Source organism: Seriola lalandi, unplaced genomic scaffold (genome assembly GCF_002814215.2).
Source record: "Seriola lalandi dorsalis isolate HSWRI2012SDOR001 ecotype SW California unplaced genomic scaffold, Sedor1 jcf7180002054417, whole genome shotgun sequence".
Lineage (NCBI taxonomy): Eukaryota > Metazoa > Chordata > Actinopteri > Carangiformes > Carangidae > Seriola > Seriola lalandi.
Window position 1 is genome coordinate 178,101 of NW_019524970.1, and position 72,089 is coordinate 250,189.

Consider the following 72,089-nt stretch of genomic DNA (forward strand, 5'->3'; position numbering starts at 1 on the left):
CGGCTCAATGGGTTCTGTTTGAAATGAGATTTGAGAGAGTGAGCATGAGAGAGAAAGACACAGAACCTCCAGCCGCCTAGCGTCTTGATGAATAAAAGATGGAGGCACTAGCGTCTTATAAACAACAACAGAGCATAATTAGTTCAGTTCTTTTTATTTTAGGAACACTTTATGTGACATTTCCTTTGTGCAACTGCTTTCATCACACGCGTCCTGCCTGCGTTACATGTCGTGTGGGCCTCTCTGTCTTCCTTGTAAGTCAACAATACAGCTTGGATAATATTTGCGTTGTATGCAAATGTACAGACTGACATACATTTCGGTATACTCTGACGTTCCTAGCTCGCTCATATAATATGGTCTCTGCCTATACAGAAAATAGCCAACTCGTTACAATAAACCAACACTAGAGATGATGATAATTATTCATGTTATTTACGTATGCAGCTTATATGTGCAGTATTCATGATCCAGCCCTGCTTCAAACAGGGTTTGTAAATAATTCAATTAAAGAATGGAGCTTACTTTTTACCAAATACAAACGTACAAAAGGAAAATACTTTAAGAAAAGAAGTATATCATCATTAAAGCAGTATCGTATGTATGATCCTATTTGCATGTGTTTGTTTTAACTTTTGATCACTGTTCCTTTATGGCAGTGCAGTTTATTTGTTTCTAAAGATTCTTCCCAATATGAAAGATTTTTACTCTTGGCATACAGTACAGCTTTTAATAACCACACTTTTTTTTTTTTTTTTTTCCTGCAAATCTGCCTGTAATTTGGGCACAGATGAAGATGATTTGTCGTCTTTGAGTTTCAAACGTTCCCTAGAAATTAAGGGGCTACTTGTCCGACCTCTTTTGTAGTGGACTACTAATTGGCTTTTAAAGTCATATAACTTACCTCCAGCTGTGTTTGTGTTTGCAGTGAGGCTACATCAAAAGTTCTTTTCCATTTCAACATTTACATAATTGTGCTAATGGTGCTAAGTGCCCTCCCCCCCCGCTGTAAAAAAGCTGTATATGTATGTTTCAGTGATGGACAACTTACCTGACATTACAAAGCCTTACGTGAGACAGTGTAGTCCCACATATTTTTGAACATTAGGGAATGTGAAACAAATGCTACAACTGCCAAATCTGTTTGACTCGGGTCTGTGCAGCTGTCTGTTGATGCTCTGCAGTCTCTCCACATATCGTCTGCTCTGCTGAACGTGGCCCAGTCTAATGGCTTCTCTGATATCCCCCGAGCACCCTAAGAGAGGCTGATGACAGCATGTGTTTGTCTTCTCTACTTTTGCTTTCTTTCCTATATGCACACACACACACACACACACACACACAGACACATACACACAGACACACACACACAAACACACACACACACACACAGATAGACGAACACAGACACACACACACAAGCTGCACCTTCTTAATCGTCAATTCCTCTCCCCCACCCACTGATGATGCTTCAGAGTCAGAACCCTGTAAAGTCTTTAGCCCCAGGTACTGCCTCAGGGTCTGAGCAGTGGTGAGGGCAGGCACAGGGTAGCAGAATCAAAGGATGATAATGGCAAACATATGCATATTAATGTGTGTTTGTTAGGGGCATTTGTCAAATACCTTCCTGCCCCTCTCACCTTCTGACCCCCTGCTACTAGCCCTCTAAATAGCCAACCTTTCAGCCTCCTGTTCTTGCTCATCAGACCCCAAGAGTGCGCTGAGTGGATTCAATTAGCGCAGTATTTGTAGTGAACGTGCTGGTCTGCACCACACAGAGCTCCTGACATGACAACCAACACACATGCATAACCCAGCATACTGATGTAGACCAAATTATCTTCACACACCTGCTCACAACAAAAGTCACCCCGGATGTCAAAATCTTTCATTCAGCTCGAGTCTGCAGTCAGATAAAAATGTTGATTTTCAGCCATGTAAAACAGGAGCACGTTAATGCCTTAATCACAGAGTATTCCTGCTGAAACATTTGAAAGATTAAAACGCTAATGACGCTAACAGCTATGAGCTTAATGGTGACAATCCACTTTTTTTTTCCACATCATTTTCTCATCATGGAAGTCAAGCAGGGACAAGAAAATGGAAGGAGGTTTTAACACAGCTCTCAATTCCAGTTTTGACGTTTAAAATACATTAAATGGAAAACACAGTATCTATGGTGAAACAAAATATGGAAGATCTAATGCAGCTTTAAGAGAATCATTGTCATTGTCACTGTCAAAACAGAAACTACAGGTATTATCTATATGTCTGTAAAAGCTTTCCCCAACCTGATTCATTCTTAATCAGTAACTCTGTTGGAGTCAAAGTTAATAACCCATGACACCAAATCTATTCAATTATCATTTCAGACTACAGGCCAATAATCTTCGGTTCAATAAATGAGACTGACACAATCCCACCTTCCAAATTTTAGCACACAAAGAGTCCGATAATTCCTTTCCCAGAGACAGGAAATACTTTATTGAATAAGATGACTCCTCAAAAATATCACCATCTGTGCCACTGGAACCAGCAAAGGTAGCCCTCAGAGGATGTTATCATTTCATACTACATATACTGGAAAAAAGGACAGCGCAGAGCCAACACAAAACTGAGTTACAGAAAAACTGAAGCTGAACTTAAAATAAAAGAGACAATGAAATGGACATATTGGTAGAGCAGGGAAATTCTGTGTAAACCGGCAAAAACAAAAAGCTTCCGGTTCTGCACAATTATGGTTAAGGCCCACAACCAACAATGTGAGCCAACATTTGACAAAGGAGAGGCTTGCAGGACAACATTGAGGTGCTCTTGATCAGGATGGATACCTTCTGCAGTGAAGCATGAACAGGAAAGCTTGGAGGGCTCCGTGAAGTGACATCTATCATTACTTTGCGCTGTTCCAGGTGGGTTAAATTTTTTTGGGGGACAGTGTTGAGGTTCATGTTGTGCTAAGCAGCAGAAGCACATTGGGGTCATCCTTTCTGCTTTCTATCATTGTGAAGGGGCATCTGCACATTAATCTGCTCTATTGTGGAGAGCACCTTTGCTCCTTGCCAATTTGCAAGCAATTCATCTCCACACGAGGCAATGGGAGACAGTCTTTGTTTGGTTCACAGAAATCAGTACACATCTGTTTTGCGCCGTTTCTCTTTCCCATGACCATTATGGGCAAGGTGCATCGGTCTTCTCAGTGACAGTATAGTACAGCCAAGACAGCAGCCCCAAAAGCGGAAAGCAGATGGTCGAGTTTTTGATATGCAGGTTTGACAAGAGGTTCAGTTATCACTTTATGCATAAAGTTGCACACACACAGTGCAGTGCAGTGTCCTTAATCGTGACAGGAGCAGCTGAGACGGTGGACAGTGGAAGGACAGCATTGTCGTCAGTGGAAATTGTAAGGCACCCATCAAAACCCAATGTGCACTAACATAAAGAAAAAAAAAATCCGGGCATCATAATGCAGCTCACCTTCTGGAAAGGATTTGAGAGAGTGTGCCAAAGGAGGTAGTATGGACTCTACGCACTATTGCTGTATGTCAAACCAGATACTTCAGTCAATACACTCACATGTAGTACACTGTGTGCACAGATACTGGCGCTGTGTGTGAACTTCAACAGGTGTGCATTTCTTAGAAAATAAGTTGGTGGACCCTCCCCTTCCACTACATAGCCAAGATGGCATCTGTTGACGGCGTCCATAAGTTTACACTTAATTTTTGACCTTTTTGCGTGCAACATCTGGGTACTTGCACTGCATGTTGCCATACTGTAAACACACATATAAGCTTTCAAAGTTAGTATGTGAGTATTGCAAATTGAGACACAGCAAATGACTTTTAGGCATGCCAGCATGGAACTACTTCCTTCCTTTTGTATGTCACAAGGAGAAATGGTGGTGTGTCTTGGCACCGCCAATTGCAAAAAAACAGAGCACTGAAAGGATAGAACACAGCATTTCTAAAAATAATAATAAAATCTCAAAAATAAGATTTCAACCAACACAAACCCGACAACTACGACTGATGATCAATTACCGCAAATTTATAGCCAAAAAGGGAACAAAAAAGCCTTATCAAAAAAAAATCTACAGCCTCTTATTAAGGGCGGCATCAATCTCTGTCTCTCATTGGAAGAGAAAATAAGACCATGTTGTTACCATGAGTTGTGAAAGGAAATTTTCAAAAACACTTTCTCTAGGTTTCATAACACCAGAGTACAATTCATCCATTCTAAAAATATATATAAAAATCCACAGAGTACAAGCCACTCAAAACAGACTACAAAAAATGGGATTCCTAGACAATGACACTTGCTCACACTGCACACTGCAAATGACTACTTGCATGCCACTTAACTCCGCCAGCCTATTTAAACATTGTGGACAAACATCTCCATCTGTATGCCTGCTGAGAGATTTTTCCTCAGTTGAACCAATAATGAAACATGAGCATCAATTGCAAAGAAAAATAAACGAATAAAAAAGTGACGTTGATGTGGATGACATGCATTCATTTGCTTCTCGGCACATATGTAAAAGCACCGTAATGTAACTATGATGCACTTTTCATGAATAATAGTATTTAACTACTTTAAAAAAAATGAGGGAGACAAAAATACAGGCATTATGATGCAGCTCATCTCCTGAGAAGGATTTGGGCTTTGATAGGAGATGGTAAAAATCGTCCATTTCTAACACCTGAATGGAAAATGTGAACACATCAGATGCACAATTATACAGGATCCTTGCTGCTGTTGTCTCTGACCTTCTTCCCGGCCTGAGGCGTGCTCACATTTCCACCACCTACTCAGGGACAAATAAACACAAAAGAGACTGAAGAAGAGCTCAAATGAGGAAGAATCAGAGGGAGAAAGAAAATCAAAAAAACAGTAAAAGGAGGAGGGAACGCTATAATACAAATGAGACAATCATTATAGATTGCTAATGATGAGATTGTTCCAAAAATGAAATACAGCATCCTCTGTCAGCAGTTATATTAACCCCAGCCTTGAGTCCTTGTCTCTGCATACTGCTTTGATTGACAGTTGGGGTCCATGATAACCATTCATAATGTGGACAGGCTTGTGCAAAGACAGCCGTGTGCGGACAGGCCCATGGGCAGCATGACACATGACAGCCTTGAAATAGCCAAGGCTGTGTTTGCCTACTAGAGACCCACCCACTGCTATCTATCTCCCTCCCTCTCTCTGGCTCACCTCATCATGAGCATCAACAAGTGATCTTTCTGGAACCATGGGCAGTCCGAAATGAATAGCCAGAGTGGTGCCACAAGCTTTTGAAAGCCTTATTATTACAGAGAGCGAGAAGCATACCTCACTGACAGAGGGACGAGAGAGACAAAAGAGAGACTACCCTTGGATGAGGCAGGGGGAAGGAGGGGAGGCAGTTAGTTGAAGATAGGCATGGGAGGATATAGAGACAGAGGGTAGAGGGGAGGTTGATATACAGGATTTATGAGGGACAGCATATGTGCTTGCCTTCGTGTGTGTGTGTGTGTGTGTGTGTGTGTGTGTGTGTGTGAGAGAGAGAGAGAGAGAGAGAGAGAGAGAGAGAGAGAGAGATCCTGGCAGCCACTCCTGAGAGACTGAGCAGATTCCGTTAGTTAAGAATGAGGTTGGATGGACAGAAGGAGGGAATGAGGGAGGAGGTGAAGAAAAGAGGGAAGATGATGGGTGTGTTTGTTGGATAATTCAAAATAGCTCATAAATATAAAGAGCAATATCTCATCTTGTGGTCCCTGGCCAACTTTCACTATATCAGGTGCATTTGTTTAACAAATGGGGAAATGGCTACGTTTGAAATTTTAAATACTATGACCCGTGACCCTGATCCATATCAAGTATGAATCTGAACTGGCAAAAGGAAGAAAGAGTTTGTCTGAAACAGGCTACCACCACTGTCAAAACATATCCTTTAATCTCTTTCCCCCCTGCCCAGCCCCGTTCTTTCTCTGAAAATCTAGGACATTCTTTTTCATCATCAGTGTGTTCCCTGGTCTCTGTGGTATGCTGAGCCCCAATGCCAAAATGAGACTCCATAGTTAAGGAGTCTGTTTCTTTTCGCCAGTATCTTTGGTCACAGGCACTGTCCAGAGATAGGCAGGGTGGTGGTGGTGGTGGTGGTTTGCTTCCTTTTGCCATTTGCATATTCGCACAAAAGAACATTTAAATATGTGAGAAAAATGAAATAGATTAGAAGCTGCTTCCTACAGTGGCATCGTTGTCATTACAATTCCAGCAAAGGAAACCACAACACATGTACAAGAAAACATAAAAGCAAAGAGAGAAAGAGCTGTCTGTGTTTGCAAAGCCTATATGAGAAATGACACTTCATTAGAGCCGATCTGATTAAGATGGACTTGAACTGCTGAAAGTCTGAACCGTTAGTAATGGCGCTAGATAAGTTTTTGTTTGCTATCGAAGAGAAAATCACCATTAAGAATGTATAAAATATAATTGAAAGAAAAATAAGACGTCATTGCGGTTCAGTATTTCTGGTTTGATGATATACCCTGGGGAAATGCAATACACATCAAGCAGCTATGATATGATATTGTTATCATTTCCATTGCCCATTGGCTTTTCTTGCTATCATTTCTATAATGACGACTTCATACCACACCATTTGGCTTATGAGCCATTGTGCTGTTTCCTTAATGCCTCTGAAAGATACAAACGGTAATGGCAAAGTAGATGTTCTTCTCTCTTCAACACTGTCGGATTCCCACTAATGATTCTGACGGTGATCTTTACAGTAAATCCGGTATTATCTCCATGTGTGTACTCTAAATAAATGCTTGGAACTGGCTCCCTTATATTGCATTAATATGTGTAAAAAATCTTTATGGGATGCAGTTTGAACCTATTCCATATACAATGCCTTTGTTTCAGAGGCTGCCACTAGATGGTGCTGAAATCCTGTGCTGCTGCCTGCTCTATGGACCCCCATGGGCTTCCTTAAGTGGAGCTGACTGTGTTGTTGTTGAAGGAGTTTGGCAGGCAGAAGGCAAGAGTTACAGTCCCAGGTTTAATTGTGTTTTGGAGGGGAAAAAACAGCTATAATGACATAGGAAATACAATAAAGCTATAATGGGCTCCAGAAATCCCAGCTTAAACACTGAACAGCAGAGCACTTAGCAGCCCACTGTTTCCAGCGGTAATATGAAGATAAGAACTGATGGGGAGCTTTCTCTTCTGTTCGCCCATGTTCAGACTTCAGTCCTGTGATCTATTATTCATTCTGCTGATTCTTCTTGTTGCAACTGGTTTGCATAAACCCACAGCATCATTAAATAAAATAAGCTAATTGATTAGCACTACTGTAGCACGATTTGCTGTTTAGTGTGTGCGCAAAATATTACGTACTTCAGCTTTTTCCCTGACCCCTAGTTGTTACCCCCACCCCATTAAAACAGTTTCAGGGCTGGAACAAGAGGAAAAATAATAATAATAAGCATTTTAAACCTTAAGAGTATTGAGATATTGACCTAGCAAAAACAGATTCAGATCAATATTTGGAGGGCGTACCTGTTATTTTATACACTGATCCTACACAACATGATAAAACTAGAAAATGCAGAACTAAAACACCTCTCACCGCTATGTGGGAGAGAGGAAGAAAGACGGTTTGCATCTGGCAAGAGCCTATGATCTATAAAAAAGGAGCTGAGGAAGGCATAGACAAATCTGACTCTGCAAAAGCAAACAGATATATTGGTCTGCACTACTAAACCTCACCTATGGCTGGAGTATCAGCAATATTTGATTGTCTGCTCCATCCTGTCAGTACCACCCATGCCATGCCAGAGCTGGTGAGGAGGGATTATCTGGGATGCTTCTTCATGGTCCAGCACATAGTGGCATATGACTGCCAGTGGAAAATTAATTAGTGAAAGGGACAAGGTTACAGACACATAATGAAAGTTATTGGCCATGTCACTTCATCATTTCCCCGGCCCCCCTATTACTTTCCATCAGGTTAGTCAGCCGTGAAATGGGGGTTTCATATGATGCAAGGAGGAATGTGCCACCACACCTTCACCACCAACACCTCCTACCCTTTTTTTCCCCAGCGGGTTTGCACATGGATGATCAAGGCACTTAGACTAATGTGGATGGTGCAGGGTGATGAGGAGGGATTGGGAGTGTTAACCCACCATTTTACATCATTACAGCACATTTAGGGATCATTCTATCAAATGGCAGCTTTCACAACCAGCTCCAGCCTGTATTCACCTACTTAACCTATATTCAGCTGGGGCTCAAATAGCTCTGCCCTTGATTGCAATGCTCTTAACACAGGAGGACACACAGTCAGGTCAGTAGTATGTTTGGATTGCTGACTATGTTGATTCCATTGGGGGGGGGGGGACCAAAGATGAATGGTTGAGAGTGTAATTGCTTTTCCTTGTGGGTCTTAAATGACTTGAATGATAAGAGCTGCATCTCCTTCAGAAATAAATCAACAAATGAAGTGGTTACAGATTACTGTCTCTTACTCATAGATAGAAGCTAATGGTACCAATACTGAGTTATGATAATAGCAAAACAATACCAGACAATAAACATCACTACAGGCTATATGAGGCCATGATGTGGTGTAATGATACCTTTGCTAATGTGGCAGTATGTTCTAATCTAGCAAAGCCTATAACCTCTGCAATCCCAGCAACAGTTGCGTTCATAGAAAGATGCAGTGAATGAGGAACTATTCCGCTTTGTCTCGCTACTCAGACTCACTGTTATGCGCTGTTTGTATGCATTGCCAGTCCATTTTCTGAGTGTGTCGTATGTGTATTTGAGTATTTACATACATCTGTATTAGTGCTTCATCAGCCTATCAGCTAAATTCCACGAGACGGGCCCAGCACACAAACACAATTGATACAGTTAGCCCGTCCTCACAAAGCAGATAATTTGTTCATTTTTCAACTAACACTGCCGGATTTAAATTTTTCTGACAGAATACACAGTGGTAGAATGGAATAATGAGGGCTCGCTCGCACCCTATATTCAACTAACGAGTCGTGTTTTTGTGCTGGGTGTGCATCGGCGGGCTTAATTTTGCCTTGTGTTCCGCCTTTTCTCTACTGTCGACGTTTTCTGCAACACTGACCAAAATACACCCTTGAGCAAACACAAACTGAGAAGATCAGCACACACAGCTGCCCGCACATGTGTGTAGTTTGTGTTTGATATGAGCGGACGTGCACAGAACAATAGATACTGTGCATATAATTGGTATCCTGTCTTTGATGATACCATAGTCTTATTGGGAATATATTTATTCATTTTAGTTGTTCACACGTCGGTGTAGGACGATCATAAAGTAGTTAAAAAAGTCAATTTGGAGAAGGCTTGTCAAGTGACAGCTTTCCAACACCAGACAATAATGAAAGGGACATAACAATGGATGGAATAGGTGGCGTTTGTGCAGCACACCCACAAACAAACATTCTGTCACTTTCTATGTGTTCTGTGCTCAAATAGCCATCTTTGATGTGACATATGTTTGAAATCAGCTAAAATGCATACAGACCTTTTGAAAAGGGACAACAATCTGCAATCATCTCAGTGTATTAAATAGTGAAGGATAAAACAAAACACAAAACAAAGGACCATCAAAGGAAAACATGGCCATGGAAGCATTTACTACGAAATGGCTGCATGGACAAATTATAAAGTTTCAAAAGTAATATGTCTCATACTTTTACTTGCTTTGTTATTACTGTTTTCCTTCTTTACCCTTTGTTTAAGATGGGGCCCATCCATCACATATGCATCTGAGACATCAGCACGTTCTCCAAATCAATGGCTCATTGACTGCCCCAACAGCAGACATGGACACACGTCTGTCTCCCTGACAGTTACAAAAAAGAAACAGGAATACAAAGCGGGCTTCACTGTCTGACTAAGAGGGCAAGAGAATAGATCATTGACAATCATGACACAAATCCATCTCTTATTCTTGAAAACCCCTTTTCCATTGTTACCCATGGTCCCCCCAAGTCCCCTTGCTTAGTATCCGTCGATATAAACATGCTTGGAATAGTCATTTTATTTGGCTGTCTCTACAGGAGTTTGGGCTTAGGTGCTTTAGAGGACATTTTGACAATGGGAGAAGGATTGAGGCAAAAGCCTGTCAGTGGCTTTGCTGTTTATTGATTGCAAATGTAGTGAGAGCTTAATTGATTCACACTTTGAGATCAACACGATAATCTCTTAGCCCTGAGACTACAGTGGACCGTGCAGGTAGGAAACAGACAGCTGGGAAGGACATGGGAAGTATAAATCAGCTGAGTGGAAAGTTCAGCTTTCCACTCAGTTGATTTACGTTTCCGAACTGCATTTTCCTGTGGAACTGCATTTTTTCAACCGTTGAACTACCGTATTCCTGCACGATATATAATACGGTAGTTCAACGGTTCACAAAAACTTATTTTAGGGGGGCATATTTTAAAGTGGCTTTTGTTTTGTCATCAGTTTAGATTTTACCTAACCAATCCATTTAAAAAACAGAACACACACACACACACACACACACACACACACACACATACACACACACACTGGTCTCATCCAATCAGTGCTCACTGATTGTGCACACAAAGAGGTTCTATAGAGGAAAAAAACTCCAAGTCCAATAATTGGTTGAATTCACGGTCTTTCAGTTACATGAAGTCACAAATGAAAATAAAAGTGCCTGATTCATTGGGCTTGAGCTGGGTTTAAAAAGCTGTCCAACTACAAAGACTAAGCAGGTTTTACATCCACAGTTCCTCCATCAATCCTTCTACCTCTGCCTTTACAGGTACCTCTCTCACATTTCATCCCATTCACATCTCATCTTACTCCAGCAACCCATGAAAACACCAGTTTCAGTCCCTTGTCCTCTTATTAGAAAACTTCCAACAGCTTCTCTTTCCACCATCAAAACCAAAAGGCCAGTTGTTCCCCCATCAATACGACTTCCCAGGGTGAAACCTTGAATCCGACAAGAGACAGAAGTTGCTGATGGGATTGCTGCTAGGCCCGCAGGCGGCTGGCCAGGCAGGCTAACAAGTAAAGTAGATGGACACCTAAAAGAGTTTGTCAAAATGAAGCTGCTTTTTCACTGGTGTTCTGGGGCTTAAAATGGAAAAGGCAGGATGAAAACAAGGCTACATGGGACTACTGCCATTTCTCTGTGTTCTGCAGATGAAGAAAGGACGCCTGATCAAGCGCAGCAGGGGAAGAAGGCAGGCTGGGAGGCCAGAGGGATTTGTGCCTGTGTTTGTTATGTGTGTGTGTCTGTTTGTGTGTGTGCGTACGTGTGTGTGTGTGTGTGTGTGTGTGTGTGTGTGTGTGTGTGTGTGTGTTTGTGTGTGTGTGTGTGCGTGCATATGACAAAATGTGTACGTCTTGGCATAGGAGTCCTAAGATTTAGCTGTTTTCTCGGAAAAAAAAAAAAAGAAAAAAAAAGAAAACTTTTCAAGAGGATGCAGTCTGCCATTTGGTCAAATCTGCAGAGTTCAGGAAAAGTTTTAACCAAAAGGAATAAAGTATAATGGTGTTGCTGCTTCTGAGATGAAAGACAAAGTTGTGATTGATATTAACAACTGAGTGTTCGTTTTGTGATACAGCATGTGTGCACAACATGTTTTCTGGGGACCCCATTCACTTTAACATCATTTAACATTGTCCAATAGTTTTAGAAGTAGAACTGAGATCCATTTTTTTGAGCGTCATTGCAACAGTAAAGAGACTGCAATCCAAATCACCTGTCGACCTTCCTTGAAACTTGAGTCTGAATCGAATTGAGGCAAACTTTGGGAAAGACAATAATCAAAGCAACATTGCATATGCACATGAATCTTGCCAGTAGCAATAAACATCAATAGAAATTGATCAATATCTTGTCTCCAAGGCCTGAGTTGGGTAAAGTGAACTTCAGTGAAGTACATTCATATTTTTTTTTTTAAATACACAGAATACCCCTGAAGGGAGATATTGGCTGAATATTACAGAGAAAGTGGTTTGTTTTTTGTTGAATTTAACTGAGGGTAGATGTAACGGAAGTTTGGATGAAATGCCGTCATATTTCTATTATTCTAGTCTCCTACAAATTATATTGACATACACCTAATCTGCGACATCCTGGTTTGGGTCATTGTCCCTTTAACATAAATATATTTGCAGATACATTCAATATAAATTCTGTTTTATTATGCTGATCCAGCCAAGGGCGTAGGTTTGCATATGGATATTTTGAGAGGACAGAATAGTCCCTATCAATATTTGAGTGAACTCGTTCGCACTATGTTAGGAGTGAAGTCATATTAGATCATTTCAATGCGGTCCCAGCTCCAGGCGTGGGCACTGGGGGGGGGCAATGCCCCACCAAATCGTCCTGCTTCATCCCAAAATTAAAAAAATTAACTATAAAGTAGGGATATTTAGCATTTTCCGATTATCGCTATCATTATTTCTTTAACCATAACTGATAAAATAAATTGATTTAAAAATGGTTTCTTTGGCTTTGGTCTGTAGTCACCACTCTGTAGTCTGGAGCAACGTCCCGCCCACAGCACGATTTGATTGGTTACTCGTCAGGAGTAATAGCCTATCACACTGAAGCCTATTAGTGTACACAGAAGCACATACAGAGAAGCTGCAGTGAACGAGCGGAACGTGTGTCGAAGGTAAGACAGCAAACAACACTGAAGTTGTAAAAACATCACAATCCTCTACAGTGAAGTTACAGCAACAACACACACAAGTTCACCTGTTGGTTCAAGACACACCGAGCGAGCGAGTGAGCGAGAGAGAGAGGGAGGGAGGCTATCGCTAACTGCTAAGCTAAAGTAACCAGCACACCTGAATAGCATGTAAACAATTGTTGAATTAGGGAAAGTCCCTAAAAGGAGCAGACAGCTCTGGGTGCTGGAGCAGAAGTAGTGTAAGTTTAAATGTACAGAGGGTAGTAAGTCACTATGATGAAGGAAACAGCAACATTAACTGTGTTCAGACAGAGCAGCAATAAACACTAAAGGGCATCTTTAGGCTGCCAGGTGAATCACATCACAGGTGAGAACAGCACCGAAATCCACCAATTAATTCCAGTCAGGCGCTTTGCAGTCTGTACATACAACTGATAATTACTAATATACACTCAGTTGTCAGTTTATTAGGAACATCTAGATAAAACTGATGTAGTCTAATACAACAGCCCTGCAGTAAATCCTCCTTCATAAAGATTATAATGTTCAGTTTTTATTAAAATTGTTTTAGACTGTTGTTGATTCAACTGTATGATAGTTTTTGAAGATGTAGTGTGTGTAGTTGTATTGCATTATACAGAGGTGTGTCTGTTATCTAGCCTACTTTCACTGATATAAATGGGGTGGACAAAATAATAGAAAGACCTTAAGGCCATGGTGAGAGTCCTTATGTAGTAGTAGTTATCAGTTCTAAAGTTAAGTTACAGTTAAGATTAAATACATTATGTGCTTATGTATTATTAGATTTTATGACTTAAGTTTTAGTTTTCTGTTGAGAAATCCCATGAAAATGTCACCATTAAGTTATTATAACACAGTTACTATAACAGTTATTATAACACATGATAAGTTTTAGTCTTTGATCTGATACTGCATAGTTTTATTTAAATATATATATATATATATATATATATATATATATATATATATATATATGTGCATCCAACAAGTGAGCTGAGTAATCTCGCCTCTCATATACCATCAAAATGCATGCAAAGACATGAAAGGAAATCCATCACCTTCCTCACTGAGTAAGTAGGAAAAAACAGAACTGTCACCTCAAACCTGCAGCGAGCCAAAGGACCAGCAGGAAAGGAGCGGTGAAATTGGCAGCAGCATAATCATCGCAATTTGTTGGAGGCACCAACATGGTGCTGTAGGTGGACTGGTGAAGTGCCAGCTGTGTAATTGTAAGAGCATAAGTTTAGGGGTGGGAAAAAATCAATCCTGTCCCTCAAAGCACAATTATCCTAAACTTCAATCATTTGCTTTCTGTTGCTGTGGGAAAAAAAAAATCCAGACCTTTTTCATTCAGGATACACGGTGATGTAACCCAAACCTTAGGCAAAGACAGAGTGACAGGTCTGAATGTTGAACTGTACCTTTAATATAAACTGACTTTGGATTTAGCGTTTCACTGTGAAAGGCACCTTAGGTATGCCAGGAATGAGAAATGCATTTTCTTGTTTGTTCTGACATGGAAAATATACCGTATTTTATCCTAAGCATCACGGCCTTCTTTTCTCATCGTCTACAGCTGCCTGATCAGTCTCTTCCACTCGCCCTCTTCATTGCGGGTCTCAGCAGGTACTCAGTCAGGCGAAAGTAGCGTGTTACCCTCAGGTGAGACATCCCTGCATTCTCTTGCTTCCCATGCATCAGGAATATAGCATGATGTCTGTCCTGGCTGCTACAAGTACGACAGGCGTCGGTCTGTACTCTCACAGCTACTTGACTGCCAAAATGCATTAAACATCACCAAACTATAAATAATTAAATATCTGGGTGACATGGCTTGGCAAGAACACCACATTGCTTGATTAAAACTTTATCACCAGACACTGTGAAAAGTTTCCAAAACAATTAATTACGAGGGTATTAATGGTGGCTTGTGCTATGTAAAACACGATAAAGTGGGGACTTAATTAAAAAACTCATTATACTCATTCTGTTTTCAGAATTTCAGAGTTTTCAAATGAATATGGCACCATTTCCTCTTCTCTCTCTTTCTCTCTCTCTTCTATTCTTTCTTCCTCTCATTCTTATACACAAGATGACTCACAGACACACTCTCACAAACACACACACACACACACACACACACATTTTTCTTTAGCAGGCATTAATGTGCCACCTCTGTGGATCCAGAGTGGGAGTGTGTGAACTTTTGCATTCTTTCTCACAATTATATATTTAAATCCCATCTAATTTTTTTTCTAGTCCTATTCACTTTCTTTTCTTTTTTTTTTCAAACAGGGAAATTGAGAAACTAATTTCCGTTCCCCTCGGTTGCAGACGGGGATCCACATGAGAAAGCTGCTGAGTCTTGTCAGTGAGGACATGCAGGAGACAAACACATCGGTGGCAGGTGATGCGCTGCTCTTTTCTTCCCTATACCGAGTGTCACATGACCTCACTCACATTGGCGTAGACCTGCTCCTCATCTTTTATGGAGTAAAACTGCATCAGCATGGTCTCTGAAAGAAGCTTCTTATTGCACCTGACCTCTGCCTACTTGACACGCTTGGCCTAAGGCTGCGACCCACATTTAAATATCAAGACGGAGGTAGCGCAGTGGTCTAAGTACTTCATGCACAAAAGCTCCTTTCTCACTCAGTAAATCCTGTCATAACAAACCTCATCCCAAGGTCCTTAACCACACAAAAGGGCTTTTGCCTATGCTAAACTATTTGACAAATACATGAATAGAGATTGCTGGTGGGTCAGAGAGCTCCCTGAGGAGATGGTATGAAGCAGCACTGGAGGGACATGTAACTAAAAGCCTGGGCAAACAAGCTCTTCTCCCTGTAACAAAAATGTAATAGGGAGGTCAGATGGAGGTCAACCTGTACTCACACACAAACGCACACATGCTGACTCACGCACACACTTGGCTTTGTTAGTCACAGCCACGTCAGCATAAATACAGGCACAGATGTACAATCAAAGACTCAGGTTAAGTTCACGAGCTAACAATGAATTTGAGTTTTCCTACAGCACTCACTGACAGCATGCTTGCACACTTCAGTGACAGAGTTCAACTCCAGTACTTGAGACAGCAGTGCAAGACATTCAATATGTTCAGCTGGTAATGAAAAGGAGAGTATTTTGCCAGTGCTCCCGATGCAGTCGGATAGTTTTTGTTTTAACTGCTTGTGTATTGTTATCGGTGTGTTTAGGGACAAAGCATAGAGCGGGTGGCCATGAAAAAACTGGAAACGGATGATCCCATTTCACATCCCTTAGAATTTTAACGATGAGCTTAGGGTATTGTGTGTGTGTGTGTGTGTGTGTGTGTGTGTGTGTGTGTGTGTGTGTGTGTGTGTGTGTGTGTGTGCGCACGCGCGTGTGGTGTGTGTGATATTCATGAGGCTGAGGAACAGAGCAGGAGGGTAATTTTCTGCACTCACTGAGCCAGGCATTCCTCAGGACAAAGGGACTGGGGACAAGGTTGAACAGGAGTAATGAGGGAACTGCGCACACACACCTACCACCAACCCCCTGTTCACCATGCAACACACACACACACACACATACACAGACGCATGCACACATTCGACACCCCTATTTTCTCCTCTCACAACTTCGCCAAATCCGACTCCACCCCACCAGCTCACGGCCGCCTGCTCTCCCAAATCCCTCTCTATTCCCAAATTGCTTGTCAAAAGGACGAAATTGGAAAATAAAACTCTGCGGCTGACAAACAAGATTACATACTGTTTGCACCTGGCCGTGGCAATTAAAGCTCTGATGACAAGCGAGGATGGCCTCCTAATGTGGTGTCTCAAGGCATATCAGCGTTTCCACAACAAGATTACGGCCCTCGTGCCATTGTGGCGGCACTGGCAGCCGTGCTGCCTGTCATTCTTTGGCCCTGTGTGTTGTCTGTTGTATTTTGTCGCGAGCACGTCTGGGATATGCTACATTGAGATATCCATAATTAAAACTGTGGCAACAGATATAGTTATACAAGTGACACTCCAGTGGTTTGGGTTTAAAGGCTGAGCTTATCCAACAAGGAAAGAAACTAAAAAAAAAAAAAACAAGAGAAAGAATGGTGTGTGTACAGAGACAATTCAATTCAAGATTAGCATTACAAATTGCTGATGTGTTTGAATAGATAGAAAATATTGTTGTGAGCAAATATCAGAGAGTGAATATGCACATTAAACAACTTTTAAACAGATCCTAATTTGATGTGCTGTGTGTTCTATGTAAACAGTGCAGTCTGAGGTTTCCACTCCAAGTCCTTATGTTCAGCAGCTTCAGCTCAAGGGAATTCTCTGAAAGCCCCTTTATCTTAAATAGCCCCCATTTGAGTGACAGCAGACAAGCAAACAAAATTGTTTAAATGTACCACTTACACAAGCCGATTGCTTTCTTCTCTCTTATTTGTGCCAGAATAATAAAATCGACCCTTCGCGTAAACAGACGCCACATCATTATTTCATAAGTTTGCTGAGTTGAGCATAGTAAATTATGTACACTTTGCTTTCTTGTGGAAGAAAGGCCATTCCCTCTACATTATACTACATTATACCATATGCTGTGAAATGTGTCAAACCTGCGAAGAGCCCTAAGCATGAAAGAAGGCTCAATTTAGCCACCTGAGTTCACTAAAATAATATTTGAAAGTGTAAATCTATGGATATATTCTGCATGGGGTCTTGTTATCTTTAGTATGTATATCAGTATATATATAAAAGCACTGTATAAATGCAGTCCATTATCTTTAATTGCTCATATTCTCTATTCACCAGTGCAGCTCCCTTTGCAAAGTGTTTCTGGTTTTGATTAGCACGATACTGAGCTGGTGGAAGAAGCCTTTTTCCTCTTTGGCTTGATGTCAAACTAATAATGTTGGCTTTTCTCGTCCCCTTTTGGCTCCTTGACTATCTTTTAAGGTCCATGATTGACTGACTAGCCTTAACTCTCCTCATTAGCAGTTGCTCTCCTCCTGCTATGTTGGCTCTGCAGGGTACCTCTGCCTTTAGTGGTTTCCAGTGTCTCTCTGTCTGCACGTGGAGGAGTATTGGAGGGCTGGGGGCTTCAGGGTGACAGATGGAGGCTGCTTTGTGACCCCTAGAGATTGGCAAGCTCTTCTGTCCCCTCCTGATTGAGTGTCTAAGTACCGGTCGCTCTCCTCGCGTCAAACAATCTTGCTTTATGTTATCTCAAGCCGCTCCCTCTTGGCCCACTGGCTGTGATGGCAGTGTCAGATCTTGACAGCAGTTGTCATCTGCAGCTAGCACTGATGCCATTGAGGCTTGATGAATGGCACTTTTATGAAAGCAGTCAAAACCGCACAGGCACAGGTTTGGATATGAATAAGCGTATTAGGATTTAGACAGAAGAGGTAAATCAAATCTGCAAATAATCCCTGATTTGTTTTAGTAACAGATGAGTTGGGTTTACTCCGGACGACAATAGAATAATAGTCAGAAATGTTAAACCTTCAAAGTTTTTCTCTGTGTTGGAAAACTGACTCATTTTAATTAACGCATGTACACTGAACACATCACTCATGATTTCTGATCTTAAAACTCAGTATTTATTGTCTTTGCTGAAGCCAACAAAGAACCTAGAAGATACTGCCAGAATGGGCAGGCAGAACCAGCTGAACTGGCCACAGACAAAAGGCACTGAACTGCTCTCCTCATGAGGCACAACTGACTGGAGTGGAGGCAGGCCTTAGTGCCACTCAGACTCAGCAAGCAGGGTCTGGAACAAAGAGGTACACACACACACGCACACACACACACACACACACACACACACACACACACAAACACTCATGTATGTGTGTATATATATATATATATATATATATAAATATATATATACACAAGGGACAAAGCACAGAACATTGGGATTTTATTTCATTTTTTCATACAGACATACTAGTTAGATGGGCACAATAACAAGACTGTGTATGTTTACCACCGAACCTATGCTCACAGAATGTATGACACTTCAAGTGTCTAAGCATAAGCATCTGCAGATTTGGCCAGTCAAGAAAATCTTTCTGTCTCCGCATGGTTTAGTGTTATTTTGCAGCTACAACTGATAAAGTATAAAAAGGACGACGCCGCTTCTGAACCTGAAAACTCTCAAACACCTTTAGAGCTGAAAGTCACACTTTAACCTCACAGTCGTTGTTTCCTTTCACATCCTGTTTTTTTCCTTTTCACCAGTGTGCTGGAGTAGAGAGCCAGAACAATGAATAACATATCACTGTCCTAATACTTTCTGACAGCACTGCATATTTATTTTTATGTAGTGCAACACGTTTACCTCTGATTTTGTGTAGCTTTTGAAGAAGAAATCTGGTATGTACTGCTGAGGTGCTAGTTTTCAGCTCCTGAACACACTGTCATTGAAGTGGGAGAGTGTCTGGTCTATTCAGGATTGAGAGGTACCCGGAGATGCAGTGCTCTGATTGGCAGTGAAGAGCAAGCCAGTCATCTAAAACACTGAATGTGCTGCATCCTGTGTGTCTGTTCCTCCTGTTTATTACTCACTAAATACATTATTCACAGGACTGAAACAATTTTAGGGAGGAAAAACTGTCCAACAGCAGTTGTATCTGACTCTGCCAGCTTGTTTGTCACTCTCCGTCTGGAGGTACCAACTCCTCACTGTGACATTTTCCAAAGGAGCACTCACAGGGAGGGATAGGTAGAGAGTGAGTTCAGTAGTACCCCGGACTCTCTTTTTTCCTCAAACAATATTAAAGTATCTCCATCTCCATCTTCTGCCTTTCAACCGACAGGCAATTATCTGGCGCTGTGTAATTGGCAGCAGGGGAAGGGGATAAAAAAAGAAAAGAAAATGAAATCAATATTCACATATGAGTTTCTCAGCCTATTTCAAAATAGCTTTGACTGATGCAGAAATGCCCTCTCTATGCACACAGAGGTATACAGGGTTGGATTTAAATGGATCTGCAGCCTTTTTTTTTTTTTTTTCACTTGTTTGATTTTTCAACTGCACTTGCTTTTAGTTCCATAAAAAATCTTTAAGCAGATGTCAAGGGCATACAAAGCACACACTGAAAATGCCAAACTCAGCTATTTCATCTGAGATAGCAGAATAAATAAGCAACAAATTAATGTTTTATAATATTAAAGTATACAGCGATAGGTGTATCATTTTCAAATAAAACTCCATTTTCAAAAAAGGATACACATTACAATCATCCCACTCTTTTTTGAAGACTAAAAGACATTTAATTTTCTCTTTTTTATTTTTTACATGCCTCCATTGCAGCACACTGTGCACTCCTCTATGTTTTGATGTCTGGTAGCAGGACCTTTCCATGGGAAGGATGAGGCTGTATCTTGGAAGAAAGTCTATAAACACTATTTCATATTCACTCTGCTGTTCTTCTCTGACTGCATGTGGAAATATCAGGGGAATACATAGACAACACATTCAAAAACCGTCCTTGCTCTTTTGTACTCAAAAGATCCTATTGCATCGGTCTGTTGAATATTTCAGATTCTTTTTATATTATACGATAGATAGATGGATAGATGCATGGATGGATAGATAGATAGATAGATAGATAGATAGATAGATAGATAGATAGATAGATAGATGGTCATAAGCACAACTTGTGGCTCATCAGACCTTAGAACCTCCCACTGCCATCTGGCAAAAACAAGCCCAGATGTCATGTGAGTTTCCTCTGACAGCCAACATTTGCGTACACAGAGCGTCTCCTCTCAGCCATGGAGCCCTGTCTGCTTCAGGCACATTTACACTTGCAACTGTATTATGTCCATTTCTTTTTGATGGCCTTCGTTCCATAACTCATATTCAATGACTTGAATTTTTTCTTGTATTCTTTTCTCTGTGGGTACTCATCAATGACCTGAACGACATTGATCAGTGAGACCTTGCCGCTATCTATCGTTATTCCACACCCTCCAAGCACAGAAAACAACAACAACAACCAAGTCCGTAGAGTTTATTGACAGAAATATACAAAACAACCAGGACTTTAAAGCACGTCTGTGAATGACACAAAATTAGAACACAACAGCCACAAGAAAAAAAAAAAAAACGGGAAAAAAAAAACGGGCTGAGAGACAGTAAGACCGGCAGTCCCCACGCCAGAAGCCTCTCCCTTCTGATACTGGCACCAGAGCTTTTAGGCACTTCATTCCCAGGCCAGGAGCACTTCATGTGGCCTGATCAGGAAGCACCTGGGCGGAGATACAGAGAGGACAGGGGAGGAAAAGGACAAACAGAGCACCAGGAACACTATTATGTTAATATTTATTATATATATTATGTATATAATATGTCATCTTTTGCTGTTTTACCCATTGCTATGCACCCTGTTTAAGAAAATCAATAAGAGTCACAGTTGGAGTTTTTAAAGGTTTTCACTTAAACAAACTCCAGCTACAGATAGTTTAGCTGTGGGATTTTGGACTTTATAAAACTTTTACCAGTCAGTCCAGTTCGATATCTGCAGGCAAACTGAAATCAAAGGACAGTGGGCCACTACCTTTCTCGTCACCTGTTCGATTGTATAGGAAAATATTATCTACAGTTTCCACAAGCTATTCTAAGTGATCAATTTATCCACAGTCCCAAGTCTTGGGTGATCATTCAACAACCCCATCTCCGCCACTGATTACACCAGCTTCACTGAAGTGTTTCAGGTAGCACCATTGTGAGACTCTGAGGAAATAGTGAGTCTGTTTACCTGCACACAGTATTGTGGATATTGACTTATAGCCCAGTGAAGGTTTTATTTGAAATATGATGTTTATAGGCTGTTTGTGGCCAATTTGGAGCAAGAACCCTGACTAGAGAATAATGCCTGAGGAAGTAGTATTTGAGTAAGTAGACACATACTGTACACAACACTTCAATGTACACGGATCAGTTTACTAAGAATGTCTCTTCGGCCGTTCCTTCATATACTAAATATTTTACTTTCTCATTACATTCGTAAATCATTCGACATGTAAAAAAGATCACAAAGCAGTGAACAACAGCTTTCAGTTATGATCTGATTATCCATATTTAAATAGTCTTCTGTTAAACTTAGCCATTGTAGTCGGCACTTGAAGAATTCAAATCAAAATACCAGTGCAGACACAGATGGGCATGCATACACAATTCACAGATACAGATGAGTCCCCTTTAAAGTCATTTTAAAAATTGCAGCGTGGCAGTTAACAGCAACAAACACAATATTTGCCAAGGTGACTCATCAGGCGGTGGCTGGAACAGGAACTGAAGAGGGTGACTGCTAGACTGTGGAAGTCACACCACTTTTTTCAAGTTTCCGTCCACCTCCTCCAAGGGACAAACATCATCAGAAGCAATCTCAAACGATATATATTTTAGAGAAAAAAAAAGCACACAACATGTGCAGTAGTTAAGATTCAGCCATATTAGTTAGTGACAAAAACAACCTTTAAGATGCCTCACATTGTTGGGATATTTATAGCTTATCCCGGTTACTGAAAATGGGATGTGACATTTACGTGCAGCAGCTCATGAATATTATACTTGAGATTGAAATATTAAGGGAATAGTAGCGTGCATGTAAACACGTTCTCTGCCAGGATCATACGTAAGCAGGTGAATTTATCAGTCACGAGCGCCACTTTCAGCATCTGCAAACATCAAGCAGTTGCATATCAACTGGCAATCCTCTTTCACTATTCTTGCAATCTTTGGTTTTGCAATGATGTCTAAATATTATGCAAACATGTCATGATCGATGCAATGATGTATAGGAATAGTCCTTCCCTGTGTTTGACACTAATTACTTAATATCCAAATAAGTGTGTAGTGTTTTATTGCAGAGTAGTTTATATGTATCTACTGAGACTGCTTGACTTGCATCTCTAATGTCAAAATGACAGACTGACAAACAGACTAAAACATTATTACCATTATGACCATACCTCATAGTACAAATAAACTGCATAAATGTGTTGTTAATCAGTGTCAAGTTTTTGGATTGACGTTGTGCATTAAAATCAGATCAGGCCACCCAATCGCTTTTCTTTAAATGCTGATATAAATTTTGTCCAATGACAAAAAATGTCATGCATGGTCCAGCTGGAGCTGATAAGTGAAAGTAGGGAATTTTGCTACAGTGAAGTTGAGTTATTAGCTGATTAATCAGTCCGCCTCATAATTTGTTTTAATGGCAAATGAACAACAGAGGACTAATAAACACTGCTCACAAGAAAAATGCTTAATGAATGGCAGTTGGTGGTGTATTTTCACTTCATTCTGAAAAGTGTGCTTTAAATCTGCTGTGCTTGCTTTGCTTTTAATACTTTTTCTGTGTCTCTGTCCATGGTGCTGAGGTCCACATGAAGAATGTCTTTGGCAGACAGGATTTCACACTGTATGTACAGCACATACATAGAGTTGCATCCTATTGTAAATGTCTGATAGTATTGTTCACTGAGAGGCACATAACTCATACTTATCAGACTTGACAGCTGTGGATTGAAATCTACTGTCTCACTGGGAAAACTAATGTCTGATATGGTGTAACGGCTGCATTAACTATATTTCTCAAAATAAACAGCTTTAGAGTTGTCAACAAAGTTTAGTCAGCTAAAGTTGTCAGACTATATTCAAACATGAGTTGTTGTCTGTATGCAGTTCAGCATCCTGGCTCTCCAATGACAGGTCACTGTCACTTTAATTACAACAGATGCTTTGCTTTTCCTCCACTTGCACATTTTAAGACAAGTAAAGAGGAAGTTAAAAAAAAAGGAGAGATAAATGAAGAAAGAGAGACTATCCCCTGCTGCTCATTGGTTCTCTATGTCTTCCTTGGTCCAGGAGGAGCTCTGTCACATTTATGCCTAAGAAGACAAGTGCTCCCGCAGCTCCCTCTCCTGGGTTTTCAACCCCGTCCCTCTCTTTGAAGATCTTTTTTTTTTTTTTTGCAGCATCTGCTTTTTTCTCCTTCCCCCAGCCCACTGCTACATCGCCTCCCTGCCTTTTTTCACACTTTGATTGCATGTATCTCTCATCGGAGTCCTCTGGCTAATTGCATCATTCTAATGGTCTTTTTCATGATCATACTCTGTGGTAAGTTGACGTTTCATGCGGCTTATTAATTAGAATTAGCGAGAATAGGACAGAAAAGTGACGAGAAAGTGCTGATCAGTAGTTTGAGTGTAGAAATTGCAATTGTCTTGGTTCAGGGTGTTGGGATTGCGAAGGGATCAGGAAATGAGGCTGTGATCCAAAAAGTTTACATCATTACTGGCTAACCCCATTATTTTAATCCCATAGAACCCCCAGTATAAATAACCACTCGTTTTCTGTTCATACCAGTAAACAGCCAAGTGTAGTAGTGCTCTAATGTCTATTGACATATTATTTCACTTGGCTTCAGCCATTATCAGCAGCATCCACACAGCAACAGGACTTGGCCTGCTAGTGGAGAGAGTAGGTGTCTCCATCCTCATCTTCTCTTGGCACACACATACTGTGCATACACACACTCACACACACACGCCCACACACACATACACAGTGGTGGCAGTGAGGATGTTGGAAGTCTCCTCCTCTAGCTGGAGGGCTTACCTCTCTCTCTCTCTCTCTCTCACCCCCCCTGCCTCTCACTCTCTCTCTGTCTCCCTCTCTCCTTTCATTCTCAGTCACTCCGAGATGCTGCCACGTCAGTGCAATTTAACAGTTCTTTGATCCATGTCCTGAGAGTGAATGGCAACAAATTAAGCAAATTATCTGAACCACCCACGGGCCTAAGGCAAAGAGAGAGGTGGAGGGAGGAGGGACCGGGGGATGCTACAGTTGTTAAAAGGAGGGTCGAGTGTGACTGCCAGGGCCGTGAAGGAGGACGGGAAAAAAAAAAGAACGCTCTGTATATAAATGTATGGGATAACCGAGGAATGACCTGAATCAGGGGAGATGTGTTCTGCCTCAGTGGTCTCCACCTGTTCTCAGTGAGAGCCTGGTTCCAGCGTAGTTGGTGGAGGGCCGGCTGAGCTATTTACTTTGACTTTGGCAGCTGAATGAATGTAGGATTTTTGTGAACAGTATCAAAAAACACCATCACCATTACGTCTTATCTTTTGGAAGAAATCAATTGGGTGTGAAAGGAATTCTCGTCTCTTCTCCTTTTCTTTTCATTGACTGTTTACTGTTTATTCCCTGATGTCTCTCTGTTTTTTGATATATTGTTATTGTTGTCCTGCCGGGATGTTAACAGTGCCTTCTAGGAAAAAAAAAAAAAAAGCAGAGGTAGATTCAATTGCACTGTTTTAAAGTGTTGAGTGAATGACAATGGGCCTACTGTAGCAATACTGCTAAAATTCCTCCCTCTTACATTGACCCTAACAAGTTCATTCAAAACTGACAGGTTTAATATTTTGAATTGTGATCGACCTAAATATATGCACATGCTTGAGCAACATCATTCACATTCAGCCACTGGTTTCATGCTATTCTGCTGATTAACAGAAATATGGCAATGCTCCAGCAAAAGCAGGGAAGAAGAGCGCTGACGAGTAAACAATGCAGCCTTTAAACCACGTTTTAAAAAGCTTTGCAAATGTTTTATGAGGGAGGGAATTGACTCAACACTTTTGTTAGACCTCAGGAATGAATACAATATGTTTTGGTGAGTAACACTGAATGTGGACATAACATTTGTTCACAAACATGAAAATTGCACAGGACACATTTGAACTGGCAGATAACCTTTAAATTTACAATCTGCAACAGTGGCATGTGGATGATGTGGGTGTCTTGACAACACGTCCACCATCACTGATGTACAGCTGATGTTCAACAGTCAAATGTGTTACTGCTGATTATCATTCGTGAAAAGACAAGTTTGAAATATATCACTTCCTGTGCAGATCTGTTTTTATAATATTTAGAGTTTATTGGCATTTTTAACTCCTGAACTGCTCGTGCATACTATGAGAAGGTTTAGGTTTTATGACTTGATCTCACAAATCAAGTACATGAGCAATTTATCAATAATCCAGTACAATGGATAATAAATTGAAATCAATGTGTTTTTTTTTCATGATTAGTTTTGGTTCACTCCTTGTTAATAATCCAATGAGTGACCAGCTAAATAGTTTGTAGTTGATGAAGCATTAGTCAATTAATGTTTTTGTGAAGGGGCACCGCACACTGCTCCAAATTCATTGATCTGACAATTTTCTTATTTATTTTTCTTTTTTTTAGCCATGGGTAGGTAGAGCTTCCAGACAACAGTAAATAAATAATAATAATTACGTTTTACAAAAATACCCTGGACCCCATCAGCTGAGTTCAAGGATGGTCTTCCCAGTGTAAGTGTGGACAAATTGTCATTTTGGAGAAGGTTCTGCTGCATCTTCTGCCTTGAAACTTGCCATCTGCTTACTGAAACTGTGCTGCAACAGTTACAAACTCGCTATGTTGCTTGCAACTTCTCCTTGCTGGGTAAAATAATAAAGGTGATGTAAATCCAAGCCAATTTTTCATCGACCAAAAATCCTTCTTTCCAAAGGAGGCAGAGTGCGCCCTGCGAGATGTCAATCATTTTTCTGCCATTACCTCTCTTCCAGTGCTCCCACTCCTAAAATAACTCTGCTCCATAACATTCACCATTCTAGCCATCATGATAATGTCGCTCTCAGCATTCAAATCTCAGAGAGCCTCCTGCACCACATCTCTTTACTCAGTCATCAGAATTTAAGACGTTGTCCTCATCCTCAGTGTCCTCTGCTCGGTTTCTCAAGTTAGCAGGGAAGAACTGGGCAGACTGGAGCCCTGGCTTCCCTATTCATAATGTAATTTCACAGCTCATTATAGTCCAAGGACCATTCCCTTCAGATGGTGTCAGCAGTGGTTCTAGATATACATTACCTGGCAGATCTGGGTCATACAGTATTTGGAAATCACTCTTAGCTCCTCCCTGTCATCTGTCCAATTGTTAACACAATGATAGAAAAATAAAAAGTTAAAAATGAAAAGACGATTTATTGTATTTTGCTGCGGTTGTCCTGGTCTGCAGGCCATCTGGTGCTTGATGTGGGGTTAAAAAAAATATATTGTATGGATCGAGGTGTTTGATATAGACAGCAGCTTTACTCTCTTCCTGCCTATTGAAATACAAAGCATTTTGTTTTGGTCTAAAAGTAAATCTGACAATCCACAATGGTAAACTAATTAATGCTTAATGCCTCACATTATTGTAATGAACCTTAATGAAGCATTTTCCCAGAGCCATTAAGATAAAGATCATAATGGATTCAGTTCACAGGTGTACTAACATTTATCTTCAAATCAATGGATTCCCACTGCCTGAGCTGTAATTAGACTGCCAGACTCTGATAAGGGTCATGCCAAACTTGCGCTGTGTGTGCTCAGTAAATGTGTGTGAGTGTGTGTGTGTGTGTGTGTGTGTGTGTGTGTGTGTGTGTGTGTGTGTGTGCATACCTGTACATCCACTACTACCTCAGCTGAACTGCCATGCAGCAGAGGTGGCTTTGCAACAGGCTTGTTATAAATTATCCAATTAACCTTGCGAGACTGAGAGCAACTTTTGATTTTTGCTCAAGGTGCAATTGCTTTATTAGACTGCAGAACAACGGAAGGAGCATAACAGGTAGGCTGGTTTAATTTGGTGGGTTGATATGTCAGCAGCTAGTGTACAGTACCTTAAGCCTAGCGCCTTCTCTTTTTCTTAGTGTGCTGTGCTTCAGGAAAAAAAACAAAAACAAAAAAAACAACAACCTGCAAATGAGTAATGAAAGCCTGGTTGATCTATTAATCTGGTGCATGAAGCTATTATGCACTAAAAACACATGGCTGCATCATGCCAAGGTTCTGCTAATAGGCTCCTTTACAGAACTGTTTAAAAAAGCATGGGTCAGAGATTGGTGACAGAAAACACAAAACACAATGGACACAGAAAACCAACACACTTTGAATAGTGAGTGCAAATTATGTTTATTGTTTACAGTTTGGTTCGATAACTAGCTATTTGACAAACAGTGAAACCTAATAAACAATTCTAAAGCTTTTACAGGCCAGATACCCTTCAGAATATACTGAAGAGCAGCAAGTTTGTGTACATTTTTAAAACTCATCAGGATAGATCAGAGGAACACACTCAGTGGCCATTTAAAAATATTCATACTGGAAGCACACTGGAGGCTTCCTTTTAGAAATGAAATGATGGGAAAGTCTGTCTGGCAGGTTTGATCTTTTAAGGGGCAATTTATTTGAAAGCAAACACCTAATAGAAATGCCAGATGCAGAAATTAGGCCCCAGATTAGTTTGGCTATAATATCATAACAGCAGTGCTCGTATTAACCGTCCAGGAAATTACACACATAATGTCACTAAATGATTAGAAATAAATAAAACATGCCAGATCAGGTGGGTTTAATTAAACAAACATCCATGAGGTAAAATACACATGGAGATTTGAATTGGACAGCTTGTTATGGTGATGCGGTGTCAGGAAGGCAACATTGTATGTTTTCATCTTAGGAAACAAACAACACTCTAAATGCACCAACTGTAGGTCATGTTGTGGATATGAGAAATGAAGGATTGTAGAGGGCTGGGGGGGCATTCTGTATTTCTTCTTTTTTTTTTATTATTTGCAAGGTTCTGCAGTACAAATCACTGGCCACAGACACAAAACACTTTAACAACACCTTTTACCTCAGTACAATAAAGACACTGAACTCCTCACGTTAATCTCCCAACTCACGCAGCACCTGCTGCCCCCCCCACGGAAAACTCAGTTTCCTTTCGCTGCAGTGCTCATTCTGTGGTGCCGCTGTGAGAACCTGTGATACATCGGGATATTCTGGGTGATATATATTATGGCTGTGTGGTGTGTCTTTTGCATTTTGGGCATAGTAATGCACTATTGTGTGTATTGTATGAGATGCAATACACTCCTCACACTTCCCTGATACACTTCTGGTGCTAGCGCTGAGCTGTTCTGTGCTTTAACAAGAGGGGCTGTGAGGTCACTAAATTCAACTCAATTCAATGAATTATTATTATTATTTTTATTGTTCTTATTGTTACCAAATTAATTTCCATCATTTTTGCTTTGTTTTGTCACCATTAAGGTGTGGTAACTAGATAAAAAGAAAAAAAACTGAGTTGTGAATATTATTATTATCTGTTTACAATGCCAACATTCAGTACAGTAGGTGATCCCAGTTTATTTTGTGATATCTAACTACTGTATTTGCCTACATAATGCGGGCATTGAGGGTGAGATACAATTGTGTTGTGAAAGTGGACCTCAAACATTTTCTGATGAGTTATTTATCTCTTCTTGAGTTCATAAACTTCCAGCGGGTACAAACCAGGCACAGAAAATAATCCCCAAGTCTTCCTTGTAGTCGTGTCACCACAGGCAAACTAAGAGCTCATTGAAGTGAGAAGAAAAACAGAATCTGAAAAATCAAATTCCACATAGCTTTGAAGGAGCAGCAGTACCACTTCACTGAGTTGAATTTTCAAGAGGCTTAATAAAGCAGCAGTGTTCAGTCAGAAGTGAATTAGAAAGTATCAGTACATGCATCAGTTAGTGATCAAAGTACTTAAATGAGTTTTAAACCATTACAGTAATTTGTTTTTGTTGGGGGGGGGGGGGGGAATTCAAACCTTCCGTGCTCCCCACTTCACTTGTTCTCGTTGAGACCTAGTCGAGCATTATGGGGAAGGCAGTAATTACATGCACCCATAATGAAGGCGTTGTAAAATATTCATGGAATTCATCTTTGGAGCTGCTGTTGTACTGTGCTGCAAATCCTCCCTTTCCACACAGGGTTAACCGGTGCTGTTTGGTCCGGTGACTGACAATGGCCACAGGTACAGCTGCTTCATGCCTGTGAGCAAGTTTTTGAGTCACAAAGCATTTCTAATTGGTCATGACAGGAGCTTCTGGTTGCCAGATTTGATCTATACAGCCCCTGGAATATTGTTCAGCATCACCCCACAGTGTGCCTCTAAAAAATACATTATTTGAGACCTAGTGGAAGTCTCAACCAGAGGCAACCATGACCCTAATAACAACTGGCTAGACAAACAAAACAAAAAATAAATAAATAATAATAAATACATGAAAGAATAAATACACTAACACATAAAAACTGTAAGTTCCTTTGATCTGTTGCCTAGATGAAGCTTCTTTTTGTCATCTTTGTGCCTTATCTTTGGGACTAAACTGCCGCCCTGAACAGCATATCTAATTAATGAAGTACTTAGTGAGAATAAAAGAGAATCGTTTCTTTTTCACCAGGTCCTAGGTATCAACACATATGCTTAGTAAATGATTCACAAGCCACTTCATTAAATGTAAGGTCATTCCCAAACAAACTTATTTTAACTTTTACAAAGAAACCTCAAGTAGTCTTTTTTTTTTTTTTAAGTTGAAGAACTCAGGCCAATGGTGGTTTGATTATAGTCTGTTTCCACGGAATGCTGCTGTGTTGTATTCAAGGCATTTGAACCGTTGTATTTCTGGTCAAAAGTAAATTACCATATTTTTTCTTATGTGACATCTTGAAACCATTAAACCAAATTAATCATATTTCTTATTTATTGTTATTTGACATTATATTTGAAATGATGATCTTCAGTCTTGTGGTATTTTTTAAACAATAAATAGAAACTGTTCCAAACTTTATAATTTTTTCACCATTTTGCAGTCTGTATGCTACGTTGTTCACAGTCTATGGTGTTCATTGGCATGAGTTGCAAAAGTTGTATATTGGTCAGTTTTGAGTAAAACTGTGTCCTTGCATGCTCCTTGTTGAACCTGCTCTTTAACCTGAAAGAACAACATTTATTGAGTAGTTATATCAGCCGTATGAAGCCACAGAACTGAACTGGACTTTTTACCCTCAAGTATAGGATTGCATGCAATAATCAACAAAATCCTTAATCCTGGTTACAGTTGTGTCTTTCAGACATGTAGAAAAAAAATCAATATGGAGCCCATCTATTTTTAGCATAGTCTTACATTTTTACACTGACCAACTCAGAAACACATAGACACCAAACTCCTCTTGAAATCTACTGCTGCCAGACTGAATTGTGATTAGATCAAAACGCACTGAACATGTTACTGCTGGACCTGGTTTATTACTGAGAGACAGTGAATTACTTGCAGATTAATGTGCACTGTGAGCTACCGTAAAGACATCAATATGAGCAGGATCAGCTATACCAGTGGATATAAATATATATAATGCACAATGACTCTCTTTCCTTGTGTGTGTCTTGTATGTAATAATTTGAGGAAAAATGCCCAAATTGTACTAAATTTGATTCGATAATAACATCACTGCTGAGTTAATGTCAAATCTATTATTTAAATTCTGATCTCATCCTCACTAATTCTAATATCAAGGGTTAGAGCATTTGATGCATAACAATACATTGTGACATCTGGCCTCTCTTTAATTAGTCCTCACAGGCTATTACCATGTAAAAACCGAATTCTAGACATCGACGTTTGAACATGGAAATGTGACATTAGATGGCGGAAAAGGTGGCATTTGGAGCAGACTCAACCTGAATAGGAAGTTAGTTCATTAGGAAAGTCAAAGGAGAGCTCAGTGCGAGACAGGCTTTTTGGGGGAATAAAATCAGCTTAGATAATGTAATGTCAGAGAATCCCTATCATTAGTGGAGATGTGGTGATTTCCTGTCTAGGCTTTACTTTTCACCACAGTTTGAGTGACAGAAACAGTGTTACAGTGTGACAAAAATTGTGTTCAGTGACAGAGACCTGAGTTCATAGAGTTGAAGATGGAAGTATTTTCCACAGAACTCCTCATAGGAGTTTCAAGGGGCAGAAGTATAACTCTATCTTTAATTAAAATGTTGGACATTTTATTTGATATTGACTTGTGAGGCAGGTTAAGGTGAGGTTGAGTGTAATATATGTATATGCTGTATATATATATATTTATGTGTGTGTGTGTGTATGTGGTATATGTAACCTGAGAAAACAGATTAAGAAATTCCAAACAGTTTGCCTGATGCAAGCAGTTTGCTTCCTGCAGGCTCATAAGCAGCACCGTGCATACCCAAAGCAGAGTCGGGGAAAAAGCCTCTTCCAATTCCCAGGGTGCAAAGAGATGGAGCAAGGGGAGTTTTCTAAATGATGAACTCTTACAAATTGATGACTAGTGAAGATCACTGACAACTTCAAAGCTGTGTGGATCCAGGTCACCTGCAAGACGGTTTACGTAGACTATTAATGTAGCCTGATTAAAGAGAAACCTGCATTGATCCACATCCACCCACTAGTATATTATTAAGGAGAATATCTCCTAGAAACAAAACCAGCCAATCAACCACTGAGCGTTAACTCACTGCTCCTCCAGCAGATATATTATGAACTAAAATAATTAGACGTGATTTTGTTTTCCAAATTCACAAAGACGAGGGAATCTTCCCAAGGTCCCTGGTTTCTTATTTTGCTTAGTTGATGCAAATATATTTGTCTGTTGTGACGCTTGTCTGGCTCTGAATGTCCCATGATCCATCGAGTAAGCAGTGGACCAAGAGGCATGTAGTTTTTTTCCCTCTCATCTCGCTTTGCGACAAGCCTTTGTACTTGTACCATCGACATTCTTCGGCTGATACCCAGCAGGAGGAGTTGTCATCATGGTGAAGTAGCGTAAAAGTGCAGCAGTGCAATTAGCATGACAAGATGCTTCATTCCCCTCGCCTTATAGAGTAGTCAGTCCAAGTATGACAGAAATTTTAAGAGTGGTTTCCCCTTCATCTGTTTCTTCCACCGACACTCCAATTCATTTAAAATCAGCATGCCAGTGTGTTGTAGTGTATTCATGCGCCAGAAAATGGGTAAAAATATATGCAGAACAGAGTGAGATGATGTTTGATTTATGTGTTTTCTTGTGATACGGTACAGCAGCTTTTTCTCATGGGTGTCATTGTCACAGCCACTCTTTTGATTTTGTGATTGACATTGCTGAAGTGATAGCTGTCACAAAAATCATCTGTGTGTCTCTCAAATACATGTACAAATTGGTCTGCTTATGTACATGCTACTGCTTTAGCTGCGTTTGTTAAGAATTTACACTTAATTCCTCAAAGTGAGAAAATAAAACGTTATAAGGTTTGATTAAGGTTTTGTTGACTTGTGAAAGATTTTGTTAACAATGAAGTCAAGATTTTGTTTTCCAGAGTTATGAATCCAGAGCTCTGCAGGCCATAATGTTCAATTTACCCCGCTGTCACTGATATAAGTTAAAGCAATCGTTCAGCATTTTGGGAAATACACTTATTTGCTTTCTTGTGGAAATGTGAAGTGTTATCGGTATGCTAAATATACACTAGCCACCACCCCTTAAACTCACTAATACCCTTTTTACACCGAAATTAGCAGGTCTAAGTGGATTTTTCAAATCTGGATAAACACGCCAAAAAAAGTGTTTGACTCCTTTTGCACTGCCAGCCGAGTTTGCCTCTGTTCAGAGAGGACACACAACTGCAGGGAGTAATTTCATCACATGCAGTTACAGAGAGCACACACACACACACAGATGCAGAAGCATGGGAGAAAGAGTGAGCTGCTAGCTGGTGTGCAGACTGGTAAAACAGATTTGTTGCATCTCATCCCTGGGTTGATGCTCCTGAAAGTGTTGGAGCCTCTGTGTGAGACGCTTGGTTGTGTGATTGTGCGTTGTTTAAAACTTGCGGCCTGCAGCTCACTCTTTTATCCCTGAGTTCGGTGTAGCCGCTGTGTTTCTGGTGTAACAGGTATCACGTCTGTCTGTTTTGAGCCGGAGCAGATAAATACCTGCAACTACAGCAAAGTCATTTGAGCCGGGAGTGAATGCTGATTTTTCCATTGCAGACAAACGCCCAATATTAGCGGGTCTTGGCTTGTTTTTGGACCAGTGTAAAAGGGGCTTAAATAACACTTTATATCTTATTTGTTTGACCTATAGGAAAAAACGAAGACTTACCAAGAGTCCAGGAATATACTGCTACCTCCTTGCTGCTACTTGTTTTGTTATCATTGGACAGAACCGGGCTATCTGCTATCTGTCCGCGTCTCCATTCTTTGTGCTAAATTAAGCTGACTAGCTGCTGGCTCTAGCTTTACAGATGTGGCATCAAGCTTTTCAGATAACTCTTGGGTGAGAGAGTGAATATTTATTTTTTATTTATTTATTTATTTATTTATTTTAATTTCAGTAACCCCCAAAATGATGAACTGTTCCTTTAAGGTTGTGGACAGCAGCATCATCCCCCATCCAATTCAGTAATTCAAAGACGCACAGTGATACGCATACACATAGAGACTGAAACATACTGTAAGTTGTAGAGAGACGGGAGAGGGAGCGTTACAGTAGAGATGGCAGGCGTTCAGCTGGGTTGAGGACTGGGACACTGAGAACAAAGGCGGCCTCAGCACAGATTCTGCACTGGGACTTCAGACTGTAAAAGGGAAGGGATGGCTACTGTTTCCTTTTCCTCCATTACCCAGAGGTCTTAATTAGTTTAGGTTAATCATGCACTGCTGTAATTGACTACTGTTGTTTCCCCTTTTCATCTATCATTTCACTGCCTGGAACCAACCTGTAGTGGGGCACCTCATTTCACGTAGCAACACTGACGCACCCCCAATTCCCTAATATGATTGTTCTATAGCTCCCTTCCTTCCTCTCTGTCTCCTCTTTCTTTCTCTAATCTCTGTTTGCCACATTTCTCTTTGTTTCTCACACACTTAATTAATCACACGTACACACATTGTGCCAACACTCCTTTGTTTTTGCAATCTTTACAGTCGTGTTGTGTTCAGTTTTCAGCAGAAAAAGTTCAAATATGCATGCATGGCACACAACATGATACAGAGAGATTATTAATCAGGAAACAGTCCGCTCTAATCATGACTCACAACTGCTGCACAAAGTCAATGTGTTGATGCTTAATAGTCTCACATTAATTCTGGTACTTTTTTTGTTTTTTTTAGCACTTTGGCTATTTTATCATAAAAAGCAAAGACATATTCATATACAAAATCAGCTAGAGTGCACTTGTAATCACAAGCTGCGTATGAAAAATGTTAATCAGAAATGATAATTGCATTCAGTTTTCAGGAGGTGTGCTCCTTCCTTGAGTTTAATTTAAGCTAATTGTAAAGCCGATGATTTTCAGGTTGTGTAGCTGTCATCGGCAACTTCAGAATATTTAACACTAGGCTGCTGGTTTTTAATATTTCCAGTGTTTTAGATGCAAAATTAAACTTAACCTGTGTACTGTGAATGGTGTGCATATCTAATGAAAATACTTGCTACTTGTATGCACATTTCCTTCATTATTCACTATTATTCACAGAAAGAGAACATAGCAAAAATAGACATGGAATTAAGTGGATTTTTAATAGGATTGCAACATGGAAAACAAGATACTGCATTGTTAGTTTTTTAGTTTTTTTTGTAAAGTTGCAGATGATTTATTACCAGGCTGATTTACACAGTTTTACACTGACAATAAAAAGGCAAAGGCGCATGGAGATAAACAAGACCAGGTTGGTCGAATATCTAATGGGAGAAAAAAGATGAAGTGTGTTTGCTCTTAGATTTCAAAATGTTTCCTCTCACAGTAACCAAAGAGGGCATGGTTATTGGTGGCTTTACCTGGTACTTAATCTGAAAGGGGTCATAAAGCATTTGAATGGGTGACGGGTAACCTTTCAGGACCGTATAAAATATATTATATTCAGTTTTGTGGTGAGTGCTGCTCTTTGCAGGCAGTAGACTCTATAGTGTTTTGTAGTGATATAAAGTTATACAAATTATGATGATGCAGTATATTTCATCTCTACAAACTATGTAGAGTAACTGTTGTAACACATATTTATATTCATTATTGTGTCATTCATTATGATTGATGATTTTACACTGTGCTGTTAGCATGTGAGCAGATCATATTTCCAGTAGGGGGAGCTGCCCAAGATAGCCTATGTGCATGTGCATGACCGCATACGTGCACGTGTATCTTAAACTTAAACTAAATCTTTCTCATCTGTCCTCAGCATCAGCAGCTGCCAGTATTTTCTCTATACAGTGTTTGTTTTGTCTCCTCACCTCCACAAGTCCATAGTAGGATTCAGCAATATAAAAAAATATATATACAAACAAACAAACAAAAAACAATTGGCTTTACAGGCAGAAGGTGCCACACAGCTTTAAAAAGAATAAATACTGTATAAATGCACCTGTGTGTGTACATATAACATGCATCATCACTCACTACCGGATGTTTTACCTTTACTGTTTATATATTCTTCTGCAACAACCTATAGCAGCTATAACTATAACAACTCTTCCTACACTCATGGCTGTTACATAAAGTTACAAGCCTCAACATCGCTAATTATATATTTCCTGCTATTTTCACAAAATGCTTAAATGCATCCATATGTTTAGTGCCCCTCACACCTGCACCAACTGAACCTTGGGTCTGCGTCTTGATTGACATGTTGACAGGCGATCACGCTCGACATGAAGCACGTGTAAAACGCAAACACTGTAGAAGCTGTTAGAAAGACATATTTTTTTATAGCACACATGCTGCTTAAAAACTGACACTGATGCATGATGGAAACACGGGTAAATACTGATAAAGATGACAAAACACAGCACTGCTGTCAGAGGCTTTGTCGTCTAATTAATTTCTTGTTATACTTCAGATTACGTCACTATATAGCAGCTTCTGTGTTTGAAGATGTCTGAGGACAATGTGTATGACATATGACTGATGTAAATTGTTAATAGCTCTCTGTAATTGTGTAATTTTTGAAAATCATTTCAAGTCTTGTCTTCAAAAATCAAGGCAATAACAAATGTATCTTATTATCATTATAAAGTCAGAGTAAGAATAAGGTGACTCATTACACCCTGTTAAGACCCAAAAAACATTATTATTTCGAGTAAAATTTTCTTTGCCCGACAAACAAAAACAAAAATCTCTTCAGCAGTTTCCATCCATTCAGAATGCTGCTGTTGGGGCCCCAACAAGAGGAACTAAAAATGTCATGTTCATTTTCAGGTCTCTGCAGTTTTAGTGCGTCATAGAATTGCTCTGTGGTTTAGGCCCAAAATACATTACTGACCATATTAAGTCCTTTTGCCATTGTCTTTGACCGAATCTTGAAACAAATCATTATCCACCCTGCAATTATGAAACTAAATTTCATTTCATTGGTGAGAGGCACTTATTGGAAGTCTTTTTTATTTCTTCATGACCATTTTTTATTTATACTCTATTTAATCAGGAAGTCACATTGAGTTCAAGATCACCTGAGTACAGAAAATAAAAGAAGACTAAACTCCATTGTATACACAAGCATAAGTGGACACATACTTGAAAACAATAATAGACATAAAGTCTGAGAGAGCAACCCTGTCTCCTACGAATCACATTTAACTTCTTTCCAAGTTATGCTGAGGTGGCAACGTAATTCAACTGTAATGTTTTTTGTTTTTTTTGTTTTTTGCTGTTGTTGGTGGTGCTGTTGTTGTTTTGAATGAATGATTATTATTAAAGGGCAGCTGCAGAGTCATCAGGAGGTGGCTGGGGTGGATGGCGGCTGTCGCACAATTACCACACCAGAGTGTATGCATCCATAATCCCCTCTGTAGTTATGTTTAAACAAAAGCATTTTGCTTTTAAACCAGATCAGGATCTTTCCTTAACCTGCTGTGAGTGAGTAAACATAACCATAAAGTCCCTACAAGTCTATAATGCACTACAAGATCGGATATTTTGGCGGAAAACAAACACATTGTCTATGAACTAATACTGATATGGTCAATATCAATGTATTTGTGACTTGTGGCAAAGTATGTTATTTAAACACATAACCTCATACCCTTAATGTATCCACTCAAGATTACATTTCCCAAAACGTATTTGCTTTTGCAAAGGAGCTGTGTGTAAATGTTTGTAGGAGACAGTCTTGGACAAGGAGCTAGACTGAGCTGTGTAGGACCTTAAGAACAGAGCTCAACAGCAACTCTTTGCATTGTAAAACAAAAGGTTGCTTATCTTTTCCTTACTCTCCATTTCCCCAAGGTCTCGGGTGAACGACTGGATGAATGAATGAGTTCACAAGAGTGTGACTTAGCACTAACTCATGTGAACATACCAAAGTCAGGAAGTGCCAGCCCTGTTGGGAAGCACAGGGGAGAGATAATGGCTACTGTCTGTGCACACAGCATATGCTAGACCATAAGTGTGTCTGTCAGTGCCTCATGCAGCTTCGGTCTACTCTAGGCTGAAGGACATAGATGAAAAAGCAGTGTTTACCAAATCTGTTTTGAGGAAAACAGTTTGAGGTTATTTTGATTAGAGAGATCAAAAACAGAATAGATGTGTGGTGTCATTAGAGAGGATCCTGGTGCAGCTGCAGGTAAAGTACATTTGTACAAAGAGACTTGATAGATGTTGGCAGGTTATCTTAGTGTCTATAAGTTAACAGAAAAATGAAACAGCTCTGCACTGGCTGATGTGGCCCCTCTGCTCTTGGTACCTACACTTCTGTGAACAGCCTGCTGCTTTTCTTTTGGCATTCTCGAGGAAGAAAATTGAAATTATCACAGAGAAAACTCTGCACATCCTGGGCTCACCTAGAGCTGATATAAAATAAATAAAGGCATTTCACACCAACTGTGCAAAGCAAATGTGTTTGTTTTCTCTGTCACATTTTAATGGTCTCTGTCCCTCGAGGGAGAGTCCTGCTGTGCGAACCTGTTTCCTGATTGAGGTTCATCTTGGTGGGTTTTCATATTCCAGTTCAATAGTGCCCTCAGATTGTTAATGCCTAATTTTGGTGTGCCACTTTCTGTGTTTATTCAGGGCTAACAGCTCGTCTTGGATTGGATGACAAACCAAAGAGACAGGCTGACACTGGGCTGTCAGGGTGATGCCAAGCCATCTGCTCCTCTGGAGCTTCCAAGCGGGAGCGAGGTGGGCAGGAGTGGAGAAGAAAAAAGAGTAAGAAAACTAACACTAACCCCCCAGAAACTCTCTTTTGCCTAACCCATAATTCCCAAGCTGATATCAAATGGCAAATCATAAAATTATCTTCGGAAATATGAGAGGGGTGGTTCACAGTTTTCAGTAGGAGGTTACTTGCGCTTCCAAGCAACCAAATTTCTACAGAGATTTTGTGTCACTCATGGAACCCTGAGGACAATCCCAGATGGCTGCACCTCAGCAGTCCTGAGTCATTTGGTATGGAGTGCATAAAGGTCACTTCACAAGAAGACGAAGAAGAAGAGGAACAAGTTGAACACACAGAAGCACTGTATCACATTAAGCAATATTAATAACACTTAATAAAAACAGTAATTATAGCATTGCAGTAAGTGTAAGGGGAGCTTAAAATTGCTAAAAGTATTTACACAGGAGAAAACTAAAGAATGAGCTCTGTCTGTTAAAAGTTATAACTAGAAGTAAAGGTCCAGGTTAAAATAGAACCTAAGTTCATAAAAAGTTTTGTAAACAGTGTTGACGTGTATTGTGGGTGGAGCTGAACTAGTGACAGAAAGTGACAGCGGTATCAGGTGTCACTTTAAAACAATATACAAGGTATATGGATCAACTGGATGTCCTCTCCAAACATTTGAATGGTTTGCCAGCAGAAGATAAAGTTAAAGACGAGAATAAGTGAACAATGCCTGAGCAAAATCTGGACATTCTGGAACCATGGACACTTCCCCTTAAGTCACCCTCACTGATTACTTTATAACGCTAATGATATCATGTGGTCTTAGCTTAGCTAACTTTGTAACTTTGCAAGTAAAGCAGATATAATATTACTATATTCCCCATTCATTCATTAAATGCTTGCATATGTACTGCCTGATGTCAAAGCCAAAGTGTCTATGAGCAATTCGGTTTGTTTACATGCTAGTTCTGCTTAAATGCTAATGTCGCTAATGAAATAGCCTACCGAGAATGCCATCATTGTGGTTGCGGCTGTTATTAAGTTATCATCATTAACTACATCATTGATTTTGCCTTTGTGTGTGATAAACAGTGGCGATTTCATCAGTCCAGTCTGTCCATTTAATGGCTTATGAACATAAACGTCTGCGTTTAGCCCCAAAGGGCGTGTTCGGCAACGGTATATAAAGATCAATGTCGTCTTTTTTTGTTTTCCAATTGTGACATCCGACAGCACAATAAACATACTTTTTTTTTCTTGCTATTCTGGGGATCTCACCTGTTTCACACTAGTTGTTTCCACTTTTCCTGCCACCACAATGCGATCAGAACAACTGATGTAACCATGAAGTCAACTCTAAATTGGGATATAGTTCCCTTGAAGTGTCATACTCTAATTGACATACTGAATGTCTGCTTGTAAAACAAAACACTGCGCTGCCTGCTCGCTCATTTTAAGTTGGTGCAGATTTTCAAACATGGGGTGATGTTGGAAATGATGGCATCATTTTCAGATTTTCAGGTAAAATGATCTTGATTGGGACAGTGCTGAGGTTTTCAACCATAGAAAAATATGTCAGGGCTCATACTGTGAACACTTTCAGTATCGTTCAGTCTTTTAATATACTTTCAGTCATTCTGGTGGAGATGAAAATTATGCTTAACAATAATAGTACTTGCACTTTCTGTTACTGTTATGTTTGCAGAGAAAACAACCGTACATCCTCACATCGCAAGTCACTCGACACAAACAAGTATTGTTTAAGAACAGCAGTGCTGTTGTGATTCTATTTTTGGTTGCCTATTTGTTAATCTCTACAAAGACTTGCATTTTTATTTCCTTAATGTCCTGAAAGTCACAGTCACTGGTATGCAAAGCTAGGTATCAATTACCTCCATTGCACTCCTGCATCTCTCTTTCCTCTCAGTTCCTTGCCTCTAAGAAGGAACAAACAGTGACTTGCAGGCATCTGAAGTCCTGGTTCAGTGATGGAGTGGATGACAGACAATAACAGGTATAAAACAAATGCGGCAGAGTAGAACAATAGCAAACGGGGAGCGCACAGAGAATTTGATGACTGGCTTACACAGAGGAACTTTTTCCATGGTTAAATATAATCATCCTCTGTTCTGCATGCACACTCAAGGGAAATTCCCCTGGGAGATCATTTACATGAAACTTGGCAAATTTAGCAACTTCTCAGATTCACTGCTGTGTTTTTGAGGTTAATACATCCCACTAAGTGCACTTGGGACTTATCTATTGGACCTGAGTGATTGCCATTCAAAAGTTTTCAGAAGGGAACTGAATATTGAGGTCATAACAATTTTACACATGTATTATATGACATTTACCTAATTTATATATTGAAAATCACAATTGAAAATCCGAGACACAAGATCGTTGTCTGAGTCTTTATCTGTAAAGAGATTTTCTGAAAATGTCATTACATGTGTGAACATTTTGTTGCGCAGGATCAGCTGCACAAATGTACAATAAACATGTCAAGGAATAAATAACACATTGATCTGCGAGAAAATAAGTCTTGCTTGAGAGACACGGCTTCCCCTGAGCATGTCCATATATTATGGCTTTCAAACATGTCCCACTTATAACAGCTTCAATTAATACAAAAAAATAATAAACAGTTGTGACGGCAAGATTAAGAATGCCCCCAGTGAAACATGCTGCTGCTTATGGTTCTTGACAAGAGAAAACTGTATTTCATCTTTTGTATATTAACGGAGGCGTTAAACAAAAGAGATAAAACTTACTGTATGAAGGGAACGACTGAAAAACACGTATACTGCACAGTGTTTAATTATGATCAGCATGTCACTACAAATCATCTACAAAGATGTAATATAATTTGTTCAAATTGTTAAATGAGTACAAGCCTGCTTTGGGTTGGTTTATGCTTTTTTCCTTACTGTATGTTTTGTTCAGTTCATCAGCAGGTCATGTGACAGGGTATGTGAATTGCTGAATTGACTGAAAGGGCAGAAATGCTAGTAGTATGGGGGGACTGGTGTTCCAACAAAATGTATATAATGTAGTATTGAAATTTTCCAATAAGGTTTTGTCTCTTACCCCTTCTTTCATAGTGATAATGTTTCTTAGAGGATGAATCCTACTGACTTTGGTGATCTCCTGACTTTTGCAGGCCACTGTGAATATCGATGGATTGCAGTTAATTTTGGAGCACATTATCATTATATTAATATTTAGAGCCAGTTTGTTGATTTATGACTAAATACCTGCTAAACTAATGTCACTCCTTTAGCGGTGCCTTGTGTTTAGTGCTAATTAGAAAATTATTTATAATTGTGAACGTGGAAAACATTATAGCCTAGCTGCTCAACATCAGTGTGTTAGCAGGGTCATTGTGTCCATGCTGGCATTAGCATTTAGCCCAAAGCCCCAGTGTGCAGCCTGTCAGAGCTGCTAGCATGTCTATGGACCGTTGGGTTGTATTTAATGACATAGAATCAAACACTCAAAAATCACCTAATGCAGCTTTAAAAAAATCTTTATGAAGTGATACATTTTGTACACACACACAAACACACACACACACACAGAAGGACATACGGACCCTTGTGATTCCACTTAATGGGCGGATAGCTTGTAGGGTCATTAAATGATTAGATATTGCTTTAGTAACATCACTTTGGTTGAATCAAAGCTGAAATGGTCATTTCACTGCACATCATGGGAAGCAGAATTTATGTGCAGAAAAGTCAAGGTGAACAGGAGGAAGTGTTCTCAAGTTAAGTGGAATCCAACTGTAGGTAAATGAGTGGTGGTGTGAAACGTAGTCTTTTTTATCTTCAGCTCCTCTTAATCTAGCATCTGTCCCTGAAGAGATTAAAACAATGGACTCAGTAATTGAGAAACTACAATCAAATGAGGGCAAAAGTTTGCCCTTTGAGGTATAATGATTTTACTCACTTCCACTCCCACAATTTCATGGAGCTAAATAATAAATTGTACATTCAGCAGCCGTTTGAAATGAATGTTTGAAAGCAGCAGTTGCTGTTTATATACAGGCAAAGGAGTGTGCTCCACAGAACAAACTCTAAGAGGGGGAAAAATAATCTTGTCATTTTCTTGTTCAGTCTTCGATATTTTCTACAAACTGTCAACAAACTTAGCTGCAGTGACGTTATATTTTTCTCCAGAAACATTGTTTGTGCCTGGTATTATAGAACAGCATGGATCCAGGCAGTTTGTGCATTGTGTACTCATCCCTCTTTCCCTCTCTCTGTCTCACACACACACACATGCACACACACGCACACACGCACACACAACATAAATGCATCTAGATCCAACTTTGCTTTTAAGTCTTTTGGCTTGACACAAAGGGGATCCTTCCTTCCCAACACATCATGTGAAAAGAGAGAAAATCAAAAAGACACAAAGAGCCGTGTCACTATTCAATGGGGAGAAAACTCATTCTGTCACTGCTGCCATTCTGTGTGAGATTACAGTGGGGACCCATGGCCCATGTTGCCTTTGCATCCCTCTTGCATTCTATCATTGATGGGTTGTGTGTCTGCATAATGAATGCCCTGTTGTAGGGTGTGTCAACATTCACTGTGTTTGTATTAGTTGTGTCTATATGTGTTATATATTACTATTAACTAATCACATATTGACAGATAACACAAATATTTTATGTGCTGTCCGGGAAGTACAGACGTGTTGAATATGATGCACACTTATTTTTTAAGGCTGTAGAAATGTTGCACAGCTGACCTATATCTTTGTAAGCATCTGGAAATAAAGGCATTGTTAGCAGCTTCTGTCTCCACATTTGCATGTAGCCTAATGATGTTCCTCATTTTTTGTGTATGGAATCTGTAATGAAGCAAAGAAAAACTATGCAACTGCATGGCATGAGAGAATAATGCACATTAATAAGTAAACAATCAAATAGTAAGAAATAAAGAAATAAAGCTCGAGTAATTAGTTTTGCTGGTAATTTGTTTTGTTCTTGCTAACTTGTACTGCCATACTTTCTATCAATTAACACAAAATCTCCTGCTCAGTCTGTGATAAAGCTGTAATGTAGTTTTGTGGCCTATTTTCAAGCAAAACAAAGCATCGTGAAATAAAACTGTGAACACATTAATACTCCAGGACTCCTACAGGTATTTTACACTTCTCCTGGGGGATGTCAGCCCTCCAGTGTCATGTCATAGGTCATCATCTCCAAAGCAAATATTATTCAAAACATTTATAAAATAAAATAAAAATGTTTCTCTTCATAAAATGAACAGAATTGTCATCAGGTAAATGTAAATATGTTTATATGTAACCGTGTGTTGGCAAAGTATCTTCATTGGCAATATTTATCAACACGTTATAGCAAGGACGTGGTTGATGGGAAACAATTCCGACAGTCTAAAGATAGTTTTTCCAGTGCCTTCCAGAATGACCCATATGATTGTTTCAGATCTGCTTAACATAAGAAACTTGTTATAGAAAGCAATACTGACTATTAGTAGGAGATAGGATGTAAACAGTGATTTTCTTTTCCAAACTAGACACTGAGTATTTCACTTTGTTTTTGTAGGCTGTTTTCTTTTTTTTTTTTCCATGTATCACTTTCTGGGAAAAAAAAAAAAGAAAAAAAAATAAACTACAAAAAATACGATTGATTACTCCAGATACTTATCAGGTTGCTATGTTACTATGATTTTCAAAATCAATACCTGCTCGACATGTATGTACAGTATGAACACATGGTCTTAGTTAAACTGTGAAACCTCCATCTTCTCTCCCATGTGTTATCACATAAATATGCACACGAACTTTTCTTGTTTAAGTCTCCTCATTAGATACAGTGAGACTGGAGACATAAGGCAGAGCGGGCAGCCCAGCGAGATGTTGTCTTCTGTGCTAATAAGACGCACGGCAACAGCCTCCTAAGTGAGATCAAAATATAGAATATGTGGGGTGAGGTCAGCAAGGATCGTTTAGGGCAGTTTAACCTCTTTAAATGTTTGTATATGTTTTTGCTCATAAGAAAATACAGTATATATATTTACCAGTTGTGCAAAATCCTTGCAGAACTATTTTTTTTAATGCTAATATGAAAACAACCTGAAAATGCCCCAAAAATCATCAATCAGTAAGAGAGTGAGGACTCTGATCCCCTGATGATTGTTGTTATATTCATTGTTACTGTATATTCACTGTTACTGTATGTAAGTATGGGTCTGTCTGCTTTTGATTCGATCCAGGCTATGTGCTTTCATGCTCACAAGAAAAAGAATGGACTCATGCATATACACTTGCAGGTGCATGTGATCACATCTGGAAATATGAATACTGAAGTGCAGTTGATGTAAAAGCACTGAATCATTAGATGGGACAAATAAGCATCAGTTACTAAAACAGCTGAGATCATGACACATTTTTTTAACTTTTTTTTCACACTGCAAGTGAATGTAAGGCAGATAATCACATATTATCACAGCAGTCAAATCCTTTATATCTAGAATTAAACACCATGGAATACACACTAGTGCAGACTAAGCCATTTATAAGCCTGTTTACAAGTTTCATGTCCCCAGAACAACACAGTAATGTGCAGCAGAAAATGAATGAAAAGTAATTTCTCTGAGAAATCCTTCGCCAGAAACTGAGCAAAGGGATTCACTTTCTAATCCTCTTTCAAAATGTCCATAAATGCTTTGGCACTGCTGACAGTGGTCATGTATGTCTAATCTATATGAAACTCCTGCTGCATGTTTTACAGGGTCTGCCCCGCTCTCCTTCCACCGTCCCCATGGCAACATTTCCTCACTGGTAATCCCACCAAATCTCATGGCCTGACCGCGCGGTCAGAGCGTAACCTGGGCCGTGTTACACTTATCAACCCTGGCCACATTGCCCTGGAAGTCTGCCACTTTCTTTGCAGTGCCAGAAAAAACAAAAACACAGATCTCTGCAGATCCACCACACACACATCCGCAAGCACAGACCACAACAAAGTCAAACTGTTGTTGCACCTTATATTAGCGTTTGTGTTTTTGTTTTGTTTTGTCCAACTACTGGTAACTGTGACTTTGAGTTTTTCAGGATGGTATGAAGTTGGTGGTATAGTTTTAATTGTTCTAACAAATAAATAAATACATTTTCTGTTAAGGTTTGATGACACTGGAGAGGTCTAAAATAAAGCTGAAAAAAAGAGCTATCCAGGTATGCCACCCTTTCCTCACCTCCACACACATGTACCTACCTCTCTCTTTATCTTTATATTTGGGTCACTGTGTCACCTCAGAGGGGACCAAGGTCCTCTCATTACCGCCGTGATATGAACAAATGCATCACTGTCCATATGTTCACCATGGGGAGAAAAAGAACAGACCAAGTAAAAAGAAGTATGATTGGTTTAATGCAATTATGGAGAAGTTTAACCTGGATGATATAGCAGGATTGTCATATTTTATGGCTTTCAGTGTGCCTACGAATGGGGCACAGAGGGGTAAGGGAAGGGTGTACTTTGATGCTGAGAGAGGGGCCATCAATGATTTTCATTTCACAGCCTGGTGAGCACATTCATTGTGGTCTTGATAAGGACGGGAAGAGAGAGCGGAAGGCTTCACCCCAGGCACTTGATAAGATGGTGGTCGTCCTCTAGTCTGAGCCGCTGACCACTATAAGGTTTGGTTAAAGCTCTGCCAGTTGCCACTGTTTGATGGCCAAGTATTAATAGGTGAAGAGGTAGCTATTGGGTGCAGGGACATAACTAAATACAGCTGGATGAATTATTGGATAAATGGTGAGAACTGTCTGACAGATGCAAACTGGATTCTTCAGACTCTGGGTCGATGAGAAAACTCATTTTCATTTGGCCTCCAGTGGTTTAAGAGGTGCAGGAGTAATTGTAAACAGTTGATTTCACTGAGATGTGTGGTTGTTCACTCCGACAGCTGAAGCTCATTGGTGAAACTATCTTATATTGTTTGCTGGTAAAGTGACACAGTATACATTGGGCCCTCAGGCTCACAGTGACACTCATTTAAAATCCACAAGTGGCTACATCCACATTAGTATGTTTTCATTTTACAACAGTGGTTAAAATAAAAAGAGTCTCCATCAAGATGAGTGTTTTAGCTCCATGTATCGCCGTCCAGTTTAACACGCTTGAATACACATGTCACATGACCATTCACATACACTGGGCATGAGCATGTAAACAGGAAGCAGATTGTCTGCTCTGCTTCTGGTTGCTTAGTTTCCGAAAATACTACGAACGGCAGTGGCAAAAAGTAAGACCAGAGATTTATTTGCTCGGACTGTCGATGAGCTGGAACTGTTATTGAAAGGAACACATGGGTGTAAGGCGATTATCACGGCTGGAAACCTGAAGAGTGGGAGTCGTTGTTTCTTCCTGTCCAGACTGCAACGCAACCCTGGAGTTTTCAACATACAACGGGAACAAGCTCAAAATTTGGGAGTAGTGTGGACGCCAGGCATCAACATAGCTAAAATGATGCATTTTAAAAATAAAACATATTAGAGTGGCTGTATCCATTGTTTGCCTAAATATTGAGATAAAAACATTGATTTGATAAACCTAAAGATTGCCTAGAATTCTTAAATTGGCAGGTTATTGTATGATGCAATGCTTTTACTATATAGGCCATGATGTTATATGTTCTGTCTCCTTCAAATGCACAAGGTATTTTGTGAAACAGACCCCAGTCTTCTTACAGATATGACAAATAAAGCCATCAAAGGAACACAGTACAGAGTCTATTTCAGTTGGAGATAATGCATTTGATACTGTAGTTTAAACACCATGGCACAAAGCATGGTGTTACATTTTTACAATGATACCCTGATTAGATCTCAGTGCAACAGCATAGGAGCCATCCATTGTTATGAAAGTAATAGAACACAGATTATGGCCTCATGGAAGGCTATTTTCATTTCATAGAGATTCATTCATGATACAAATAGAATTTTTTACTGCAAAGTGGTTGACATGCGGTACATCATATATTACCACAGCAAAATCTGCTATACCCTATACCCTTTAAATGGTCAGGGTGCATCACAGCTGGAAAACAATCATAAGAAATGTCGGAACAGTTACATGCACTTTAAAAAGGCATAAATTACTTGTAATCACTTCATTTATTTTACTGTATTTCTACTAAACAGTAATGTCATTGTTCTGGGAGCTTCAACCTTCACATTTTAGCTCATCTCCTAGTTTTTTTTATTTATTTTTTGTCTGAGACATGTGTCTTGTTCTGCAGCTCGGCTTACTGAACAAGCTACCGAACAAATAACCACCAGGGAAAAGTGCACTGCTAACATCAGTTGCAGGCTCGATAGTAAACAGTGAACGGCTCAAAAAACCTACATGCAAATGTCAACATCAGTTTAGTTTCTGCCGTGGTCCCTATTCTTTAATACCACTGCTAACAAAACTCTGCCTGTCCTGTTTCTTCTCAGCTACAACCCAAGTTTCTTTACTTTACTTTACTTTACATTACTTGCTCCTGCCATTCTGATGTCAATCCAACACTGACAGCCAACTGGGAGGCTGAGAGAAAAGGACCATTTCACATATTTTACAAAAGACAATTTTTTTTTCTAAATTTCAACAATGAAAAAATTCAAATTCAAAAATTACTGTAATATGATTTCTGACTAAGTGTGATTTCAGACCCAGACAGTTGCCTACAAAGACACACACACATTTTACACACATTTCATAATTTTTTCTTTCCTTTGAATGCTAGCTGTCCCTTGGCCCAATTAGTAGCACCCTCTTGTTGCACTAAATAATTTGTGCCATCTGTGTGGCATGCATTATCATTATAGTTAACAAAACAACCACCTCCTCCACTCCAAGGGTGGAATCTGGTCACGGATGACAGCTCACTTGCTCACAATGGATCTCCTAGGCGCCCTTAATCCCAAAAGCAACAATCTGTAAATACATTTTTTTAGCCAACAATATTAATATAAAAAAAATACAAGAGAAGAAAAAAAAATTACTGGTATGTTGCTAAGGTATTTGGATGATGGCTTGGGTCTGAGGCTTTTGTGGTCCCACCAGGATGGCTTGCAGTTATCTGCTGTTTACCCTGCTTAATTAACCAAATTCCCCAGCCTTCCTCTCCTCAGCAGCCACCTGTACAACACACCTAAGAACAGACGCAGATTATGGTAGTGGGTCCCGAGAGCCACTCAAATCAACAGCCTGTAATGCCTTCTCAGCTGGGACACACTGATATTTGCTCTGAATGCCGGCAAAAAATAACAGCAAACATCCTCCGACTGTCACACGGACACAGATTTGAATACATGGATGCCACACAGACACAGACACGCAGCGTACTGATTTAAAGCTAAACCAATACAGCATTTTAATAAACATTCATGTTCAAGCACATCGGCAGGGTATAACTGTAGAAATCAAAATACAGACACATAGTGAAGGGCTTGTATGATGCAAATACTGTGCAATAGTGATTACCACACAACCTTAAATTTCATTCCACGCCATTATTCCAAATTACACATTAAGAAGAAATAAAACTGCAATGTAACAGTAAACAACAAGAACAAGAGCTTTCCTTCTAAAGAAAAAATCTAAATAAATAAGAACCAAGGGAAAACAGACTCAAACACGTGATAGATAATGCGGTACTTAGTACTTGGAAGAGTCGCCTGTGCTCTAATTTAGTAAGATTACCATCTGTTTATTTGATTTTCCTTACCCCATAAACTGAGGGCGGCACAAGCAGATTAAAGAGTGGCTAAGCAGCCTAAACCTCATGTCAAGAAGTCCATTAATAGGCAGGGAGGGTGTTTGGGGGAGAGTTATATGTGTGGATATGAATGGATCCATAACTAAAGGACATGTTTACAGCCCTCATAATGGATCTTGGTAGTAAACTCGTTCAAAATCCACAGGATATCTCCACCTTCTTGACGGCAACTTATATTATGATTGCACTATCACAGAAGACGTGTTTTGTAATTACATGAAATGGCGTGATGGGTGAATGAAAAAAAAACAACCTCCAAACAATATTACTGTTATATACTGTATCTAACATTGACTGGATTTGCAACTGGATGAAACTTTCATTTACATTATTCATATGCATCTCTCCACCTGCGGTGGTTGTTTTAATAAAAACTGTATAGTTGTTGAATTACTAAAACAAATAAACCCATTATTACATAATTTAACAAAACATTTGCAGTAATAATATGCTACTGGATAGTGCTACAGTACAGAACAATCCAGGCAGTACCACACCAAAGATAGGATTAAAATCTAAACATTATTTCAGACTTTTACCTCATATGATCAAAGTTGACGGAACATTGTTGTTTCCATTCTTGTAAACACAAACTCACACACATTGCAAACCCTTAATTTGTGTCCATCTTTGAAGTGAATGTTTAAAGTCAGCTGTCCAGCTGCATTCAGTCTCCACTCTATTGACCTGCTAATGCCCTCTACTGGTGCTGCAAATGTCACACTTGGGCTGACCCTTCACATTCAGATAAAGGGCAACCGATGTATGTGTGTGCTGCACAGATAATTCTCTGCCAGCCTTTTATGGAGTCCGGAGTTTGCCACACACAGGAATAATTATACACTCTTGTTGGTTAATTATAATCTGTTAATTGATTGACGCATGTAACTGCTTCCACTTTAACTGACTAGATCAGAAGACAAATTATGACAGAAATACATACTGTATTTATTACTTGCAAATCTATTTGGAAATTAGTTTCTACTTAAAGACAGAATAAGTTCATAAGTTTCATTTGCTAATTGTCTTAGATGAAAGAGTATAATTTAAAAGCTTCAATTATAAATTTGAATTATTTTTGAGGGCAACAATTAAAGAGAAGACAATAATTAACTACTGAATGCAGTTATTCTCCAGCTTCTGGGCAAGGTTTGAAACATACAACTACCTTCTGACTTGCCTGCACAGTCCTCCGAGCACAGCACATACCTGCACGGAATGTAAAGAGCAATTTATTTTGTACTTTACTCTCAGGGGTTTACAGTTTTAAACAAACAACTATTTGTGTGGATGTGCTGTTTATGTGTTTTATTTTCCGTTTCTTTGTCTGGCCTGTGCAATTTAGCATGGAAATTGAAAAATTGTTTATAGTAGCAAAGCCAGCCTGGTAAAACAATTCAATCTGCTGTCTTTTAGAGACCCGGCAAATACCATTTTCTCAGAGCCCATTATGGCCTTGCATTTATCTTTATTTACTATAACTGTGCTCACTGTGTGCAAGTAAATAACATCTTGACTCTGTCAGTTCTTTGAGGGAGATTAAAATATCTGGTATAACCACTGTGGAAGGCAGTAGGAAATTTTGGAGGGAACCTGGGACAAAAGCGGTGGGTTGGTGTGGGTGGTGGTGGCCTTTATTTTTGTGTGTACTATATATTTTGTTATGTGAATGTATTGTGCTTTATGGGAATATATCTGTTGGCTAACTACTGCACACGTCATGTACAAATATAGAAAACCTGCTACACACTGATGTGTAAAATGTTGTCCATTGGGCTGTACTCATGGGAAAAGCCTTGTGCAAACAGTTCAATACAACTTCATCTCATCAGACTTTGGCACTAAACCATACCAAGATGCTTGGGGGACATAGCAGAGATGCCGCCAGATGTATGTCTGAGGTGGTGGGGGGGTGGGGAGTTTGCCTTATAATGACCAAACAGAGCAAGTCCCAGTAAGTCATTTATTCCTTTTGCCACCTAATCAATGCCCCCGGAGCCACAGATGAACCAATGGGTTCCTCCTAAAAGGCAATGAAAGCCATTACAGATCTCTGTGTTCATTGAATTAAAGAGCAGCAGTATTCCTTCGGCATGGACGTGCTAGTATCTAAATGCATAATGGTCACACATGCAGACGGGCCTGCAATGCACATGCACACACACGCACGCATGCAATATGCATGTAAACACACAAGTGAGTATTTGTGTGCAACCTTGCCTCCAAGGAACTATATCAGTGCCAGCATCAATCTTGTTAAAGGTGAAATGGGCAGAGAAGGCAGTATGCTGTCAGCTTGTTTTTTCTAAAACCATAAATTCAGTGCATAAAACTCACTGGAGTAAAACTCTCAAAGGGAAAAGTACATTTTCTTTGCAGCCAGCGAGATTATGCTCTGGCAGACAGTGAGATTTAAAGTGTCAATAAATGTTCAAAACAAAGCCCGACTTTTCCGTCTTTTACTACCAATATGGAAAGATTAATCTACATTTAACATTCATGCTAGCATCGCAAAGCAAACAATAAATAAATTTGACAGCAACAACACATTGCATTTAAAGTAACTTATGATAAATATGTCATTCAGCTTCAGCAAGTTTCCTCGTGGGATGTTGAAGCCACAGTTCTTACAATGTCATCTTCTGCAATAAAATGAAAAGTTAAGCTTTTACTTTTTATATATATATATATATATATATATATATATATATATATACTTTTTTGTTTGTTTATTTTCAAGATGACACTAAAACAATGTAGAACCACTTTTTTTTAATCTGGTAAATATAGGGACTTTTAATTTAGTGATATACAATAGATTTTTTTTTAAGTTCTCTCAGCGCAATGCATTACTTGCAGTATGATGTCAGCAGCCGAAGTGATAGAGTGTTATCATTCGTCCATGACCTGTGATCAGTCACCACATTCATTTAGAGGCTGATGGCTGGGGAGGGGCCAGACAAGGTAAATTTAGGACACCCGTCCCTGTTGGGTGAATACAGATGACCTCAAGAGGATAATGTTAGAATCAATGTTTAGATAACAACTATAGATTGTTTCTTCTACCCCGGGGGGGGTGTCCGCTGAGACATGCCTTACTGAATGCCAATGCACAGTTTGGATCGGGAAGCAACAACATAGTTTTGTTTCCTCCCTGTTCTCTATGATGATTTCCCCATTACATTAAAAAGTCCCGATATGTGTGTCATGAATGTGTTTGAGTCAGGGTATGTTTTGCCCTGACAACATTTAGAGAAGGAGAAGAGTAAATGGTGATCATCAGCTCTTGCAGAACAATTAGATTGAGAGGTAATGAAAGGTGTGGTCTGGGACAAGAAGATGGAGTGCTAATAGAGGATCCACAGGGCTTCATCTACGACATGACATCCGTCTCTCTCTCTCTCTCTCTCTCTCTCCCTCCCTCTCTCTCATTTTGTCTGTCTGCCTCTCGTCCTCTCCAGCAGAGCACAGTGTAATCTCCCACTCCCCTGTGGGTGCGGGGAGTAAATCAGCACAGCTGGATCACAGGCATCAATCTCAGCCAGCCCTCAGGATGGGCCACTTGTGAGCCCACGGGGAGGCATTTCCTCTTCATTCCAAATGAGAGACAAATGTTGCAGGGAGAAAGCGGTGCAGCGCGGTGGGGGGGTTGGTGGGTGGGGGGGTGTGCACAGAGGGGTGTGGGCAGGCAGGCGATGAAGGTGGTGGAGGTGGTGAGGGAGGCGAGAGATTGGCAGGGAGTAAAAGTGATAGAGTGTGGAAAGGAGACAAGTGGGTGAAACAGAAGAGGGAAAATATACACGTCACAAAAATGTGTAGTCAGCGCTAAAATTGAGCTCTTTGTCTTTAAAAACTAATGAAAAAGTGCCAGTGGGGTGAGGAAATTTTACTTCTTTCAGTGCGGTGGATTTTCTTAAAAATTGCATTGAAATTGCACTGTCAATGAGGGATTCACCTTTATGGCAGTGGAGATTTTAATCCATGATAAAGTGGGGTGTTTGTAGTGCAGTTTAAGAGGGATACAGCAGCAAACGAGAGGGAGAAGGAAAGAGTAATGGAGGAGACTGAGATACAACACTTTCCGATACAATGCAACAACAGTAACAATGTGATCTTATAAAACAACCACAGAGCTGAAAGAATAACTGGCAAACACAGTGTCAACCAAAACGTAACATATTAAAGGTTTTAGACACACCTGTGTGCTTGGTGTAACATCTACAAAGTTGTAATAACAAAACAAAGAAATGATCTGATTGGTTCATTCTCTACAGCCACAGAAGCAGTTAGCCAGCTATGGGGCTAATGTTGTACGGCATGATGTTATTGGAATTACAGGGTGATCATAGTGCTATGGTTACAAGAGTAGTTGTTGCTGTGAGTTTTGACTATCTGATCATTTGCTCTCACCACAGCTGGAACCATGAGAGAGAGACGGCTAATGCTAGCTAGGTCTCTTATTCTCTATAAAGATTTAAAATGGCAATACTGAATGCAGAGCTGTTTTACTGGGTTGCATGACTGTGCAACCCTTTGTATTCCTGTTACTGTAGACGCTATGTTGCCCTCCCCTTTGTGTAGGCCTATCTCCAGTACACACATGTACAATAGTGATGACATGATACAAAACTTTTCATTAGTTGTTGCCAATTTGGGCACCGTAATAAAAGCATGTGAACAAATGATTAAAAATAAAAGATGTTAATTTGATGTAGTCGTAAATCATGACTTCAAAGTGTTTCTTTTAGATGATGATAATGCCACCACTCATAATAGCCTTGATAATAATTAATTTTCAACAAAGAATAGTGACAAGACTGATGTGACACTGTAATCCTTGCTGCTGCCGCATCTTTCCATAAACTGATCTGTAAAGTTAGAAAAGGACAAAGTTTGAACGAATGGGATCTGACTCGAAAGCCATTTTTGATATTTTGCTGAGGTTGAGGAGGCTGACAGTTATGTAACTAAAAAGGTCTATTGTCACCAAGGACTTTACTTTTACGTTCACACGACTTGCATTTGGCCGTGATTCTCGTTCTTAAAGCTTCTAAGGATTTTTTCAAGGTCTGCATATTTAATATAAGAACTGTGGGCTGCTATTTTTAATGTAATTTGTTCTTTTATGAATGTGTGTTCATAACATGATTGTCCAGACATTTCGACCATACTGTATGTATCATTTCCATTATTAGGTTGTGGGAGCTCTGGTCTTATTTCCCAGCTGACCGTGCAAAATGAGCTAGTTCCTTATTTAGTTTATGCAATAAGTAACATGATATAAATCACATAGTTATATTTCAATATAGAGCTAAGAAGTGACAAAAATAACAACAAAGCCAGTTGCTGAAACAGTTTCAAACACCGCAGTGTGCTTTGTATTTCTTCAACTGATTAGAGATGTGCTATAAAACTATAGATCAAGTATAATTGAGCAAAGAAATTAGAAAAATTGTTTTTTTTTAAATTCTAGTTTAGGACAAGAAAAGGAAAAAAAAGTAGTTCCCCACACATTAATTCTCAGCAGACCCGCTTTGAGAGTTCCTCCACTTGCACTGAGTTGCACCACAAGACAAATGATGAGGGGAGCTCCGTTCAGGATAGACAGGTTTGAGGATATTACAGTGGTAAATACGCATCTGTTGTCCAAAAGTCCTGAATTGGCAGTCAAGAGCTGCTCCATTTTGCTGATTAAGAGGCTCAATATTTTATGGATTGTCATCGCAAAGTGTAAATCTGCTCGGCACTGTCATGCCAGGATCGTATGTGTACACTGGGAAGATTTAGTGGTCCACTTTGTACCACATTTTTCATGTAAAATGCAGCTGGTACAATGCTTCCAATGGAATGTAACGGTATTGACCACAGTGGTTTTAACTGCTACTGCACAGAGAGCATTTTTCTACACAGCTATTTCAGCCTGAGCCCATTATCTGTGGTTTCAGTTTCTACAGAAGAAATTGATTGTAAAAACAAACAAACAAAACATTTTTTCTTTTCTACTTTTTACCATTTCTGTCTCACTTACTATTTCTTTTTTTGTCCTTAGTACAGATTATGTGTTTTTTCTCTGTATGTTCACCAGTTCATGTTCAAAAATAGGCAAAAATAACATGGTAATAATTTAAAAAGGGACCATCCCCCCAGATTGACAGTATCAATGTGAATTCAATTCTAGCATTGATTGATCATAAAAGTCCCTCATACCATCCAAGGATCCTTTTATTCAGAACTGTTTTGAAGTAGCTTGTGTTCACTCTTCAAACCATCAAGTGTAGTCAGTAACTGCATTGCTACATACACTAACAACAAGCGATGCACATATTCACACATGCACTACTAGCTCATTAAACAATAAATATGTCTGGTAGACAAAAAAACTCCCATTGATATTCATACAAAATGTTATTTTTAAATTAAAATATGCAGAGTTGCCTTTTTTACAAATCCCACAATAAGAGAGGTAGCTCTGGTCCTCACAATCCCCGTATAGAGAGTACAGCTTTCCTCTGATATCTATAGATTTCTTTATTCCACATCAAAGGAGTGCTAGCCTTGGGTTATGCTTGTAAATCACCCAAATGACACTTGTGCAGGGATGTCTGACACTCGTCAGAGGCTCGTGCTCGGCATAGTCTATTTTCTTTTGTGAAGGAGTTCATTCCCCGTGTTTTGAAGCTGTATCAAAAGGGTTGAAGTGCTTCTGCATCACAGCCACAGGATGTGTTGACAAATCACACAAAGAACATACCTGTATGTGGGAGATTAGACTCTTCAAGCCTGAGCAAACACAAGAGGTGTGACAGTAAGCAAACAAGAGGTAAAACCATTATTCTAACAGCTACATAACAATATGCAACTCTTATAAAATTGGAGAGTTTCCATTCATATGAAGGGACACGACCTGCAATAAATCAATCTAAAATGCCATGATGTCATTTTTTATATCTCACTTTTATCATCTGCAGGTAGTGAAAGGCACAAAGGACAATATTTCTGCCATGAGCAATGAATTTCAGTGATAACTGTCATTTCTGTTACTTTGATTTATGCCTAATTGGAAGCTGGCTCCTCACAGTAGAAAATAATAGTTCAGGAGTGAAGCTGGTGTAGTGGCTAATGCCCTAAACAATCAGACATTAGTCATACTTTGTAAAAGTTGTGATGGATGCGTGTTTGCTAAATGCTGCCACTGTACCAATATTAATCCATCAGTTTCCCTGAAGCCTTGCCTAAATAGAAATTCTGGTCAGGAGATTGTGTGTTATGCAGTGCAAGGCTTTGAGGGCCCTCAGAGGAATCACAACAGGCAAGCTGCGGGTTCTACACTGAATTAATCAGCTGGTACAATCTGTGAATGAACAGTCATTTTGGTTAGGAGGGGCCCCAAGCAGAAAAAAGCCCATTAAGAAACATTATATTTCTTTTTTGTCGGTACATTTTAACGCCTTGGCTATATCTCAATAAAACATATCCTCCAAAAAAGTCTCCATAAAACAGTTTCCCAAAGAGATCAAACTGTGCCTCTGTGAGTGATATTTACCAGTCACCCAATTATTTTTAGCATGCTGTCAATGCGAGCTACACACACCCACGTACAGGGAGACGGGGTTGTAGAGGGTGTTTGATTGCGGCCTTTATACAGGAACCTTTGCGTCAGATGCAACAGCTGTCAAAGGAGCAGCTCCCTTCATTAGCAGTCCTACCAGAGTGTTCCAGCAGCTCTGCGCCAAAAGCCAAGAGTTGTGCTGGAAAATGCTCTAATCTTACAGCAAGGAATGATGGGGAGAGAGAAAGAAATGGAAGATTTGGAAAGGATTTAGGCAGGGAAAAGATTAGAAACCCATATCGGCCTTATCGTGCAGCCTCCACACTGGGGAGTTGAATGAAGCAGCTGTCAAATTTGAAACATACAAAAGCAGTAATCCTACAGTAAACAGAATGCTGGATTTTAAATGCAGCAAAATCCAGAGAGAGAGAGAGAGAGAGAGAGAGAGAGAGAGCACGCAAGCAAAGAATCTATCAGCGTCTAAACGGCCTGCCTATGGAGAGAGCACTCGGCTAGGTCCTTTCAGTGCACGGGCCTGACTGTCAGCACTGGCAGAGGAGCGTCGGCCACATGGGGAGTGGATGAAAGTGAGAGGGTGCGAAGATGCTGACAAAGTCTGCCACAGAACAGGGAATTTGGAGAGTATTGGTGTGTCATCATGAAAACCCTGAAGGGTCTATGGTCAAGTGAAGGAGAGAGTTTTACATGGCTCAAGAGTGAAGATTATGTCTGCACTCACCTCCCTCTGTGACCCCTGTAGCACTTGCGCCTTTCAGTTTCTCCTTGAATTGAGCAAAATAGCTATTAACCGCGTGACAGGGGTGGAACAGGGGCCTCATCTTGGCTGCATTGTCCCTCCAAGGCTCCTGTTTGAAGTGGCCAGCAGCAACTGAAGAGGTGTGTGTATGCGTGTGTTTGTGGAGGTTTGTGCATGAAAGAAGTGCCCCCCCCCCTCAGTTATGAACACAAGAAATTAGTATAAGCTGCCCTGTATGCCCTTGGCAGGAGACAGCAGCCAAGAAAAAAAAAGATGTGTTAAGTTCAGCGTAGTGGATATTTTCATACTTGATAAATTGTTCATCTTTTTCATCTTTAATTTTTCACACTCTGTGACTCATCACCCACAGATAATATCATCAATGATTTTGAGGCGCAGATATTAAAAGCACAAGTATTAAAAAAAAAAAAAAAAAGCACAAATATTCACAATGCCCTGCAATTATTTTTTAACTAGTTTTCAAATTCTTTGCCCTTGAACACCTTTGTATCTTTTGTTTAATATAAGGAGAACTTGGAGGGCTCTTATCGGAAGAAGTCAGCAGGAGAGATATTGAGTTGATAGGGAATTCTCAGTGGCAAAATAATTAAAGATAAAAAAAAAAAGGATATGATGTTGACTGAAAAAGCAAGGATCTTTTAAATTGATTTTTTTATATTCTTTAGCTAAGATCTGCTCAAACAGTGTACACACTAAGGCCTCAGGGACACCACCAGAGCACGCAGCTGGTTTAGTGTGGGGGGCCACGGTCGGATCAGCAGTTAGTCCATTTTTTTCACTAAAGAAGCAGGTTTGGTGCAAAGCTACAAAGGAAATTAGTGCTTATCATTCTTTGAATTTATCACAGTTATTTTGTGTCAGCCATTATTACAATGTCACATTCATTCAATATACATACAGACAAACAAAAATAGTTTATAAATTACTTACATATAATTTGTGTATGCTACATATACCATTGTGCTATATTCTCGGAAATAATCTGCTTTCATTATGCACAGTTGGAAAACAAGACAATTATTTATATAGAAACATTTTTTTTTCAACCTCATTGCCGACCCAACAACTAGGCAACCAATCCAACTTAGCATGCTAAATGCTATAGGCACAAAACTAGTGCACAGGCAGAATATTAAGTTGTAATCAGAGTTGGTGACCCTTTGAAGAAACAAACTTTGCCTCATGCCCATGCAGGAATCAAAGCATTTTGCTCATGGAACACAATCTGAGTTTACTCTGCATGTGTACAGAAATGCCTCCAAACCACTGATTTGAAAGACATATTTGTTGGACTAATGGGGCTGTGGCCCAGCTGTGTCAAAACAGCCCCCAGAAAAGCTGCTGTGTGGTTGTTCATGATTACTGAACAGGTCATTTATATATGCATATTCAGCAGCATGTTTGATACTGCTCTCGACTTTCTTTGGCCGCTTGCTTTTAAAGCTGCCTTACACTGCTTGGTATGCAACCCACACAGGCTCTCCTTCAGGGCATCATCAGCAGAGGCTGAAGTCTGATGAGGAAAAAGAGAGGGTGAGGAGAGAGAGGGGGGAAAAAAAGTGAAAGAGAGAATTCTTTACACAGCGTACCAGAAAAGGCACAGCATTTCCAAAAGTCTGTGCCATGTTTTGACCACAGTGTTTTGATTTGATGAACCATAGCTCAAAGGCTTCAGCTCCTTGGACCCCCATCATACCCATTCTGTCATCGATTGCAAAGTAAGTTTTGCCCCCAAACTTTCTGACAACTATTTGACTGGTACACAACATGTTTCTCTGTTTTATAAACCCTCGCCACAGCGCACTCACAGGCAGTACCTTGCCACAGAATGAGTACCTTGGTTGCCTTTATCCTTTCTAACTTCTCCTCATAACTCCGTTGGGAAATGAAGCAAGTTGATTTGCCATTCCTGAGCCAGGGCCTTAATTACGTACTAAGTCATGCCTGGCACAGAATTCTCATCTCCTTCTGCTGTATTTGGCCGACACCGTGTGCTCTGCGTGCAGATTGAGGACAGGATGCAGTGTGGGTGCAGTTTGGACATGATGGTTTGTCTCTCCCATCAACCCCGACGAGAGAAATCTAAGGTCATTGCAATGCCCGTTTGCAGTCCATGTATAGCCAATATATCCACCATATACAGTAGAAAAGCTCAGCAAAGCTTCAAAGCCAATGCATGTATAATGACACACTGAACTAATAAAGGGAGTCAATCTGTTTCATAAATCCCACTTGTGCAATTCCAGAATTAAAGGAGAATTAGAGTGGAGGAATGATGGAAGAAAAAACAAGAAGAGGAAAAAAGAAATGAGATTGCCTCCCATCGCCGGAAGCTTTCCAAAAACCCTTTCTTTCCCTCTTTCCCCTCTTTCTCTCTCTCTGAGCTTATTGGTATCTTATTAGATATATCTCTGCCATACAAAGTTATTGTGCTGGGAGTCTTTTCAAGGCCCAAATCCCAGCAAAGCCTGTAATAATCTGTCAGCTGAGAGAGATGCCCCCACAGACAAGGGCCTCCTAATCCACATAGATCAATAGCAGACTGGCTGGCTAGCTCCCCAGCCCCCTGTACCACTGTCCACCCAGTGACAGCAGTTTCCTTTGTGTCTTGTGTCTCCCTTTCTGCCACCAATTGCATTCTCAAAGTCCCAGCGGGCCGCCGCGAGGTTAATGAGTGGGATAATGGAGGCATATTAGAGTCAATATCTGACCTTTGGATGTGGGTCAGCGAGAGCGATGGGAGAAGCGCTGCACACCAAAGCCAATCATCATCACTAGAACTAATAGGTCCTTTATGGAATACAGACTTTCCAATTACCCTGCATGCCTCAACACACATCTGCTTACAGCTGGCCCTGCTTGTCAAAACACAGAGGATGTTCTGTGAGATCCAGCAATTTGAGTTTTAATTTTCGTATGTGGAGAGAGGCCTATATGACAGGTCCCGTATTTTTAATGTGAATGAGACAGTCATTCTGGACAGACAGATCTGCATCAGAGTGAGCTATAAACGAAGCAGGTGGAAAATTGTCTCTCTGTCTTTGCTTCCTCCCAAAAAGAGAGAGAAAACTTTTTCCTTTCTATCTCTGCCTTTCTTACCATCCTCTCAAAAACAAGATCTCTCTGACTGCCCTTCTCCCTTCATTTCTCTCAGCTTGGGGGCAGAGCAGACAGTGCATGCCATAAGGGATGGACTTAAAGAACGGTGAATGACGGTGATTTGATTCATTAGATTGTTGGAGATCACTGTTAGATTATAAACTCCGACAACTGGCTGTCATCTCCAAGACAGGGGGCCGTTGGTATTTTGGTCCCTAATACGGCTATCTCCAGGGATGTCCGAGCCAATCATGGCTCTAATGAGGGAGACAGAAGTGAGGAGCAGTACAGGATACTGTTCTGTCAGGCTGGTTGGCCTGCTTTATAAATCAATTGCTTGGTGAGTGAAGACACATGTCAACTGCTTGCAATGCTGTTGGTTAAAAAATACTCCGTGAGACATCTGATATTTTTATTCAGCGGAGAGTGATGCAATACACAGATGAGACTGAGGCTCCAGCCAAGAGTAGCAGCATTTAGTGGGTATATATCTATCTTTATTGTATCACCGGCTGTTTATTGATTGCTCCATATCATTCACCTCCTTGCGTCCTTCACCTCCATGTAGATATTTCCTAAACCGACAAAGTTTTAGGAAACAAATGACAGTACATATTAGTGTCATTGCCAACCTTTCCCACTTTGAGATATTTTAAAAAAAGCATTTACAGTTATTTCATCTCCTGCTGATCTGTCAGCTGTTCAGAAGCATACAGTTGATAGATTTTTCTCTTTTTAAAATATCATTCCAAACCCATCTACGTATCTATCTGAATGTTCTGAATAAACTCAAACACAAGACTGAGCTAGATAGAGTGGATACATACAGCAGGCACGTAACTGTTTATTTCTTTTCAAGATGAATGCATCAAAGAAAAGACAACAAGTTTGCTCTATTGCTCTCTGCTCTGGAATACTAATCATTAAAAATGTATGTTCCCAACTACATTTTGAAGACAAAGAAGCAAATCCATGTATTCTGTACAAGCTATTCTTTACTTCATGCTACTGGCTAAATGTGCTACTGATGTACTTGGCATGAGAAGCCCCCAGCCCTCTTATACAACTGAAGGGTAGCTTTTCTCATTTAATGCCTGGTTTTGTATAGCGTCTAACAGTGAGCCTTCGATCCACAGATTTCCCCCCAACTCACAACTTATGTTTTCAAACTCAGCTGCAATTCACTTGACTCTAAAGACCAATCAATAACACCGGAGCTGTAAGAAAAATAAACTGCAAATGCAATGACGTTTGAACTAGAAACACATATTTACAGTCTTTCAGAACTTTATATTTGGACAAAATATAAAGTGAAAGCACTTCAAACTTTTAACCAGTGTATATGAAATTCTGTTCTATGCTGTTTGCATTATACCATCTTGTTTACCCCTCTCTGCCTCTGTTTTGCATGTAAGGAATAGAAATATAGAAAGGACGTGATTTGGTGATGGAGAAGCATGACCACAGAATAAACAGTGTCTGCTCTCTAGGGAGGGAGTTAACAATGCAAATGGGAGTGAAGTGGAACCGCATGTTGCCTTAAGTGCATCTACACTGAATCACCATGCCCTGAGGACACACACTGTTGTCCTACTGCTTGTTCAAGGACATAATATGTGTATGCCTGTGGACCTACATGGACATCTGCATCAATCAAACGTGTGAATTTGTAAATGTATGTGTCTTATGAAGCAATATTATTTGTAATACATAGGGATGGATCTCTAGATGACTTTAAAACCAACCCTTCAATTACTCCTTCTGGAAAAGCCCATGTTACAGTCCTGACTGGGTGTAGACGTACATTTGTAAAAAATGTTGAGATGTGAATTTTTGATTTGTGGCTCAAGGCAATGGATTTTATATGCAAGCCTCACTGCTGATTATTTTGGAATAATCACTCCATTACATGAACATGTCTCCAAGGCATGCTGTGTTATAGTGTGTGTTTCCTCAAAATAAATATATTTTTCTCAAAGCAATAGTTGTTTCATCTGGGGTAAAATATGAATTTCCTCTCAGCCCCGAAAAAAAGTAAAAGTTATCTAAATGATAGCGCTACCCAGAACAATTTAAAACCCACAATGCTGTGGGTTTTTGTTAGATCACAGCTAGAAAACATGATTTCACTAATCATTTTTCAACTTCTATGAACAACTGATTAATGCCAGTAGATAACTAAGAAAGCAAACAAAAATGATTTCCCTAGAGTTTAACAAATTCACATACAAAAATATAGCTGCAAGCAGTGATGTGGAGGCCAAGCAGCCCAGCAGGCCAAGGGACCATGATGTCATTATGTCAATGGTATGGTTGTAAGGACTCACAGAATGTCAGTTGATTAAAGATTAACTAAGATATGACTTGATTTCATGTCTGGCACCTTTGCTGCCAATTTTGAAGGGCTGTTATGGTTGAATGTTTTCACAAATCAAAAATCCATATGATTAGTCTTGGTCTGAAGCTAATCTGTGCCATATTTGGTAAAGACTGGACAAACGTTGTTCAAGCAGCAGCTTGGCAGCTTCATCAATTAGGATGATGTGACAAGTTGCCATGTCCAAAAACTTTGTAAAATTCTGATCTTCCACAGTTCCTTAATCTCTTGTTTTGCAGGAAGATATAAAAGTCAGTTTTAGTATCAGTTCCATGATGAATACATAAGGACACATACTTTTTTTGTATTAGGAGGATCAAATTTATGACCCATGCAAGAAGACAGAGAATATTTGATTAGCAGAGAATTCATTGTGCAGAAGACGTCTCAAAGGTTCAGTAGGTGTACGTGTAGTGGAGCTTTTTCTGAATATGACTAAACCTGATTTTATGCAATCCAGCTTCAGCTGAAATGTGTGCGGTGTGGAAGGTCTGAGTAGAGAGAACAGAGCTTTACTGAGGCTCCAAGAGGGGTCCGTTCCGGCCTCTGTGCACCAGCCCCAAATTGAAACTCTGCGGGGACACAAAGTCTGCACAAATCGCAATCACACAATCTCGTCACCGCAATAGAGCGGAGAGGAGGTAACCCAGAAACTGGCATAAAATTCACTGCAAACGCCACAGGTGGCCCAGCCAAAACCCCAACAAACCCACACAAAGCTACACAAAGCACAGCTGAGACTTTACTATGTATGTAAAAACACGGCCTTGCTAAAGGCGAGGATGCTTGCTTACCCACTTCCATGCGTGACTTAAAAATTAAATGTATGTGATATACACTGACGGGTCATGCAGTGTAGTTGTAACAAATAGAAAATGACTCAGTTCATATTGAGTGCTGCTGTCAATCCATGTGACTGCAAACACAAACAAAAATACATTTTTCTATTCATGAATTAAAACTTATTCCGCTCTCACTGACTCCATTCCTGCCCCGCGTCGAAGGTTAGATGATGAATTGGCCAAGTGTGAGCTTGCGACGGGAACTGCATTGTTCATGGACGATCAACCCTCGCAGAAAAGTCTGGGGCAATGATGTGTTAGCACATCCTCCTGAGATGAGTCACCCTGATGCCTTCTGACAGGCCTCATTCCACTAGTGAGAGAGGCTAACCAGGAGTGCAGCTTTGCCCCAAACACATGCTTCAGGGCAGACTCCATCTGGCCCAAATGAGACCAAGGGAAGGGAGGTTAAAAATAACCAACAGGGAAGGTATGGCAGAAAGACAAGGAAGGGATGAGATGAAAGCTCACACGCACAATAGTAGGCTGGCATAGAGGCAGAACTGTACAACAGCCTCAGATGGGCAAACAAGCTTTATTGATTTGTTTTGTTTTTCTGACAGAATAAGGTTCAAATAAAAACGTAATCCTGACAGTTAAGCCTATTTGAAAAACATACAAGAAATATGCAGCAAATGTTAATCCACATGTTAATCCATTGAACTAATAGTGCTGTATATTTGACTTTTCACAGCTCATTTTTTCTTATTTTCAGTCAGCTCAGACAATATCATCATGCTGGATGGACATATGAATGGCATTTTCATAAAGCAACCCGGATTAATATCTAATCTGTCATTTTGAGAGGGATCAAAGACAGCCTCATCATCATGGGCGTCTTTGTTGATGGTTAAAATATTGCCCTTCAAAGCATTTTTTTTTTTTTGTCAGCTGAAATTTCGAAAGACATAAAATACTGAATTCTTGCTGGAAAAAAGCTGACATTAAAAAAAGAATACTAAATCACTGGTACCAGTTATATATGAAACCCCTCACATGTGGTGTTGGTTTATTATTCATGATAGGAAAGTAGATGTTTGTTGTCGAGATCAGTCGAGAAACTGACTGAATCTAGTAAAGTGAAAAATTTTCTAAATCATAACATAGATCATGTGTTTTGAAGCTGCTTTTTTTTGGTTTTCTGTTACACCTTTCTTTAAACGTGTTAATCCTGATTGGATTTGTGGTCCTGTGTCAAAGGCTTTTTTTTTTTTTAGAGAACCCAAACATCGCTCTGACCCAGCCTTTTCTCTCTCCCTTGAGTTCTTATCATCTCACCAGACTGTAGGCAGAAAACGAACATCAGACAGACTCCTCGTTTGAAGACCTGCTCTCTGCCGTCACGGTTCATTGTGGAAAGATATCTGTCCATTTCCTGTTAGAAAAAAAAAGGTTCATGGTTCAGTTAGGATGCATGGCCCTGTGCCTCAAGCCTGGCATTACCCCCACACGGCTCTCTCTTTGGGCCCCCTCCTGCCTGTCTTCCGCATTCTGGTATCTTCGTGGATGGTTAGCAGGACTTGGATGTGGGGTAGTAGGGTGGGGGTAAGAGGGGTTGGCTGGGGATGAACTGACAGGTTATTACTGGCTTTGTGGGGGATTAGTCCATAAAAGCCCCCTCAGCCCCATGGCCAGCACGGCCACAACCCCAGCAAATAAGATAAAATAATCTCTGTAAAAATGGACTGAGAGACAGGAACAGAGAATGACAGACAGAGAGGGAGAGAGAGATACCCAAATATCCTCATGCTCTTGAACGAGAAAAAAAAAATCTTCTTCAATCTGTCCTAATTTTTTTGTTTCCGATTTTTTTTTTTTCTGAAAAACCGTGCCTGGGGATATGTCAGTTGGAATGAGATTAAACTCCCACAGTATAGAGATGGGAAACCGGAGTGGAACACATCTAAAATGCTTAGAGCTCCTGTTTAGAAAAGCTGCGTTCTCTCCTCTGGTTCAATAGATGAGAATCTGACTCATGTGGGCTGTTGCATAAGCTGGTACAATCATTATCAGGGACCTAGTTTGGTTGGAGAACTCAGTTCTCATAATGCTGAATTTAAAATCAGCTTCTCTAAGACATTATCATGGTCTCTCCCTCCTATTGTGTTAGGGTCAATTTTGACCCATTTACGAGTTTAGATGTGTGAATCATACTTTTTATTTTTTCTGATCAAAACAAGACTTCATTAAATCCTCAACAATGGCCGATTGAATACAAGAAAATACATTTTAATCAATTTTTCTTTCTTTTGTTCTTAATACCTAAAATTAAATCTGTGGTGTTATGGGTAATATTTGACCCGATAATAATCATGGGTTGTTTATGCACAGAAATACATAGTAAATATTCCCAAACCATCAAATAACAACAACAACAAAAAAAAAAATAGTAATACTATTATATATTAATAGTATAACAATATTGTGTGATAATAAAATTGTGTTTCATGCCAAGAAACACATGGACTTTGAATTAAAGCAATATGATCCCACACACAGCCCTCCTCTCTCTCTGTCACTTACAACCTACACACACTCACAGACATACAGACATACACACAATCACATAAATGTCTCCTGCCCCCCAACTGTATAGCAGTAAATAGGCTGGGGCTATTTCCCAATCTGAAATCAATAAAGTACATTTATCTGTCTATGTTTATTTCTCACATCTCCTCCCACATCTGGCACAGCACACACACACACTCAAGACACTACCATTTGATCTCTCGCTTTGTATATTTTTATGTTGCTAAAATTACTGGAACCACTTATTTTTTGCAGATGAGTTGTTGAATGTTTTGTCCATGGGCGAGGGGTCACAGAGATCGCTATAAGTAAGACCTGTTTGAGGCCTTACCAAGAATTCATTCTGAAGCTGCATCTACTTGGATGAGGAAAACGACCCTAATGATTCAGAAGCTCAAAGAAAAATGGTGACATCAAAAAATGGCAAAATAACATGGTCTGCGATTCCCAATGAAAGGCTGGGTCGAGAGCAATCACAAAATAAAACCTAAACAACCATATGGGTCGTTTTTTCAACCCTCTGATGCGACCTATGGGAGTGTCTCCTGAAATAGCGCCCGTACGGCGGCATGCGTACTGGACCTCAGTTGTCATGGTTACCATAATAAACACAAAACTGTATCCAACGTTGCCGTGGTTACTATAATAACAGTCATGGCTTGGTTAGGTTTGGGCACAAAAACCACCTGGTTAGGGTTGGGAAAAGATCATGATTTGGGTTAAAATAAGTACTTCCTCAACATCAGACGATCTTTGTTGTCATGGTTACAATAATAACAACAAACTGTCATGGATAATAGAAACAATCGACACTGATCTCCTGTGTCACCTTCCTGTGTTTTGTTGACCCATTCATCCACCCCAACCTCCTTCTAACACTGACTTTGTCGCTCTTTATATTACGTCACTGCACTTTTCCCTTTGCTCCTGTCATAATTACTACGACCACTAGATGTCGCCTAAAAACAAAACGTAACTACGGGTCCTAATAAGCTGCTGCACAAACGACCTGTGGGCTTGTTTTTCACAGGACAGTCTCAGTCAAAGACATACAATCCACCTTTGAGCTTTTTATCCGACAGCCTATGGAAAAGAGTATTTGAGACAACGTATGTGGACAGTAGATAAGTGTCTTGCTGGGGTATACAAGGCCAACAATGAGGCTGCTGCTTGTTCATGACACGCTCAACCAGGCTGGACTATTTTGTTATGTTACTTCGTCACTTCATGACCTTGCATAGTTTTCGAGAGTTTTTCGATTAGACTGTTGTTAGACAAGATTGGATCGTTGTGAGAAGGACAAACTCGGAATGCTTGCCACTGGCCTACAATCTAGGACCTGAGGTCACAGTAGATTAACGACTGGTCCCATTCAGAGGTCGCTGTCCATTTAGACAATACATTCCCAGTAAACTCGGACAATATGGCTTCAAAATCAGGGCATGTGATGCATGAAATATGCAAATATATACAGGTATACTTTTTTCATAGGAAAGTGTAAGTAGTTAGTTTTGACCCATAGCACAACAGACGCAATGATAATTGCTCATTTTGATAAAAGGGAAAATAAAAGGGAAAGTTGTTTTGGGAATTTTATTATTTTTTTACCATTAGCCTCTCATGGTCTGATAATATATTTGCCTGTTCTGTTCACCATAAGCAATAAAATAGGTCAATTGTGCTTATTTTAAACTGGAAATAATTTATACACTGTAAGTGAGATGTGGTTATTTCTTAGCCTTGCCTGAGAACAAATGAAAAGACAATAAAACAACAAAAGCATCAACGTCATTTTTGAGGAAAGATAACAGGTCAAGATCCAGGTTATGTGGAAAGAATACAACAAAATGCTGTACTGTACTGTGTATATCCTGCATGAGATAAGAAATCTAAAGAAAACCTGCTAATGAAAAGAAAGTGCAGGTGGCCTCTTGGAGGTGCATGCAGTATTCATAAAACAAAGTTAAACCTGCTGTAAAGCGCAGCAGATTTTCACAGGCAACCCCTTGCTGTTTTAAGAAACTCCCCCCTGAGTCAGTCATCCAAATAAACTAATTACCTTGGAATGGATCCAATTTCATTTCCAGACAATGCAAAGCAGTCAGTGCTGAAAAACAGAAGTTATTTGAAGAATTTGTGTACATGCTTTATGCCTTACTGTCTTTGAAAGCAGTTGCTACCACCAGTCCTCTGACCAGGATGCTTGAACCCTTCATTTATGTGTTTGAGCTGAATGGCTAAGCTGCAGGACAGTTATGCTCTAACTGTCTGTCCACATACAGCTCCCACTCAGTGCCCTAAACACCATTCAGTGCTGATAATATATGTAGTTTTGCTTTTTGACCATTTACCTTATAATTGGTTGTTATAGCAAGGGGTGTAGATTTGCATATGGACGGCCAGAATTGTCCCTACCAATACTTGAGTGAACTCGTTCGCACTATGTTAGGAGTGAAGTCATATTAGATCATTCCAATGCGGGCCGGCTCTAGGCATTTACACGGGGGGGCAATGTGATTGCATTTGAAAAAATAACTAAAATATAGGGATATTTAGCATTTTCTGATTATCGGCATCATTATTTTCTTTAACCAACAACCAATAAAATAAATTGATTTAAAAATGGCTTCTCTGGTCTGTAGTCACCACTCTGTAGTCTGGAGCAACGTCCCGCCCACAACACGATTTGATTGGTTACTCGTCAGGAGTAATAGCCTATCACGCAGAAGGCTACTAGTGTACACAGAAGCACATACAGAGAAGCTGCAGTGAACGAGTGGAGCGTGTGTTGAAGGTAAGACAGCAAACAACATTGAAGTCGTAAAAACATAATCTTCTACAGGGAAGTTACAACAACAACACACTCTGATGAACAAGTTCACCTGGTGGTTCAAGACACACCGAGCGAGCGAGAGAGAGAGGTTATCGCTAACTGCTAAGCTAAAGTAACTAGCACGTCTGAATAGCATGTAAACAATTGTTGAATTAGGGAAAGTCCCTAAAAGGAGCAGACAGCTCTGGGTGCTGGAGCAGAAGTAGTGTAAGTTTAAATGTACAGAGGGTAGTAAGTCACTATGATGAAGGAAACAGCAACATTAACTGTGTTCAGACAGAGCAACAATAAACACTAAAGGGCATCTTTAGGCTGCCAGGTGAATCACATCACAGGTGAGAACAGCACCGAAATCCACCAATTAATTCCAGTCAGGCGCTTTGCAGTCTGTACATACAACTGATAATTACTAATATACACTCAGTTGTCAGTTTATTAGGAACATCTAGATAAAACTGATGTAGTCTAATACAACAGCCCTGCAGTAAATCCTCCTTCATAAAGATTATAATGTTCAGTTTTTATTAAAATTGTTTTAGACTGTTGTTGATTCAACTGTATGATAGTTTTTGAAGATGTAGTGTGTGTAGCTGTATTGCATTATACAGAGGTGTTTCTGTTATCTAGCCTACTTTAGCCTACCTAAACACGGTTATCAGGGAGTGGAGGTGTGTTTAAGATTAAATACATTATAGGCTTATGTATTTTTGGATTTTATGACTTAAGTTTTAGTTTTCTGTTGAGAAGTCCCATGAAAATGTCTCCATTAATTAATTATATTGTATGCTGGAACAACAGCAGATAGAGGAGGCAGATGAGGAAACAGATGCACCTTCAGGGTTTTAGGTGAGGTTTTAAAATGATAGTGTGACTAAATATACATTACTATGGAGTAATTGTAAATTACTAATTTATATTTAATGTAAACCATACCTATTTTGATGTTAACTTATTCTTCTTATTATTACAACACATGATAATCTCCTAAAGTTTTAATCTTTGATCTGATACTGCGTGGTTTTATTTAAATGTAAATACATTTCTGAATATAAATTCAGCTCTTGTATGTTAATAGACCATTTGGTTGACAGCCTTAAAAAGTCCTCTTTGTTTTGGAGGGATGGGGGGGTTGTTGCATCCCTACCAATTTTGAGACCAAACCTACGTCCTTGATGCATAGTGTCCAATTATTTTAACAGCTGCACCAACAGCTATACAGAAATCCAAACTTCAGACTGTGCCGATGGATGGAAGAGTTGGCTAAGCATTTTCCCTTCACTGCCAGTTCCACAGAATACAGTGGAAAACTGTTGTGCAATTATTTTCAAGCATAAAGCTTTCAACCGATCTGATGCTGTACAGGCAGTCGAACTTTGAAAATAATTGGGCAACAAATACATATTTAGCAGCATACTGAAAAAATGGCATCATCTAATCTGTGTGAGTTGTACAAAATTCAATTAAGTGAATATTGACAAAACAAGAGAGGTGAGAATAATAGCAAGAGCAGCTTTGTATGTAAACTTGTGACTTGTTGAAGTACTGCCTCCTCCAATAAGGTTTTGTATATACTGTTTACACTGTGAAAGACTGAAACAAGCAGTATCATCTGAAATTAAAGTGAAAGAAAAACATATTTGCTAAACTCTAATCAGTGTAATAATCTCTTGGGATATGCCATGTCAAAGTGTTATTTTTAACTGGTTTACTGGTTATTAAAATCCATCTCTATTCTCATCCTCAAAACCAATTAAATTGTTTTGTTGACTATACATATAAATATATACCTCCAAGAGCTAAGTAGCTCGTAGTAGATAGCAAAGCAGTACCATAGTAGGATGTCTACATTTGAATGTCAGTTAGCAAAGACACTAACACTAACAAGTCGAGACTAGCAGTCCTCTACAGCTTTGTGTTGCCCCATATTCATTAAACCACGCAGACTTTTGAGTTATCCACTCAAATGTGAAGAATTTTATCAAATACATCTCATATAACTAGACTTAAACTTAAACTTAACTACTTAAAAACTTAAACTCTGCTTCACTCAGAAATATGTCACAATCTGGTACAGAAATGACAGGTTCTCTAACTCCCAGTTCATTGTGACTTTTAACATGAACAATTGCAGTTACTATTATTAACTGGAATATACATATGTTATTATTAACTATTACTATCGAGTGAAATGTGTCTAATATTTATATGCATTTTTTACCTACATAAAGTTTAATCTAACAGTCAAATTAATCATGACCATACAGTATGTAATTCTACATCAATCTACTTAAAAAAAAAATAAATAAATTAACCCCACTTGGCCTATCAGACTGAAACCAACCAAAGCTTACTCATGCAGTAGGGGTCTCTCTTACTCTGTAATTTCTGTGTTCCAAAGAATCAAACTAATAAATATGGGTAAACTACCCTCTCTTGTTTTATATCACATCCTACCTCAGCCCGTTTGTGGTTGCCAGTGCTACAAGATTTCAGATCCA

At 39.7% G+C, this 72,089-nt stretch overlaps 2 long non-coding RNA genes across 2 annotated transcripts in view; both read left to right on the forward strand.

The window, feature by feature from the left end:
• The first annotated feature begins 12,637 nt into the window (after nucleotides 1–12,637).
• On the forward strand, nucleotides 12,638–43,582 carry LOC111657878 (uncharacterized). Its single transcript, XR_002760955.2, has 5 exons — nucleotides 12,638–12,704; nucleotides 14,320–14,405; nucleotides 15,039–15,150; nucleotides 18,352–18,516; nucleotides 38,686–43,582. It is a non-coding gene; the product is annotated as an uncharacterized LOC111657878 (long non-coding RNA).
• A 25,925-nt stretch (nucleotides 43,583–69,507) lies between these two features.
• LOC147818884 (uncharacterized) overlaps nucleotides 69,508–72,089 on the forward strand; it is an 11,994-nt gene continuing 9,412 nt past the window's right edge. The window contains exon 1 of the long non-coding RNA XR_015437501.1: nucleotides 69,508–69,552. This is a non-coding gene — a long non-coding RNA (uncharacterized LOC147818884). The remainder of the gene's footprint in view (nucleotides 69,553–72,089) is intronic.